At 39.8% G+C, this 72,089-nt stretch overlaps 3 protein-coding genes across 4 annotated transcripts; 1 reads left to right on the forward strand and 2 right to left on the reverse strand.

Annotated features, from left to right (window-relative positions):
* Positions 1-23,221: 23,221 nt before the first annotated feature.
* On the reverse strand, positions 23,222-36,465 carry cnot6a (CCR4-NOT transcription complex, subunit 6a). The gene is made up of 12 exons (XM_044363635.1): positions 36,360-36,465; positions 35,127-35,248; positions 33,894-34,080; positions 33,434-33,519; positions 33,234-33,338; positions 32,872-32,940; positions 32,286-32,443; positions 31,661-31,815; positions 29,928-30,082; positions 29,410-29,643; positions 28,416-28,618; positions 23,222-28,217 (listed from the first exon to the last, which is right to left on the reverse strand). The coding sequence occupies exons 2-12, from the start codon at positions 35,236-35,238 to the stop codon at positions 28,002-28,004; spliced, it is 1,680 nt and encodes a 559-aa protein (XP_044219570.1). The 5' UTR covers positions 35,239-35,248; positions 36,360-36,465; the 3' UTR covers positions 23,222-28,001.
* A 311-nt stretch (positions 36,466-36,776) lies between these two features.
* On the reverse strand, positions 36,777-49,170 carry simc1 (SUMO interacting motifs containing 1). 2 transcript variants are annotated; one of them, XM_044364095.1, is made up of 10 exons: positions 48,539-49,170; positions 43,070-44,470; positions 42,725-42,972; positions 42,305-42,374; positions 42,009-42,169; positions 40,757-40,849; positions 40,489-40,620; positions 38,608-38,764; positions 38,254-38,338; positions 36,777-37,363 (listed from the first exon to the last, which is right to left on the reverse strand). In XM_044364095.1, exons 1-10 carry the CDS (start codon positions 48,692-48,694, stop codon positions 37,152-37,154), a joined length of 2,715 nt encoding a protein of 904 aa, XP_044220030.1. In that variant the 5' UTR covers positions 48,695-49,170; the 3' UTR covers positions 36,777-37,151. The 2 variants fall into 2 exon arrangements, with proteins under 2 accessions (XP_044220030.1, XP_044220031.1); XM_044364096.1 differs by lacking the exon at positions 48,539-49,170 and adding an exon at positions 48,325-48,503.
* Positions 49,171-61,021: 11,851 nt separating this feature from the next.
* Positions 61,022-62,917, forward strand: adra2db (adrenergic, alpha-2D-, receptor b). Its single transcript, XM_044363664.1, has one exon. The coding sequence runs from the start codon at positions 61,478-61,480 to the stop codon at positions 62,747-62,749; it is 1,272 nt and encodes a 423-aa protein (XP_044219599.1). The 5' UTR covers positions 61,022-61,477; the 3' UTR covers positions 62,750-62,917.
* Positions 62,918-72,089: the final 9,172 nt, after the last annotated feature.

Raw genomic sequence — 72,089 nt, forward strand, 5'->3', positions numbered from 1 at the left:
CATTTTGACCGTTGCCATCTTGGATTTTTGGTACCAGAAGTGACCATATTTGGATGAGAGGGTGGAGCTGACCCTAAAGCTAGCTGCTAGCTTGGTTAGCACTGTGCATTTACAGTCTATGATTAACTGTGATAATGCTAATGCTAATGCTAATTTACACTAGCGAAAAACAGGCTTAAAACCATTAAAACAAAATGTAGATACTGGAAAAAACTGAACAACCAACTCCTTAGAGGGTCTTTTAATACAACCAAATGCTGAACATTTAGGTGACCTAAATGTTACAATAAACTTTTGTGAACTGAAAACACACTGCAATAGCGGATGGCTACACCTATACTCTGTGAATCTGAGGTCATGCCATGGTTACCTAACCAATGTCGTGGTAGAGACTTGCCTGTGACACCTGTCACTCAAAGTGGCCACGTCCTTAATCATGTATAATTTTAAAATTTAAACAGACCCCATACAGTTGTCATGAATGGGGAAATTAGCTACAGAGACGAAAACTGTTTTTTGTACCAGGCTGTAAACATGTTTATTTCTGTTGTAAAGGTTGGCATTTTAACATGGGGGTCTATCAGGGTTGACTTGCTTTTGGGGCCAGTCTCAAGTGGCCATACGCGGAACTGCATTTTTTGGCACTTACACATTGGTTTCATTTTTCAGCCCCAGAGGTTGCCGCTTGCTGGAACTGTATCGGTGAAAAAAATACCGTTAAATCTGGTAAGGAGTCATACAGCTATGCAGTGGTTAAATGTGTTTTGAAAAGTCTGAATTTTGCAGTAAACATCTCTGAGGAGGACCTTATGTGAACCAAGTCTAAGACTTTGCCCTTGACACACCAAAGTCAAAGATCAAGCACATAAGCACTGGGCTCATTCTGAGGCAGCCCTCATCAGCCACAGCAATACCAATGATGTATTTACAAGCGACAGACAGAGAGGTCCCAGTGAATTTTTAATGGAAGCTCTGTTTGAAATTTTGAACAAGCTCAAATTGATTCATGATTTTTTAATGGGGCCTCGAAGCTTCCAGAATCGCTGATTGTTTCTCCCACGATGAGCAAACATCCACAGCAGGGGGAAAGAAAAAGGGGGCCATGAGTCAGACAAATTTCTGCCATTTTCTCCCAACATACACTGTTAATGTAACACAGATTTCAAGAAGCCAATATCCTGTCCAGTCAGTCTTGATGTTGTTGCATGTAACCTGATGACACTGAGTAAAACATGACTTTCTGGGGAGCTTCTCCCTGGTCATTTAAAGCTGTCTACCTTCAACATGCCTAAACTTAGCTTCAGACTTGGAGAGCTGGGGAAAAAAAAAACATCCTTTTTCCTAAGAGTGAACATTCACATGAAGGTCAAACTAAAATGTAATTAAAACAGAGTTTGAGGTCCAACTACTGCTGTATATCTCTTGGGTCAAGTCCCAGTGATGTCACCTTAGTGAGCTCACATATAAAGGAATGTTGTTCAGCATTTTGGGAAATACTTATTTCCTTTCTTTCCAAGAATGAGCTCAGTAGATTGATATCACTCATGTTTGTGAGGTAGATATGGAATTAGAGCCAAGAAGCAAAAGGTCTAGCTTAAAAAAAAATAGAAGGAAGAAGAAAACAGCTGGCTTGGCTCTCTCCAAAGATCAAAACTACACCCACCAGCACCTCTAAAGTTGACAAATTAACACGTCCTATGTTTGTTTTGGCTATACACAATCGGAAATGTAAAAATGTGTGGGAGAGTTTTGTGCTGTAACTATGTCTTTGTGTGTGTTGAGTGTCCAAGCACCTCCTTTTCCTAAGTTCCCTCAAAGAATAAACGTTACTTTCTCATTGACCAAACTTATTGCAGCTAATTTGTCTCTCATACACAAATTGATTTAGCAGAATGTATAACAGTCACACTGTAACTACTTGCATGAACTAATGATATAGTAAGTTACATATATATACTGTATAACTTACTTAGTGCATAATATATGTGGGGGAGGCTGTCAGTAGAATGTGTGTGAAAATATGAATATCATTAAAACAGAATTGAGAGGCATGTAATGACATTTGACATTTTTAATAGTTAAAAAACGGATTGAGTCTCTACTCTCTAATTTTTAAATTATCATAATAGCCATATCACAACACAATATGAAAACAGAATATACTTCTAAAATAGTTACAAAACGTAGGCTCAACTATTAGCCTACTGTTGCATTAAACAGAAATATTTTCATATGAAAACCATCATTTTTGAAGACAAAGAATTCTGTATTATACATAAATGTCTAGTATTTTGTGACAACCCAAACTGCTGGAAAATTGACTGACTGATGACTGATTGAAAATTCAGAGGCTTATCATAGACCTCTTCCCACAGTATACTTGCATACATTCAGATGCCAGACTACCGCGTAACAATATGGCGGCCACACTGACATACCGATACAAAGACTAGCAGCACCCAATGGGGTGTCTACGTGTATCTATCTATGCTTCCTGAAGTCTTGTTGTCACAGCCAGGTTTGGCACTATTGTGCCTGTACAGAGAACTCTAAGCTGTGCTCATTTAACCTATCTGGCAACCTATAGCTTGAGATATTGCACAGAAGTGCTAACTGATGGATAAGCTGTTGCTTGTTAATAAATAGTTTAACCATAATCCAACCAAGTGGGGTACCAGCAGACCCAAGAGGTATACTTTTTGTCATATTTCACAGGTGCTTTAATCTATCATTCGAATTTTTCATGACTTTGTCATTTAATTTGTTCCTAATGACTTCATATTATTGTTTTCTGTTTCTGTTTTAATCAGTACTTTTTAAAATTACCAATGTATTGGGGTCCTGGGGGACCTCAGTCAAAAGCACCCAATTCCGCCTATGCAGTTTTAATAGATGGAACTATTTATTGAGTTCATGTTTGCCATGGGTCCTAATTTAAAGTATCACACACTATCAGAGGGGTAGGGGCATTCTGTCAGTTATTTTGAAGGCTTTGTGGAAAGATTGTACTTATAAAAGCTGCAATTTGTACTAAAGAAAAGTATATATTTTCGTTTTACACAATATGCAAATTAATTGTAACTCTCCTGAAATAGTAATAATATGTTTTTTTTTCAGATTATATTAATTACATAACTAATAATGTTTTGAGAAGAAAGAAGTTAACATTTATGGTTGTTTCTTACAGTAGTTTATTCTTGGGGTCCCCAGGGACCCCAGTTGGTAGTCCTTGTATGTTAAATATGTTGGTAGGATGAGGGTTATGCATATAACTCCCCTATACTGTCTGATACAATGTGTTAATTAGCCAGCTTTAGGAATGCTGGTATGTTTATTTTTGAATGCTGTCACATTTGAAATTACTGTTTGAACATAAGGAAAAAAAGGTCCTAAAATGCACTGTTTGAAGAGGAAAGTCGAAATCTTGGCTAAAGGTAAGGTTGTCTGCTGTGTAAACACAACTGCCATTCAGTAGGTTCACAATGGAGGCTGTGAAACGTTAATTCTACACTGTATTTTAAACTACATGGGTTACATTTGAAGTAAGTGGAACTAAATACTTGGTTCAAATTCATTCAAGCTGTTTTTTTGTGGAGGGGTGGGGTGGGTTGGGGGGTTGGAATGACAATCTGGAGAGAGATAACTCCTTTGCTTCGAGTTCTTATGCTACGCTGAGCTAAGCCATTAGCGCCTCCCGACTCAAGCTACTTAATGCACAAACATGAGAGTGGTATTGATCTTCTAACCCCACTTTCCGAAAGAAAGCAAACAAACGTATTTTCCAAAATGCTGAACTATTCCTTGATCAATAAGAAGTCTGTGTATGCTATAGATTCTAAATAGTACTGACAATGTAAAACATGAATTTACATGAAATAAGTTACAGTGACAGATGCTACGTGTGTCTGTGTCTGTGTGTGCTGAAGCAGGGAGGGTAAACTTCTTGCCAGTAAACCAGCACAACAGTCTGTGTGTTCAGGATGAGCATGCTTCTGAACAGAAGGAAACTTTCAAAACAAGTCCTTCTGGTTTGTGTCCCATAATACAGAATTCCTGCTGTTCTCCGAGTGCTCTGCTTATGTTGTTGAAAAATTCTGATTTAATCGATCTGGAATGAAAATCAACAACAGTTAAGCATCAAAGGGCCACAGTCATTATTACGAGTAAAACTTTCAGTCTGTTCTAGGAATTTATGTCAGAACAGGATGATAGAGACATGAAAATTTGAATATAATCTATACAGATCCTCCTCCAGTCACCTCATCACCATATTCAAATATTTGAGTTTCTTTGTAAATAGTCCATCTCAAACAGTGATTCAAGATTATCTCCAGCAGTCAAAACCCCAAGCAAAATGAGGTTCAGATGTTCAGCAGAGGCAGTCGGGTTGCCTTTCATGGCCCTACTTTGCCTTGTAAACTGATTTGCTTGTTTAAAAATTGTCCATAAGGTCACTGGAGGAGGACTTCAGGATTCAAAAGTTAACCTTGCTCCATCCAGCAGTAATAAATCATGAGCTGCGAAAGTCAGGTTACAGCGATTGCATCGTGGAAGAGGTTCAGGTGTCCATTCCTTCCCCTCCCCTCCCCTGCCCGCACTTAATTTATATTACAGGTGTAAAGCAGTCTCTGCTCAGCTAAAGGTCTCCTCCAAAACCCTCAGGGCCACGGCTCACCCCAGCATGCAATAATTTATGAACAAAATTGCCAGGCTTTACGAGACAGGAGTGCCAAGTTTGTGATACCTTTATCTATTCTGGACACAGACTCTGACTGTCTAAAATATAGATCAAAGATTGTGGCCTGGGTGTAGATTAAGAGAATGTAACATGGAAAAGATGGGATCATTTACAAAAAACATAATTCAACTATAATTCAGTTCAGGAAACAAATCTAATATGTTTTTGTATTAAAACAACTTTAAGAGACAGAACAATGGTGTCATGATAATATGACATTTAGGAGGCGTTGCCATCTTTAACATGTCAGCTTAAAGAAGACATCAAGTCTGCAAGGTGATCATTAGACCAGCAAGGAGCTATGGATCATCAATCTGAACTGTGTGAGGCTGAGATCTCTCTTCCCTGTCTCAATGTCACACTAACACTCCTCCATCCCTGGTGCATTTTCTTTCGCTTTTTGTCTCCTTTCACTCTCCCTCTAAGTCTCCCCTTCCCTCTCAGTCGTTCTATTTGTCCACATGACTCTCTCTTTCTTTGCGTCTGCAGTGCATCTGAAGGAAAGCCACATGAGAGAACCTGGCGTACCGTATGATGGGTGCAGAGGCCACACACATCATTCAGTCCTGGCAGATATTTGTTCTCTTTCCGTAGAGGAGGGCAACACTATTAGACTGCTTAGAGCCATCCATCATCCTCCGCTCAGAGTCTGCGCTCAGTAGCATCTCTCTTTCAAGTTTTTGGAGGTCAGAGGAACAGAGTGAGCCATCTCAGTGTTCCCTGGCATTTCTGCTTTACGCTGGCGGCGGGGAGCTGCTGGACCGAGAGACGACAGGAAGGAAAAGCCTGCCATTTCTGCAAGAACAGGCACGGGGTCAAACTAATAGACTGGTTTCTGACAACAAACACTCAGGTGTCGCTAGGCGCAGGTTAAAGAGATGGCGGGGCAGCAAGTACAGGTGCCCCCAGTGGTTGTGTAACAGGAGAAGGTAGTTCAAAGGCTTCTGCTGCTTACACAACAGACATTTACCAACTTTCTGCTGTCTGTCACTGTGTTACACAGGCTTGCGGTGCTGCAAGGAAATGTGGATTTTCTGTGTTCCTTTCAGTTAGCCTCTGCTGGCATAATTTGTGGGTGTGCTGTCCTCCATTCACCTAAAAGGTATGTTTTAGCTTAAAAAGTACGCAAACAAGACTAGGTCAAAAGCTAGTATATTGTTGGACTGTATATGGTTGTGCAAAATTGTGGCCATCTTGTCATAGTCAGTGGTAGTGTCTATAATGTGAATTCCTGGATATTAAATGTGCATCTGCAATTTTCTGTAGTCGTCCCAGTAAGATTTGTTGTTAAAGTGTACTGAAGTAGCATATCACATAACATGGTTAAGCTATGTTTGAGTCAAAAAAAGGTTAATTATCTGTTAACTCCCTACTGTTTAATCTGTTTCTATCTGTGGATATTTTTTAAGACTCACTCTATATTGAGTGTTTTGTCAGAGTGATAGTTATTTGTGTGCTCTCCCTCATGCCTCTTGGCACATTGAGAGCTGTTTTCTCTCACTCTGCAAGCTTGTGCTGTTTGTCCCAGCTCGGATGCAGCCGAAGCCGTGTGAACCGACGTTGGAAGTTTGTCATGTGCAGCAGCCCCAGGCGCACCACTGGGTGAGCTGCCGACATCCTCCCGAGGAGCGCCAGGAGGCCGCGGACCTATCGAATGCGGATTGGACCAAAACATCTAGTTCAGCATCTGCATTATTACGTCAAATTTGTACATCTTGAGATGACAGAAAATACCCTATTAACACATCCTTTTCAACATCTTAAGGCGTTTGGACCAACCCCCCAGGAACAGCGCTGGACATTGAAGCCAATATGACATAGTGGCCAAACTGTGTAATTACAACTTCCAGGTTCCACGTGAGGCTGTCCGGCCCAAAAAGACTTTTTCCCATAGACTTACACTGTGAAAGAGAAGTCTGTTAATCAGTGGATACATTTTTTGAGCATCACAATCCCTGCGAAATGACTCATTTCACTGTCAGAATTTGATCCATTCGGTCCGAGCACATTTTGAAAGTCTAGAAGAGCCGCATGATTGAATAATTTTATCCCCATTCAAGTTAGCCGGGGGGCTAAACCGGAAGTTTGCTGTCTCCACCGGTGGAAGTCTCCAGTGAACATGTTCTATGGGCGCATTGGGCTCATAAAATATGTCCAGTACGTTTTCATGCAGGTAATGTCTTTACAGCAGGAAGAGACTTTTTATGGCTTCATGCATCACTGAGCAACTTTCATAGGAATGAACGGGGCCCTGCTTCCAACGCTGTATCCAGTTCTCTTTATACATTCATGGTTTGTGCCATGAAGGCTTCCATGCTATTGGTGGGTGTTAACATACACACCCTTTTTTGATATAGGGGTGGTGTTGGGCTGTATGCACAGCATGCTTACGTTGTGGTCATGTGGGCTCTTGCTAGTGGGTATGTTTGGTCTACATACCTATCATGTGTCTTACACAACTGTGATTTAGTATTGAGACAGTACATTTGTGTGGGGTGGATCAATTTGCAGCCAGGAGGGTCTCATGGCACTGCAAGAAGTTTTAGTCCTAGCTGTTTGCTGATGAAAATTCTTTGTATGTATGGTCATTGTCTCCATTTTCAGTCCTTGTCTATTTGTGCTAGGGTTTAATATTAGGAGGGGAGTTCTGTGAGGATTATTGCTGGCAGCTGTAGCCTACTAGCCAAGGCTCAGGATTTCATTCCACGGCCCTGGGTGGAGTTCCAGGGCTTGCTGTATATTTGCATTTATTATGTGTTTGGATTGTTAACAAGTGGTGTGCTTATCCTTTATCACCTGACTTGTGATTCAACTGCTCGCAGTTGATAGAAACACCATTATCTGGCCGTTTATAGTGGCAATTATTTATTAAGCCTCTCCAGCTTAATGGATTTAGTACAAATACTCAAAATATATATTTTGCTCTATTCCTGTGGGGTGTGTTCGGTCTCTGACAGTTTAGAAAAAGGCAGAGAACCACTGCTTTTATTCAAATGTACTGTGCTCCAGCCCTTTTGGGTTAGTGTATCACATTATCAACATAGGCCAACTACATGGGCATTTCACAGAGAACTTAAACTTTGCGCATATAAATAGAAGTGACTCTAGTCCGGGATTTAATTAACAAATACCAACATTTGTTCTTCCAGCTGACAAGACAAGCTGAGCATGCCAAACTATTCAGTCTTATTAATTAAAAGGAGAAAATTGCGCACCTCTACTTGGGAACAGGGATGAATGCAAACACTAACCATACTGACCCTAAGCGCAGAGCATGGATAGTGGATTCTTAATACCTGCACCTTGCAGATATGCATTTAGGGTTTAATGATATAGGTTGTAAATTAATGACGAATGATCTCCCCTGCCTTCATCAAAAATTGATTTTGAATTGAAAAAATATTATGCTCGAACTTTATTTGCATAGCGACCTGAGCATGTGAGTGGAGTTGAGCGAAAAGAAACTCCACTCCCCAGCCACATGACTGTGTGTGTGCTCTAGTCCATTGCTCCCCTTTCTTACCTTTGCTCCGCTAGGTTACTGAGGAAAAAACTCCAAATTTGTTTTTTTCTGCTAATCAGCCAAAAAACTGTAGTGTTTTGAATCAAATTGTTTCAATAATCTGGACACCTCATGCTATTTCTTCACCACAACAGGAAAAGGTGATAGCCTGAACAAGTGCATTACCAATATTTAACAAATGAATTATTATCCACAAATTATGGAAAATCTCTATTTAGATTTAAATAACAAGGAATACAACAAAAATACTCAAATGTGTGTGTAATGCACACGTTGTCTAAAGAAAGTTATCACCCTTATGCATTTTGGACATGGGAAAGGAAAGAATCATGGCGACAGTGAAACTTTGTCCAATAATAGCCTGCTTTAGTTAATGAAACTAAAAAACAGGTGGTAGGATGGGGGATTTGAACACTTAAAGGTCCAGTGTGTAGAATTTAGTGGTATCTAGTGGAACAGACTTGGCAGAAATGGAATATAATATTCAGAAGTATGTTTTAATTTGTGTATAAACACCTGAAAACAAGAATTGTTGTGTTTTCATCAGCTTAGAATGAGCCCTTTATATCTACATAGAGAGCAGGTCCCCTTCCACTGAGGCTGCCATTTTGCACTGCTGTTTTCTACAGAAGCCCAGAACAGACAAATCAAACATTGGCTCTAGAGAGGACCTTTTGCGTTTTTGGTAAGTTTAGCGACCACTGTAGGTTCTCCTACATGCTTGGAAGAGGAGGGTGATGGGAAAGCTATTCAGTTGGTTGAAATCTGCAACCTTACCACTAGATGCCACTATATCCTACACACTGGACCTTTAATACCAAATATGGAATATAGGAATATGCCAGATATATCTAGCTATCTGGGGAGGGGTACTGCTTAGGCAATGCAACACTGTGAGTGGCACAGAGCAAATTTGAGCGAGCTTGAGCAGATTTAAGTGATATCTCTTCAAATTCAAGTATCTGTACTTATATACGCCAATGGTTCAAGTGCGCTTCTCGCTTAGGTTAAATTAATGACGATGTGCTCCCTGCTCCACTCCAACTTCGCTCCTCTCACACGCTCTGATAGCCACTTTACATCCTCTTCAGGTTCTCATTCCTATCCAGAAAATGAACAACAGACCATATGTGTGTTTTCATTTAGTCTCAATTATATAACAATTTCTTACTAAACACAAATGTGGTTTTTAAACAGGAAAACTGATTCCTAATCAACAATCTATTCATGAAAGGACAAAAGTTAAATTGGATTTATTTTTTTTAACATAATAGTCACAATGTAAAATATAATTCACACCACCATTACATTACAAAATACCCCTTGGCTGCACCAATAATGTTCCCATTAATCAGAAAGGATCAGTTTACATCGGAGTTAGTGGCTTGAAGAACACCAAATTTTTTCTTTTTCCCTCATTCAACAGGTTGCCATTTGTACTCTAATACTGCTATCTAGTGGGCACTTAGGCGAACACAACACATTAAATGAATATGTCAAGTATGATATTGTAAAATACAGATGTTAATAATGTCACTGTAAATCAATATTATTTCTTAACCTAAATTCATACAAGCTAGGTTGAGCGGGGAATTGTTTTCTCTCTAGCAATTATTGTATGTAAGGTTTCCCTTCAGAAACTGATGAAGTGGTAGCACCCAATTTTAAATGGTCCAAACACCTTAAGATGCTCAAAATGGACGTGTTAACAGGATATTTTCTGTCATCTTAAATCGTACAAATTTGACTTATTAATGCGGACGCCAAACTAGACATTTTGGTCCACTCTGCGTTCCATTCAATCACTCACGCACCCAGTCAGCCACAACAATGCCTACACACGCTCCTCCGAAGGTTGTGCAATCATGGTGTGGGAGTCCCGGTGCAGTTTGAGGTAGGGCATGCACTAGTCTGACTCGCCGGATGTACACTGTGGGTATAAACCTGCCATTCTCCTCTCCTTCCGCTATCTGCGTGTTACCATTTTCAAAATCCCTGTCGCTTTGTGAAACAACAACAACGTCCAAGCTTAAAACCTACACTCTGAAAATGGAAAATTATGTTTATCTTCTTTACAAGTATAAAAGTCGTATAACATAGTTTGTCCTTGGTTTACTGCTTTCAGGTGGGGGGGCAGTGTGCACTGAGAAAAACTCGGAAGAGACTCAGCAGCCACACATTTCCCCGTTCTCTGTTTAAGAGCGGCTGAGATTGACACTAAAATGAGAATAGCTGGTCCACCTTAAAGGACAGCCCACCTTAAGTGAGCCAGGTCAGGTTAGGCTAACCCATTGTTGCTAACTTTGGGGCTAACCCCCTTCACTTTTCCAGCAGTTGGGGAAGCAACAGACGAGACTTTTCTTGATCTTGGGAAGCTGCATCATTTATTAAATGACATGCTATAGTCTGTACTGTACATTTACTGCCAGACTGACAACTTGCTGCTAAACTTTTCCTCTGCTCCGCTCGCATTCACTGTCACTTTTCTGCCACTGGCTCAACCACACACTCGCTATGCACACATATTATGCACTGCCTTATTCCTTAATGGAGCTATGCTACTCTTATAACAGTACCTTTCATGTAGAAGTCCTGTGAAGAATGAGAGGGAGGATGACTATAAACAATTCCATAATAACGTAGGGTGTTATCATGCTCACACAGTGTATGAGTGAAATCATTAGTAGTCCATTGATATTAACAATCATGTGAAATTTTAGCAGTGGCACTCATAATTTTGCAGCGGCGCAATAAATACAGGGGAAACTCTGTACATCTTTTACTGTTTTATGTGGCGTTTTCTTTTGTGGGGATTTCACCATTTTAATGCCATCGCTCAAACAAGTTCCCCCCCCAACACTTTTTTCAAGGGTACTGTCCCTGCATCCTGGGCTTAGTGCTGCCCAAGACGATTGTGATAAAAAAATTAAAAAAAAATACAAACAAGCCAGAGTGTTTTTATCCCCGATAGCAGAACTGGTAGTGGGTGCAGCCAGACCTTTCTCCAGCGCTGGCACAGCGCTATGGAGATTGGTCTGGCTATGCAAGACTAGGCATCTACTGGCTTGGCTGCAGGGTGCTCTTAGCATGCGATAAATATGGAATGAGCTGCAGTCAGTGTAATTGCTGTAAACAAAGTGGGTAGCTCTGGGTCTGAAAAGTGAAGCCAATGCAGAAGTGTCTGAAACTTGCATTCTCTCTAATGGCCAGCAGAGGACGACTCCACTGGCTCCAAAAAGAAGTCTAATTGTATGGAAGTCTATGAGAAAATGTTCCTACCTCTCACTTGATTCATTACCTCAGTAAACACTTTCCTAATGAGTTTATGGTCTCAATCGTTAGTTTCAAGTCTTCTTCAATACAGCATGATGTTCATTTTGTCAATTATGGTCCCATTTAGAGGAAAATAGGCAATATAACAGGGTGTGCTTTAGGGCGTGGCTACCTTGTGATTGACAAGTAACTACCACATCGACAACATTGGTTAGGTAATGTAACCATGGCGTAACTCCAGATTCACAGAGTAGACATAACTGTTGGAATTTCAGTGTGTTTTCACTTCATGAAAGTTAATTGTAACATTTTGGTCACCTAAAAAGTCTTGTTCAGTGTTTGGTTTTACTAAAAAACCCTCTGAGTCTGATGTTCAGTTTTTCCGGTAAGTACATTTTGTTTTAATGGCTTTAAGCTTGTTTTTCACTAACAAAATTAGCATTAGGATTATCACAGTTAACCATAGACTGTCAATGCACCGTGCTAACCAAGCTAGCAACTAGCATTAGCGTTAGCTCCACCCTATTGTCCAAATATGGTCACTTCTGGCTCCAAAAATCCAAGATGGCAATGGTCAAAATGCCAAACTCAAAGCGTCAAAATGGGAGTCCACAAACCGGTGGATAATGTCACAGTGGCTACGTCCTTGTTTTTTACCGTCTTTGCTGTGAACACCCCCTGAGGACATCATAGAAAACTGTTTGTGCCAATTTATTGAGAAAGAGCAACCACCAATGGTGAAACTCCACCACTCGGCTGGCTGACCGGTGGTGTAACTTCATCACTCAGTGAGTCAGTTAGTGACGGACAGACATTCCTGTGTGTAGGGCTCTGCTGTTGCGGTCCAGCCAAAAAGACACTGCCAATCCAAGCTGCTCATTAAGAGCTGAAGCAACATCTGACACAGGGGACTGTAGTGGGGAAATTAAGAAGACTGGCATCAGTTCCCAGGGAAGTTAATACAGCCATTAAGTGTCCATCTGTGTGTCTGCTAGGTTTCAAAGAATTCCAAACGTGTCCGCGCGCGCGCACACACACACACACACACACACACACACACACACACACACACACAAACAGCTGCTTTAAACTTGCCATGAATACAACTAACATATGAAAGACAAACAGGTTGATTGATGGGCTGAAGGCTGAATCAAGACACTGTTGAATAATAAACAAAAGGAGAATGAAGTCAGAACCGCTCATCAATACAGGCAGTCGAAGCTCCTAACCTGGTCTCATGACAACAGAGCCGTCATGTGATCTCTGCCACAGGATACAAAGGCGCTTTTCCCAGAATTCTCAGGGGCTCACACGCCAGCTGCATCATTATCTCTTCTCACCTCAGCTCTTTCCCTCCTTCCGTCTCTCACAATAGCTCCCTTTCTCAGCAAATTATTTGTCAGTCCCTCCTTGACAAAGTTGGTTTAAGACGCTGATGATGCCCTTCCTTCACCCCGAGTGATGTAGAATACAACGCAACAACAATAGTCAGCTAATCTGTCTGTACCTGAGAACTGGAGTGGAGAGAGGCCAAACACAACCTGCATGCCTCCTCTGGCAGCTGAGATGAAGCCACGTCTGGATCCTGTGTACTCATCTCTTTAATGGTGGATCTGGTGGAGTTGGGCTTGGCTGTGTAAATTTACCAACCCAGCATCAGAGTGATTGGCAGTGCCCAGGGGGGGAATGTGAGAACTTGGCAGCATGTTTTCCAAGCATACCATACATGTCTCATCAGTCATAACACCGGCAATGGTATCCAGGTTAGATGGTCAGGACTTGTCAACCAGCACTGAAGCAGAAACTCATACCTTGCCAAACACTCAGTCTTGTGTTATTTGAACAAGCATGATGGACAGAATAATAAGTAAAACAGTGATCTAATTTGTTGATGATCTAGTCCTGTTTTTTGGAGCAGCAGGCAGGAGCAATATTATATCAAGTGCTTGTTGCAGGCTGTGCGAGTGTCTGTCAGCATGGCGAAAACAATAAGTAGCACAACTGTACAGGAAGGCAGACATTCACTTATTCACATACTTGCCTTGAGGAATGCTGCAGGACATAATGAGCCAAGTGGGATAAGAAGTTGTACATGATAAGGCAACAAAGACTGCATAATGAAACGCAGAAATGAAAGCAGCGACCAGCCACAGAGGCAGCTGTCAGTACCTCTGCGCTCAGATGTTGCTCTGGTCAATAGAGATCGATATTCTAAAACGCCTTCTAACTAAACACACGCACACACTGTGGCCGTAACACTCTATGAAACCCACCCAACTCATCAGTCTGTTAACTATTAGTTCCTTTTCAAAACTGTCATCAAATCACAATCACTAAGTTGCCTTTCTTTGTTTCCTATGCACTTGCAGCTGCACACTAGAGCCCATAAAGTTAGTACAGATTACAGTACAAAAAAGCACAAGAAAGAATTCACACACAAACACAAACAGCCTAATTTAAGGAGAAATTAAGACATAAAGATGATTTAGTCATTAGTGATTGTGAGTGAGTGAGTAACTATTTTAACTAAAATTAATTAAAATGTTCACAATGCAGGTTTGTCCACAGCACCCTCTACTTCATTAAATGTTTATTCTAGTTCGTTTTTTTTAAGTAGGTTTTATAAGCTTCATTTTATACTGTGATTTTGTTATTGTATCTCAACTTTGTTACTTTAATTTTTAGCCATGCTAGCAGCATGACTCCAGGGATGGCAATGTCAGTCTGTCAGCCAGTCCACCACTTTGGTCCAGATTGAAATATCTCAACAATCATGTGATGGATTGCCATGCGATTTTGTAAAGACATTCTTGGTCCCCAGAGGATGAATCCTACAGATTTTGGTAATCCTCTGACCTTTTCTGCTACGCCAAACATCTTTGGAGATCACCTGACTTTTCCTCTACCTCTCCCCAACCTTTCATCAGGTCAAAATTTCTGTTTGTTCAGAGGTTGTTTATGACCAAATACCTGCCAGACTGATGACATTCCCATCAGGCCCAGCTGTACTTTGTGTTTAGTAACATACTAAACTAAGATAGTAAAAAAATATACATGCTAAGATTAGCATTTAGCTCAAGTGCAGCCTCACATAACTGCTAGCATGGGTGGAGACTCTTAGTCTTGCTGTTGTCCTTGAGAAGGTTCACTTACTAGCTGTTTCCTGGAGGTTTTGACCATTTACTACAGCCTTCTTCAGTGAATGGAGCTGGCTCAGGTGCCATCATGTGACCGATAAAGTGCAGAACTTAGGTCACATGATAACAAGTGGTTGGAGGAGGTGGAGGTGGAGTTTGTGACACATTACTCTTCAAGGATGGTCTTTTTGATCTTTCTCCGGCCTTCCACTGACTCTTTGTCAATGACCTTGACAGAGTCCATGTGATGACATCTGTGCAAGTTCAATTTGCTGAAGAAGGCCTTGGTATTCGGTGAAAAGCTTTGGAAAAAGGCTAGTAAGTGAAAGTCGAATTTAGAATATTTTATCACAGACTCCTGTAACTCAAATCTCATATTTTGTTGTTGTTAAGAGTCATTTAATTTCCGGTGAGGTTTACAGTTACAGTTGCTGTTTGTATTGTGAAATTTTTGACAAATTTAGTTTTTACACTGTAAAATGTTCTCTTTAGCATCTTGGTCACAACTTTTTAAGGCAGACTCTGAGGTTTCAGACCTTTTTAGCTTGTGACCCATTAAATTAAAACAAGGTCTACTCGTGACTCATCTTAGTGGTTGTGAGCAATTTAACAAAAAAATGAAATTTCCCTCTCAGACTGCTTTGTTTGAAGGATTTTAGAGACCTGAAGACATGAAAGAATGAATCACAAGAAAAAAGAAAAAAAGAGAGAGAAAAATACCCAAAAAACAAATTTTGTGTAACTTTGTGTACTTTTAATCATCATATTCCTATTTTGGGCCTGCAGGTAGGAACCACTGCTTTAAGGGATCCTTATCAAAAATGTTTGTACATGTTATGTGCTTATGTTTTAAAAATGAATATTGCTGTTCTATTGTATTTTTAAAAGCTCAAATATGAATAACTGTGTTGGTCTGAAAAATCCAGTTTCGGTCGCACTCTTCTGGGCACACACACATAAACATTCACATAACCACGTCAACATCTACATTATTTTGGTCAGAACAGACAATTATTTAGCAAAACCTGTTACAGCTGGAACTGAAATATTACTTATCTACAACAGTAGATTATTTCTGATTTTCCACAGATTCCACAGTCCTTCATTTCCTTTCATTAAATTGTTTCAAACCAGAGTGTTCATATATAAACATGAAGCCTCTTGAGGTGGTGAGTTTCTGGACAGTCAGACAAGATGAGATGTGTATCTTCAGACTGTTTTTCTCCTGTCAAACCCCACTGACCCATCCAGCACACTCTCAACCCAGCACGCAGTGTTTTGAAAACGTGTCAGCCGTAGTTCCAAACTATGCCGATAACATCCGCACTCCACATGTGTGTGTATTTGAGTGGATCTGGGATGAATTATTTTTCAGGCTTTACTGAATGAGCTCTCCGTATTCCTCTGTGTGGGATTGGATCAGAAATCTGTGTTTACATGCAAGTGCAGGCAGACGGGGACACAACACAGACAGCAGTCGGATCTGTAAATTCAGCATACCTGCCTGCCACTGTCTGCATTCTCCTGATGCAGCTGCAAACCAGCTACACCACAAAAACAGAACATAAAATACCAAGAATATGAAGCATTTTACTAGCTAAATTCTGACACTGAGACATACACAAACACACAGAAAGGGCGCTTGAAAGTTCAGCACCATACATCATTAACAGCAGCCTGTTAGCAGGGCACTGATATGTGGGTGCACTCGTGATGAATGTAAGTTGCTTCTGTGTTTAAATTGGTTAGTATTTGGAGGGAGGTGTTCAGGGGCCCTCACTATCTGAGCGAAAAACACTGAACTTTTGAACCAGAAGCCTGGATTAACAACTGACCTGGGAGCAGCAGAGTCTGGGAAACTATAATTAAGGTTGATTAAAGAACATTCCTGGGGTCTGTTTCTGCATGTTGAGTGAGCTGCGGAGGTTTCAGGAGACCTGGGCCCCTATCAAATACGCAATTTCATAGCTGAGAATGAAATATGTGCCTTCATCAGGAAAAATGACACCCCAAGGCGCCTCCCCAAAGTGATCACACACGTATATTTGCAGGCAGTTAGGGAAACACACATGTGCATGCACGTAGGCACACAGAAACATACACACGCAAACAAAAAATTCCCTGATTGTGTCCCATAGCAGAATGAACAGAGAGGAAAACAGCACTGAGTGCTTTGGAAAGCCAACCAGTCATTACTGCAATCATCCCTATGGTGTCCACATTATAATTAGCTGAAACAGGCAGCACTGTACCTATAAATACCAGAGACTAAACAACAGTAAACAACAGGACAACCGCAGCCAGCAACCTCTCACATTAGACTTCAGCTCTTTGCCACAAGCTCAGACAGCAGCAGCATCAACAATAACTGTAGTGACAGCAGCGACAGCAGCAGCAGCTTAACTCAGCGATTGGATGCTCACAATGAAACTTTCCTCAAGTTATTTATCATTACAGACGCAGCTACAGAGGAACGGTCGCTTTGTCGAGGTCATCCTTACATCACCACCAAGAGCTTCTACTCCTCTTCTCTCTCTCTCCCTCTTCCTGTCTTCTCTTCTCATCCATCTCCTCCCCAGTGTCACATAAATCCATGTCAGTGTCATTCAGTTTGGTTTGACCAGAGTGTTAAAACGAGGCTGGAGTTAAAATCCATCGTTATACTTCTGAGGCCTCTGGTATGACTTTTGGGAGTCAGGCCCGGGTTCTGAGGAAGCAGGAGCATTGTGTCATGAGCAATATGGGACTTACCGGAGCTACAGCTATAAAGCACAGGTGTTTATGCAGCCTGTCTCCAGCCTATGAAGATACTAAAGCCATATTCACATGATAGTGGAATTACAAGACTCTGTTTCTCTGTTTTCCTCTGTTTCTCAGCTCAGAATTCTTGGGGGGAGATGGGGAGCCTGTGTACGGTAGTTCATTTGCAAGCAGCAATTTGCTAACTTTGCTTTATTGCAAGTTTTATAACCTATTGTGGTATATTGTGATTACCAAGTGAGTAATATCATTAAAGAAACTTAAACAGTGTTTTCTAACCAAGTAGCTTAATATGTAGACTGATATTTTTTGCCCAGCAGATGTTTCTTATTTTGGTCTCAATATGATACATTCAGCACACACAACCTATTAATTTATCCTCCATCTTTAATTACAACTCAAGCAGTAGACACTGGTTGCGCCCACAAAGGTCAGCGAAACTTGGGTCAAAGGTCAACTAATTTAAATGTTGGGCACATCGCACCACATACATCAATGCAGGACTGTCGCACGGGAAAAACAAAACACAATAATGTGTATATTAAGTTGTTTTCTGCAGAAATATGACCATGGCTTAGCAGACTGCAGTGCATCTCGACAGAGGGCTTTGCTCTGTCATTCACAGAACTGGACAAGTAAAAGACACCTTGACAGACAGAATGATGCTGCCTCTGACTAATACCGATTGTTTTGCCCTTTCTCAAATTTGCATTTTCTTTTCTTTCTTACAACACACCATCACGTCCACCTGAACCGACGCTTCAGCCATCAAAGTCTATCCTGCCACTGATTAAATTTAAGACACACACACAAACAGGAGTTGTCACACTCTGCTTCAGCCTTTGCTGGAGCCTGTGACCCACAGATTCGAGTGTACGGGCCCTGAGTGACAGACGAATGCTCCCCAGCTCTGAGAACAATTAGCACAGCTAGCGCTGGAGACAGAGAAAGAGAGACAGAAAGAGAGAGAGGGAGACTGTCATATGGAGGCAGCTCACTGGAGAGAAACGAGGGGTTGCGACCCTTCTCCAACACACTGTGTCCAGTTGCTAGATGCTCCACACTACAAGACTTATTGACAATGACCGCAAGAGGCAGAGACAGTGACAAAAACAGAGCTGGGTCCAATTCTCACTTCTAATTTCGTGGTATCCGTGGGGAAGACTCAGGCTTCCTCTCACGCTCGACAGCAGATAGGCTAATCCAATTGAGTGGGAAGGCCGAATCAGACCACACAACCATGTCACTCATACTGTAACTTCGGTCCATTAGACACAGACTGAGCCAGTCACCCGCCTCATTGTATATTTGCAAAAACACCCTTGAAGTAGTGCAACGTCATTACCAGTTACCAAACACAGACAGCAACAGATCATTGCAAGTTTGACCTCTCACACCTCAACCACAAATAAACTCAGGAAACACGGTACATTGCATTGTTTTGAGAAAAATCAGAGCGTGTGTGTTTTTTTTTCTCTCTCTCGCTCTCTCTTTGACCAAATACGTGCTGTGAATTCCTGGCATGACTTCACAGGCAAACGGCCTTGTTTTTCTGTGCTCTTTGTGGATAATATATGTTGGCAGTGGCAAGGGTGCTGGCGGTGAAGGGATTGTTCATGTGTGCATTTGCGAGCAGGTGTGCTCGTTAGCTGGCGTATCCTCCATCTAAACTAGGTTTATATGTCTGTTGTATCTCTTCTGTCATCAACATGTTGAGAGAGATTTTTTTTAGTCAATATTTCTCCAACCAAGGCCATACAAAGTATGTTATGTAATTCAAGGTTGCATTACTTTCCTTTGCTCATATGAGCCTAGTAATTTAAAAATTTCTAGCTAACTTTCAGATAATAAATTTAATCAGGAGGAGACACAGCAGAGCTTAAATTAGTGCGTTCAGCAGGACAGTATAATTTATGTGAGAGTTGACAGCTGAAAACATTCATTTCACAAATACTGTGCACCAAAGCAAGTCTACAGGAAACGTACATAAGTTTGTCTTCCTTGTGCAGACATTTTATGGTGTTTTTATGGCCTTTGACATAAACAGCACATGACATCTTAAAATATGCTTAAGGTTGCTCGTCCCAAATCAGAACAATAAAACTCAGCAATGGGAAACAGCATTTGGATGACTCAAAATAAAGGAACTCAAAAAGGAAAATGGAACAGAACATTAAAAAAAGACTTCATAATATTTTCCTTATTATTCACATATGGACCCAACAGTGTGTTACTTTAGATATCCAAAGCAAACGTTAGATATCCAAAGCAAATAAGCAATAAGTGTATTTAAACTCTGTAGAAACAAGAGCTAGATGCCATCAAAACAAACAACTAAAAGTGTGTTCAGTGGTGCACCAGTGACTTTCACTTCTCTGGTTAGGTGTGATTAAAGGGGACATATCATACTTTTTGGGATTTTCATTTTTTTATATGATGTTGGATGTCTATGTTAAACATGGTCAAAGTTCCGAAACTTGAGGTAAACATATGTAGAAATGCTCCCTGCAAGTTAAAAGCCAGGGCAATCAGAACAGACTGGGCTCTTTGGGAGGGGGGCCTTAAAGAGACAGGAGCTAAACAGTCTGTTTCAGACAGAGGCTGAACTGAGGAGCTGCATAAAGGGTCAGTATAAGATAAATAAGGAGTTTTTTAAACTGTAAATCATGCCAAGATATTCCCGTAGAGCCCCAGACTAAAAATATAGACCTGAAAATGCACATTATATGTCCCCTTTAAGCTCACTGCATCCTGGCAACAGGTGACTCCAGTTAATACACTCAACATCTGGTCAGGATGCCACTTGACCACCCTGCTCTTACAGGAAAAAAACCCTAAAACACACACACGTCCTCCATCCAAAGCTGCTGCTGTCCATTACACATAACTTCAGGCTCTCACCTTCCTCTCTAATGGGACAAAACCACACCCCATTGGTTTAACAAGAGTAATAAAACACACACACACACACACACACACATGCGCCAGCAGAAACGTGCTGTTATACAGACCACCAAATGCTCAGGTGTCATTCATGATCATTTTGGTTAAAAAGATTTGCTCCAAATTATATCACTGTCTTTTGTCACTGTTGAGCAAAGGCCAGGATCTGTTCTGAGATGATTTTCATTCAGTGAGTATTCTGATGGCCCGGCCTGCTGTGTTGGCTCCGTGTGTCTGGTCTGGCAGGTCCAGCCTCAGTCAGACACACACACACACCCAACTATATTTCATGGGCTCATTTCTGGATCTTTACAACTTGAATCTACAACCTAAAAAAGTATTCAGATATCGTGTTAGGAGGAGTTGGCTGAACATCACACACAAGGCAACTGGCCTAGTAGTCATGCTCACGCACACACACACACAGACAGACACAAGTGGGAATTTCAGAGGAAAAGGATTAAAAAAAAAAGGATGGTCAAGTGGGGGGAGGAGGAATAAAGCAGGATATAAAGAAGGAAGAAAACAAGCAGGAACAAGAGAGGAGAGATAGAGAGTCTCTACATCTGCAAAGGACTTTACAGGCTTTGCAATCATGCTGCCACGTCAACACAAGACATAGTCGGCCAACATTGGGGTGAAGCAGAGAGGAATCTCTCTTTTCTCTCTCTCTCTCTCTCTCTCTATGCGAACGCATACAAAAAAAACTACCTTGTTCTCTCCAACATCCTCTCACACATTTGGCCAGCTGTTCCTGCGAGAAATTCCATTTAAAACAAGAAGCAGTTCATGACCTCGAGAGGGAAAATCGCTTCTTGGACCGCCTTTGATATTCTCTTCCAATTTCTTAACTCTTCTCATTTTAAGCAGATTAACTCCACTGAATTAAGGCAGCTATGTTGAAAAAGCTCCTGGTTTCCATCTAAGCACAGTTAGGTGAGAGGTGTGTTTACTGTCACAATTCATTTCAGTGTAATTATTATGACGCCTTTGGGCTCATTGTGTACAACTTCTCTTGCATGAATGTGATTTGTTCACTCTATGTACAGAGGTTTGTTTGCGTGTGCTAAAAACTGAATGTGAATGAACTGATAATTATCATTTTGTGCTGCAGAACTTCACATCATTTTACTTTTATTTTGTGGTGCTGACTTAACTGTGGGAAGCTTAGTTGCATTTGTCCACAAGTCTCTCAGGTTTCTCCTACAACCACTTCACCATGTGCCACTCATTTATGAAGGGGAGCTGGTGGTTTACATCCCTGCAGGTCTTTTAACTGGTACTAATTTCATGGACACAGCTGCAGTGATTTAGTGTGGAAGTCCACTATTATCTGAGAAAGGTCTCTTCCTAGTACCGGCATACAAGTGAGAAGAAATTGTTTAGAATTTTGCACAATCAACAAACACATCCGATAGACTTCAGTGAATACCACATTGATTAAAGGGCAGTTGCGCATCAGCAACATGCGCTGGTTCATGGCCGGCCAAGCACAATGAAAAATGACAAGTGAACCAGGTGTTAGTTGAGAAAAACCTTCTTCTTCTAGTCAGATCACCAACCAACACCAAGTAATCTGTTGAACAGGAAAACTTTTTCCAGAACCCAAAGTAATGTCTTCAAATTGCTAGTTTGTTGACAATTGAGAATCCCCCAAAATATTCAACTACTCTATTACTATATATTCAACTAATCAATTAATCACCTAATCGTTCCTGGAAAAGTCTTAATACTGCTTAGTTAAGAATTAACTTTCTGATTTTTATTTGTTAGTTCTCACATACAGGTTGTTAACATCATTCTGTATACATAAACATAATCCTGTCATCAGCAACTTTTAATTGGTATATCAACAATAAAAATACATTTTATTTATACCTCTCAGAACAGATGTTACAAACTGTTATGTCCAACACACTCTAGTGGCATTTGATAAATCCTTAGAATACAATTACACTGTGCATCACTATTCAGCTTCCTGTTCTCACTAAATTCACTCCAGCTGATGTTATGAGCCCTCTGTGACTCGTTCAAACCTAACATCATGCATCCTTCAGTGGGCGACCTGGATGGATCAGTTTCCAGCGCTCGTTTGAAGGTGATTCTTTGGCTCCACCATGTGTCTACAACTGATAATACACAAACTGTCATCCCCAGGCTGTTTTAGGTATTAAATGTTAATGTTAAACTTTATTGATCCCCAAAGGGAAATTCTCTTTTCATTTGCCATCCTGGAGGAAAATCAAAGGTCAGGCTCAGCTCAGTGTCTCTTCAGGGGGTGAGTGTACTTGCTGACACAGAGATTCAACCAGGCCAACCTCCCTCTAACGCACTGGTCTGGAAAGCAGTGTCACGGAGCGCAGAGGGGTTTTAATTTTAACCAAATGCCCACTGATATTCACATCATTTGATGAGGCTGCTGTAGAATTTGGTTGAAACAAAGACATGCAAAGCCGCATCCTCCTGGGCCTCATGATCCAGCCTCCGCCAGCTGTTTGACACACTTGCATGTTCAACATCAACCACCACACAATGCTCCTAACTGCGGTTTGAATAGCTACATGCTGCTGTTTACAACGGGAGGGAGGAGACGTGTGAGCTTTGTCAACCAGTGATCCGTCTGCTTTCACAGCATGTTTGCTGCATTAAATGGCTGATAAGGTCACTGGAGTGAGGAAGAGAACCATCTATAGTCACTTTATATTGTGTCAGCTGTTAAATCAAGTCTGAGGAAGATTGGAAATAATTAAAAAATGAAAACAGAAGCAAAAGGAGGCAAGACAAGGAGAACAGATATAGAATTTATTTTCAATATCCATTGCAAAGAATAAGAGGTGACACAGCTTGAAACAGATAATATAGAATTTATTTTCAACCAGAAGTAGGAAAATACATAGGTAGGTGTAAAGGAAACAAGCAGAACCTGTAGTCAACGGAAAAAAAAAATAATTAAAAGAACAAAACTAGTCCAAAGAGAATCGAGAGGACGGCTAAGGGGTACAACAGAAAGCATTGTTTACCATTCAGTTTCTTTTTAAAACAGTATGTGTTGATTTGAAAACAGCTGCCTTGATTTCTCATCTGGGTTAATGGACATTCTACAACATTGTGCAAGTGTTTTGTCATTATTCTTTTTTTTTTTTTTTTTTTTTGCTGGTATTTCATGAATGGTAAACAATAGTTGGTCCAGTGCATAAACACAGTGACACAGATCAATACATGTACTCAGCTGACTACAGATAAGACAATCCTGATCATTGAACAACTACCACTAGATCGGCAGGGAAAAGGAGATGGAGCAAATATACAAGATGGATGATAAATGGAAGAGGACAAAAAAAGCATAAAAAAAGGAGGTCAGGTAACGCAAAGGTCAGGAAGGTCGGGATGAAGATGGAAAGTTTAAAAGCAAAAAACGACCACAGTTTTTGAAAGATGAAATAGCTACATTTTTCCAGATAAAATATTAAAAAACCCCTTCTGACTGTGTCCAGGTATTATTGCCAAGTTGGTTTTTTTTTTTTTTTTTGGAAAAAGGATGCATTTAAAAGGAGCCGATGGATTGAGAAACCAAACTCCCAACAACAGCGACGAGTATGAGCATGGATGCGAGGTGTTCATGTAATTCAAGGAAAAGGACCAAAGTACCTTGCTTTCCTTACAGCCCTACGTTTCATGAAGACTATGATTTGGATAAGAAAAAAAAAAAATGTTGGTGAAAAGAACTCGCTCTACAACAAAGAACTGAACTACAAGCAGCTTTGGTGTGCACCGTTACAAAAAGAGATGCAGCCTGGGGAAAAAAAAAAACAAAAAAAGAAAAAAATCACTTGACGCTTAACAAGCAAACTATGAAACACAATGCAACAGTGGAAAAGTACAAAGCCAACAATGTGATCACTCGCTGAAGCTTGCAGGGTGACATAACTCTGCTCTGTGATTAGCCAGATGCCATAGTCTGATTTAACAAGAGTGATGAAGGGAAGGGTTATGGGGGCATCAAAAAAATGAAAAGACTTAAGAGTCAAATCAGTGACTATTGATAGAAGCTAGCTAGTGTAATAGATTTAACCACTGTGATGCACAAAAACAGAGTGAGATGGACTAGAAGTACTCAAAAATCATCACAGGACCAGTCTAGCGACCAGCGGCACATCGTTAGCTTAGTCTTACAGACACGTTTTACACCAGTCAGAACAGTGTTTTCTAGCCACGAGTAAGACAGCTCTGCTGCCCTAACCTACAGACACTAGCACTCTCCAGCTAGTGCCACGCAACATCCAAAATAAAGCTGAAAAAAAAAACAAACAAAAAAAGGTTCAATATCCCTGTGCTGAAAGTTTTAACTGATACCAACGATGCAGGTATTTTTCCCGCCCCAATAAGCACGCAATCCTTCATTCTACGAGGCAACATTCAACTTCTCGAGTCGACCCATCAAGACAACATCTCATCATGATTTCTACAAAGGATTTGGTTTGTGATGGGAGAAGAGTATATGGGGGGAGAGAAAAAAAAAAGTAATGAGTAAAAGTAAAAACAATGTAGCAAACATAACACCATCATAGAATTCATGATTTATACATCAACAACACAATTCAATATCTTTTTAGAAAGGAAACATGAGATACATCTTTTATTCACACTTTACAAAAAAAGCTAGCCTTTAAATCTACTACAATACTAATGCCATTCAGGAAAAAAAAAATTTGGAAAATCATTGGAAAACAAAAAAAAAAAAGTTTTAAAAAAAACAAACATGGGGGTGGGGGGCAAACAAATGGGACAAGAAACCTTGATATGAGGACTAAATTCATACTTCCTATTTACTTGCTTCCCTCTTGCTTTAAAAATGTTATTTAAACATGTACATTAAAAATCTTTATTCACTAATGTGATGGGACAGGGAGTGAGGGGAGCTGCATCTGAATCTAGTAAGTGCTCATCATCGGTTGTATCTGTGTAAAAGCCTTGAAAGTAATCGTCCCGCTTGTTGGTCTGGGATGTGACAAATTTGATTCATAGCAACATGTTTGCCTGGCCTTCAGAGAGAAACAGCTGAGCTCACTGCCCCTCATCCCTTGTTCATCCAAAAGTAGAGCAAAAGTGGGATTACCACCTTTTTCCGATACAGAGGTAGGGGGGACGGGGGGGAGGGTCCACAGATGGCACTATAGCTGCAGTGACGAGCGTAAGGAACTATACAAAGTGGTTGAGCAAAGGGATTTAAAAAGACACAGCTCAAGTAATATAGAGGGCAGGTTAAGTCTGAGGTCGGGCGGTTGAGGGTGGGAGGAGTATTAGGGTGATGGACAAGCTTGGGTGGAGATTTTAAAATCATATCTAGGGTTATATGGCCGGGGAAAGGAGCTGTTGGTGTGTTTTGGGGGGCCTGGGCATGGAGCTGTGCTAAAGTACAAAGAGGGTGCAAAACAATCCAAGAGAGCAGATTTATAAAGACATCCTACTCATGTTCCTTAAAGAGAGGGGGAAAGGGTCAGTGGAGAAAACATACCTGATTACTAGAGAGCTCAATGAATAGGAAGGATATACACATCATCATAACATTGTCACAGCTCATAAAAAAGGAAATCAACATTAACAAAAACCAAAAAAAGGACATAAAATCTTCACAAATGTCTCAACAGTATTAAAAAATAAAAGGAGAAAAGGTTGTTCAGGCGTTCGTCAAATGTAAAATAGTGCAAGACAACGACAACTGCTACAGTGAGGCACGATGTTTTGTTGTACATGTGGGGTTCATATAGGTCGTATCAGTCACACGCCACAGGTGTGTGTGTGTGTGTGTATGTGTGTGAGATATATAGATGAACGGATGTGGTGTCACTGGTGGGCTGTGACTCATCTTTGCGTGTCCTTTTTAGTCTGAACTGATGGCAGCAGTGTGGATCAATGGCTTTGTTAATGGGCAAGAAGCAACAGGCAGAGTTTACTCAGTGTCTATTTACAATCGCAGCAATATGCCGGCAAATCAAATCAACAGCAGAGAGAGAGAATGGGGGCGGGGGGGGAGGGGAGGAGGGACAGAAATAAAACAATACTGATACATTAATTACAGTTTATCTCGAGGGAGTGCAAAGTAGTGACTGCGAACGCCTTGAACAACCTCTTCTTAGTCTTTTGTACAAGCTGGTAATATCAATTCATCTTAACATTAACTGGATAAAAATTTAGCCATAGTTTACAATACAATCTTTTTTTTTCAAATCTGATCATAATTTACTCTTAGTACAAAAAACGCCAGAAAACAGGTCTTTTGTGGTTCATATACAATCATGTAAAGACTGAGTCTAGATTTTCTATTCTGTACAAACACTTGTGAAAAAAACCACTGCTTTTTGTGTATGGAATTTATGGCTGGGGAAAGTCACTACTGGCCTCGGAGACAGTGCTACAGATCTGCCTGCAAATTATGTGTGTGTATGTTTTGCATGTATGGAGCTGGATGGCAACTCCAGACAGTGAGAGGAATGCTGGTTTTACTCCTGTGTATCATCCATTACTCGCTCTCTCTGCCTAAAAGCAATCGAGACAAAGAAAAGATTTGTGAAAGCCCCCCCCCCAATCATTTTGCCCATCAGCCTAAATCCCTTGCCCCTTTGCCCCAAAAAAGGTGGTACGTGGGCCATATGAGCTCCTAAGCACAAGACTAGCCTAACAACTATACAAGCTGGGGTGAAAACAGTCTGCAAAATAGGATGGTAGCTGCTCTCAGTTTCTCACAACATCCTTCCTTCACAGATTAACACTGCCAATGTAAAAATCAGGCGATGTCGTTCTCGGACGTCTGGTTCTCGAGGCATGTGTGGGTTTTGGTAGCTAATGCACCAGGGCCGGGGTCAAGAGGTGTAGACTATCTTGTAGCACCACGGGAGGCCGTGACCACACGAGAAGGCCTCAGCACCACAGAATGACAGCAGGAAATCTCACCTCATACGAGCTGCCCTACATCCACCTCCAGGGACGCATAACTACCAGCTAAAGCTGCTCTAACCCAACCACATCTGACTCAACACGTGTTCATCCTACAATGACTGAGGAAGTACGCTGGCTGCCCAGAGTACAGGGGAAAACGAGCACAAGCCAATGATGGGAGGTATGAGACTGACATGTCTGCTGTCTTTGCTGGTTTCAGATTTTTACAGGACAGACAGACAGACCATCAGCTATGAAGCTTTTCGTGTGAATGTCGTCCCCGCAGCCGCTTTCTCTTAAACCAAAACCGTGTCCCATGTGACAAATCTGAATGAGCTACCATCCCCTCTAGTTTGAAAGATAGAAGCAGAAGTGGGTGGGTGGGTGGATTTTGAGGAGGAAAGGGAGTCCAAAACACAAAATATGATACACGAACTGGACTGAATCGAGCAGTTAAAAAAAGAACAAAAAAGAAAAACGGAGAAAGAAAAAAAGAAAAATATAGAATATCTATAACATTATACGAAATCCCTGTCGGCCAGACCTCACTGTACGAATATTTTACAGGTTGTGTTTTTGTCTTCCTCCTCCGGTGTGGTGGAGGGAAGAGCTGGTAGTGGGAGGGAGGAGGGTTGAAAAGGGAGAGGCTGCGGTTTACAGCTCCCCCTGGTGGTGTGGCAGGGACTCACTACCTGCGTGCAGGCAGATGGAGCCCATTGACCTGGGGGGGCAAGTTGGGCAGGAGCAGCTCCAGCTGGCTGAAGAGAGAGAAGTGGTCGGAGGGGATGTGGGGATGTGGGCAGCCGCTGACATTGTTCTCTACGAGCCAGTGGGGGTCCAGTGGGCCCAAGATACCCAACACGTTCAGGTGAGGCTTGGAGTAGAAAATATAGTCGATGACACCCTGGAGGGAGAAGAAAGGAGGGCGTTACCTCTACAGAAATGTTTCTAAGAGTAGATTAATACATCCTTGATACTATGATGCTTGTTTAAACATATTCATCCCACTTTGTACAGTTTCACTTTTGTCTAAACAAACTTGATGCTAAACGTTGCTGCCTATTTCAACAAAGACACATCTGTATGCTGCAAACCCAGTCACCTTGAAGTCAAAGGTGTAGTTGGTGTAAGGCATCAGGCCGTTCTCATAAGCGCTCTTCAGCTTGAAGCCGTGGGTAATCCTGCCGTTGGACGTGCTGTTCTTGCCATTGCAGTTGAATTTGGTCAGGCTGTCGCTATAGCGAAGCTCCTTGAAGTCCTTGTGGGTGCAGTCCACTCCGCCAGTACTCAGGTACTCCACTACGCCTGAACAGAGAGACAGAGAGAGAGGGGAGAAGCTGCCTAATCAGAATCAAGAAAATGTCAGGAGGCACTTGTAGGTCCCAACTGGCCAAGCCAAGTGTGTTCCAACTCTAACAGTGGGCAATGTTAAAGGTACATTTAGGCAATTTTGGTAGAGTTTTGAACTAAAAAAGAAATAGGGGGCAATACCTTGGCACCTGATAAACATTTTTCAGTAGATAGATATATAGATAGATAGTCATTATAGATTGAAGTTTGTCACATTTACCGAATCAAAATGCTAAAACAAATCAGTCTAATAACAATCCAGTCCTGGTTTATGGCTGTCATCTTGTGGGCTAAAATGGATGGGATTTTAGAAGTCGCTTTATCCAATGCCAGTGACCTCCAAAAACGTAAAGGTCAGTCATTCATGCAAATTAGATCCCAGATAAACATACCTTGCAAATAGGGCTGCACATGTATACATAACTTTTTTCAAGCTAAAAATGTAATCTGGGTCTATCATCTGGGTTATGTTTATTGTATTCCCATAATTAATTTGATGGAGGTGCCATACAAGACATCAACCTGCTCATCAGGAGACGCTTGTAATTCACAGTTTCCCTTCAGGACACCACAGCATATTACAAGATGACAGGAAACAAACCGACAATCGTACAATTACCCATTAACGTAATAATGCTATGGTTGTTGCATCTTCAATGAATGTATAGTTGTATATAGTATAGTTGTGTATATAAAAACTCTCTGTGGTCAGATACAGCGCAGCTCTATCAGCATTGCTTACTTACCAGAGTCAGGCAAGGAGTTGAGGTCAGCGCACAGCACCAGTGGAATGGCATTGGTCTCACCGGAGACAGAGGACAACTTGAGGCTGCGTGTGGCCTTGTCTACTATGTTCTTCACCTCTGACAGGAACATCATGGTCTGGACCAGCTTAACATCAGAGTACTCTGGGTCCCAGTGCATGTGGGCATTGGCTACCAGGAGCAGCTGCTTCTCCATGCCGTGCAGCGACTTTCCAGCTGAAAGGGGGAAAGAAAGAATGTGAGCAGCAAGAAAAGAGGAATTAAGACATTAAATACACTACCCAAATGGAAAATGTATCTGAACAGATAAGATAGCCACCGAGGACATGTGTAACACCACCCACAATCCTCTGTACTGTACATTCAGCTTCTTAGTAAGTTTCAGATAAAAGTCAATTCAGGATTAGCAGAACCAGCAGAACAGAAACATGTACAGTAAATCTGTAATGTCAGACAACAAGTAAAAAATGCCAAAGATCAGAAAAGGGGTGTCTACTCACAGGAGGCCTCCATCATCTCTTTGCGGACCTCAAGCAGTACAGCTACCCCGATGTTGTCCTTGGTCATCACCCTGTTCAGCATAGCCTCTGAGCCCTCGGAGTTAGCCATAGCCAGCTGGTTGAACTCCACAGTATGCTTCTGCACTGCACTGAACCTGAAGGAAAACAGAAAGAGATGAAGGAAGAGACATGTTTCAGAGGCAGTAGTTGGAACACATGTATGAAGAGAAGCACAGAAATGTCTCACTCCAGATTAGCCTTCAGGACCTCTGGCATGGCAAACCTCAGTGTTTGAGTTTAACTCAGAGGTACAACCCTTAGGCTCAAAATGCTTGTAGCCGTGTCGCACAATGGCTCATGCATGGTACATTTCAATTGTATAATCTATCTTATGTTTTATTACTTTGAGGCCTATAGAACTGACCTATACTGGCTGCTTGTCACAGCTAAGAATAGAAGTACTACAAATTATTATTTTATCAAAGCACCAACTTTGCTCCCCAGACTTGGCCTCATTTTGTTAAAATCATCTAAATAAAAACTGTGTGCCTCACAATACCAGAGACGACGGGACACTGTGCAAGATTATGATTTAAATGCTTCTACAGGGTAGAAATAAGACATTTTACCACTTGTCCCTACAATTTTGCATCTCAGTCATCACTGTAACATTAATGATATTACTGTACATTAAAATGGCAGCAAAGATTTAGAATTTCAATCATATAATTTCTTGCACTAACTACCAATTGATGTACAGATGCAGCTTCAGCTTTCTATGTTTTTTTAACTGATGCCAAAAACAGGCTCCTTCCCCTAATTTAATAAAAGCTTATAATAGTCATAGAAATGCTATCATTTTTAGTGAAAAGCTAATGCTAACACACACCAACAGTGTCAGCAACAGATCAACGCTACAGTATGTTCGCCACTTTAAGAAAAACACTAATTACACTACAATTGGGAAAGCAAAAATATCAATATAAAAAGAAGCTCTAATATTTCTTCTTGTCTTTTTATGTAACATAATGTAACGCATGTTATTAGAGTATGTAGCTCTAAAATTTGTTGGATGGGATGAGTTGTTTTATCTCATACAACATACAGTCATACTTAAAAGAATACTTCACCAGAAAATTGTATTTCTTATATTGTGTAACATCTATCAATATTTTTGCATAAAATAGTATGTTGAAAAGTGGATAAAGGATTATTAGTGATGGTGATCTTATAAAAATACTTACCATGAAAGAAGCTGAACATTTGTAATTTTCCCCAAATGCATGTGCTATGGTACCAATCCCCACTTCAGATTGCTATGAACATCAACCTAAATAAAGTTCTCCGCCTACATTACACCATTGGCTTTAGCAATGCCAAGATGAGCACAAGAAATGTTGTCACCATTTGTACGCTACAGTTAATTATTGTTTGTTGATCCTTGAAGAGCTTTTCATTTGCAGAAAAATCAAACTGGTTAGTTAAGAAAAGCTGTGAAAGCTCTACTCAGCTGAACTACTCCTTTTGATGAACAGAGTGGAGGGACTGAAACCACTCATTTCAAAGATTTTTTTTTGTGGTTTCAGCTGTCTTAAAACAGTTACAAGCTGCTGATTTTGGCATTTACACAAAAAAAAGAAATGAAAATTAAGAAAAATATTTCTTCAGTCCTATTAATGCCAGTCAACAAAACATGTGTGAAGGACAAGAAATGCAAAATTGCAGTTACATACTTTTCTGTCTTGAAGAAAATTGCACATCCGTCCACATGTTTGCGGTCCGACTCCGACATGGTCCTAGCTCGTGACTTTGGACTGAAGAACCCGTCATAGCCCTGCTCCTTCAGCTCAGGCAAAAAGAAATTGTAGTACTGCTCTGTCTCAACTTCCTGTAATTAACAAAAAGCATGTGTCAGAAAGAACAGGACAGGCTGACAGACATGTAAGCATAACAAACCTCCCTTTAAAAAAAAAAAAAAAGAACAAAACATAATGCTATATTGTATATTTTAATACAAGACTAAAGCAGCAAGAGGTGGTGTGGGATACTAACATTTAAAGAACAAAAACTATTTGAGTAAGAAAAATGTCAACAACTGAAAACGAATGCAGGAGGAGTATTTGCATGTATAAATACAATGCAGCATTTGTGTGCAAGAAATCATTTATAGATTTGTTTTCTTCCTCAAGCTACACATTAACCCTGCTTCATGTGATATGGGCACGTGTGAAACAAAGTATTATCAGAGACACTTCCTATTTTAGTTGGAATACTTTGGTTATTAAATATACATTTTTAGGAACTTTCATGTTAATTCATGTCAAAACCTAAACATGTGCTTTGATGTCCATCTCTCACCTGCAAACTGATGATGTCTGCATTGCAGCCCATGATCTCCTGCATGATGGACTTCTTCCTGTACTCCCAGTTTAGAGCCCAAGAGGGGCAGTAGCCATACAGCTGTCGTGTAGCGTACTTATCACACAGCACGTTGTAGCACATCACAGAGAACAGTGCTGACAAAAGGAAAAACAGAAGGCATATCTCAGACACACTAAGGAAACTGCTCTTTTCACTAAAATGTTACACAGGCTAGTTGCTCAGGTTGAACCACAGAAACTGTGCATGGTCTGTTACACTACAAGTGTCAAAAGTGTTGTCTTTGGGTTGAGCTCAGTAGTACTTCCCACACAAAATGAAAGGTTTGAACCTAATAAAAGAACCACATTTGTACACATGCTGCTCACCTGTGAATAAAAAAAATAAGTCTATATGTGGGAATCTCTACAACAACAGAGTTGGACATTTATGTAAGGAACATTTTTAGTGTTGGGATGAGACTTAAAGTCTTCATTTTCACAAATAAACAGCAGTGTACAACAGAGAAGGTTATAGAGGCCGTGCGAATCTATTCAAAGTCATGTTTCATGTATGTGGTTCTTACCCGAAGCCCGTGTTCTGTCTGGTTCCTGAAGAGAGATCCATGACCGGGCTGGAGGCTGCTCTGTTGGTACTGAACAGAGATAGAAAACGGTTCAATATCGGTGACAACGGGAACACAGATAACAGCTACTAAACTTAAGCTATACTTCTAACAAGGCAATTTGATATTCCTGCCTAAGAGAGCTTACAAAGCATATGGCACACAACTTCATCTAATGAATTCCACCAAATTAGAAAGACAGTTGTTAAAACTGTTGGGCGGATCATTGTGTTTTGATTCACAATGGCCCCATCTATATATTCTGATGAGCCTTATCTTTTCCTGTTCCAGTCTCAAAACGGCCAGAGAGAGGGGAGACTCACTGCGCTTGATAGCCCCTGCCAGATTGTCTAACAAGTAGCTGAGCAGTCTCCGCGTGCCATCAGGTTCCTGGTAGAGGCTCATAATTTCTTGTGCAAGTGGGTTTCCTGGTGAAGGAAAGGCAAAGTGGGCTGAATCATCTAAGAGAACAATGGGATTTCAAGGCTAGAATGGCTACAAAAAACATTGATAAGCCACTCACCTTTCAACCCCAGTGTTTGTAACTGAAACAGTTTCCCCAATTCAAATGGCAGAACCCGCAACTGGTTGTTATTTAAAAGCAGTTCCCTGTGGAGGACATAGAGGAATTTGATCGTCAGAAACCAGCCCTCCTGAGAAACAACCTTTCAAAAACATTATCAATCACCCTGCTGACATCATAAAAATGTCTATGTAAGACCTGTCACCTTTAGATTCATTGGTTAATGTGGACTTCTTTCTTTTTTCCAATAGACAGACTTCAAAACCAACAGAAACTTAGCAAGTATCCAGTGGATTTATGATTAACTGAAGGGCTGACCATGCCAATTTTATAGGCACAAATACATGTATTCAGCGTGAGTGCCAAAATCAAATTCAGGATCAACCATCTAACAGCTACTGCTTTCCACTGAACAATATGCCTGAATTAAGAGATAAACATACAGCCTGAAATCACTCACCTGAGAGACACCATGTTGCCGAGCTCTGCCGGCAGGCTCCTGATCTTATTGGATGAGAGATCCAGGTACACCAAGTTGTGTAGTTTGGCAATGTCTGGCGGGATGCGTGACAATGAGTTGTCACTGAGGTGCAGGGCAGTGAGGTGGGTGAGAGACCACAGGGCCGTGCTGAGACTCCTTACTCGGCCTGCAGGGACACACACACACACAAACACACACACGAGAATTACATTCCAGTGCCAAACTAGTATGCCTCTTGCAACGAAAGAAAAACCAGAGAACTTGTTTCCCATTGGTGTGAATGAGCCAATATGACTTCACTGATTTGATCTGAAGCCCAGCTCACCAACAAGGTTTCCTGCTGGTCCAAACATGTCTCGCTTTAAAATGAAATGGTGAACAGTAGTTTATCATAGTGAGTCACTATGTTTAGTAAAGGGTTACTAAGTTACATCCCCAGTGTAAAACAACATTATAGTGACCTCTTTTAAAACCAAGGAAACCCTGTTTGGAACTAAAACTGGAACAATAGTCAATTAATCAATTAGTCAATCAAATTAACTGGCCACAATTTAGATAAAGAAGTTAATCATTAGTCATTTTTGAAAGAAAAATGCCCCAAATTCACTGCTTTCAGCTTCTGTACTGGTTTAAATGTGAAAAGTTGCTTGTTGTCTTAGTGATCTATGATATTAAATTGAGTATCTTTGGGTTTTGGACTGTTGGCCCACAAAACAAACAATTTAAAGATGTCACTATGGCTCTGAAACGAATGGAGATTTTACACAATTGTCTGACATTTTATAAAACATATGATTAATCAAGGAAATAATTGGCAGATTAATTGATAATGAAAATAATCATTTGTTTCAATCACACATGAGATTGACATGTGCAGAGCTACCATGGTGGGCCTAGATCTTATCTGAACAGTGGAGATCCAGAAATTACATGTGCTTGATGCTGTGATTTAAATAGTTGATATACAAATAATGATTACTTTTAATATAATATGAGACAACAGTGTGATGCAATTAAACTCTATGCCATCCTTGAAAGATGTGTGTGATTTCTAAATATGTTGTGGTTAACATTTTTATACAACCAGTACTTTCGAGCAAGACCTTCAACAGAAGAAACAGCATATCCATGGGGTAAAAAATAGCAAAGAGACCTTTTTCACAGTAAAACCAATAAATTTCCTACACAACCAGGAACTCTGACAATACTCACCGCTGATTTCCAGCTCAGCCCAGTATGACTTCTTCCCGTTGGCTGCTTCCTCGCTGGACATAATTGTGTACATCCGCCTGGGATCTGGCGGGTCATATTTTTCCTTGGGCATTCCTATAACACTACAGAGATAAAAATTGATTTTAAGTGTAAAATGTCATTCCTAATACAAAGTGAAAGTTCCCCATATATGCCATCAATTGTAAATTTAGCCCTGAAACTAAAGCTGAAATACTCTAAATAAGGTTAGCAGTGATGCATCTGACTAATCGAGTAACCCCATCTTCTTTGACATTTAAGCTTCCACATGAGCACATGTTGACAAAAATATATCAGGTGTGACCTTTAATTAAAGTTTTTTTTGTTTTGTTTTTTAAAATCAAGCTATGGTTGAAGAAATAGTTTGCTATCGATCTTCTACAATGCAGTGTAACGTTAATTGAAATTTTAACAGGTTCCTTTGAAGGCTGTGATTTCACTGGAGTTACATAAGTTAATAATCAACATTAAAATTAACGTACTACATTATTTTTTAATGCAAAACTTGGCACACCAGGCTGTTGACAACTAGGTAAAGCTTATATTATCAAAAGACCTGAAAATTAAACTGCATTTTAAAATCAAGTACATTGCTACTTATGGTTATACGGTGTGCTTCTCGTTGTCGCTAACTGATTAGCCTAGCTTAACCTAAATAGGTAGCCATTAAACTATACATAACAAACGCTAAATAGCTAACGCTAGCTCAATTGCTAACTAGCAACATGGAAAACGGACACTCGAAGTTACTGAAATTGAACAATTAGCGTAAGCGGACTTTAACACTCCGCCCCGTTGAGTTAATAACAGAGACACAAATTTATATTAAAAGATACTGTACAATTGTTGTTTACATAACAGCAAAGCACTGACTTGCGCATTAACACTAGGCCACGAAACAGCGCATTAGTTAGCTACCGCTAGCTAGCCTCTAACAGCAAGAATCACTATCACTGAGATAAACAGTGAGCAAAAGAGCTCACAAAGCTGGATTTACAAGTAATTGTGAGCTATTTAGCTTAGCTTATGTTAGCCAGCTAGCTAGAAGCTAACAAACCCCAATTATTCGAAGCTGACCGACTTCCTATTCAAATAAGTCCGACTTCAGAAAATCATCACGGTGGTTTCAGCATCTGATTGAGATTGTGGTGAAATCAGTGAAAATAGTTCAGTATAATCAGAATTCATTTTTACCTGCAAGAGCATACCAAATCGCGAGGACGACTGCGTGTTCTCTTTTGTTTTCTAGCTACTTCTCACCCGTTTCCGCTGCTGTATCATGGCGACTGTAAGGTTTTTTTTTTCTCTGCCGATAACAGCGCTTCATCCTATTGGTCAGCGTGAAGACGGTCCAACCAGCTGTTGAACCAGAGTAAATAAAATCCTGGACTGATGAATGATGGACCATGAGATGGATGGATAGGATACCACAGATCAATTTAATGTGGCTTATTTAGAAAGGTTGCATATTTAGCACACTGATCAATTTATCAATAGCTGTATAGTCAGAACAATGGTCTATTGGTTGCATCTGCAAGAAGAGTATGCTTAATGACAATAAATGTCTTGTTGGCATAAAGACATGATAATTATAAAAAGAGAAGACAGACATAAACACAAGGCTTTTATTTAAAATACAAAAATGTTACCAAATTGGGAAAAACAGAAAAAGTGGTTAAATCTTTTGACAGGTAACACAGGCACAAAACAAAACTCAACTCTACAAGAGAAAACAAACAAACAAACAAAAAAACATTCATGTACGTTCACATACACACACAGACTCCTGCAAACATATCTTCCTTTAGAGGCACACATACAAGTGGAAACACACTAACACAAACACACAACATTGTAACTCTTTTTTCCTCTTGCATAGTAAAATTTTTTTTAAAAACAAACAAAAAAATATATAAATATTAAATAAATACACATTTCTTTATGATTTCTCGGGGAAAATGAGCATAATTAAGTTTTTTTCTCCATTCAACACTGAGAGACATCTAGCAGGTGGTCCTGTAGATAAGTGAGAGACTCCTCCATGTGGAAAGGTAAGGCTTGGCCGATGTCAGCCTGGGATCTCGACAAGAAGGCCTCCACAGCTTCACGAATGGCTGGCTTTGTTACTATATCATCCGGCTTGTAAACCAAGGTGCCAACGCTGCCTCTCTGTTCAGTGACTGAGCTGCACAGGTAGCCTGTGGATAACAGATGCCAAGACGTTAGGAGTAAACCAAAGTCGGCTCTGGAGATAGAAGCAATTTTACTTACAGTTGAAATCCTTTAATATTTAAGGACATGGTGCATCGGATATCAGAAAGTTAATATAACCTATGCCTTCGAGGCATTCTGCAGCAGAGATATCTTTTGAAATGTTTAAATGCCACCCTATCAAGAATGTACTTTCCATTTTATGACATTATAAAAATCTTAAGACAAAATCAACACTTAAAACAAAGCACCAAGAACAGGAACATAAAAATATGTAAAAAAAAAAAAAAAGTTCAATACTGTCATATTTTTGTAACTCAAATACATCCACAATAGTTAACAAGTCAGAGACACACAAGTTGGAAAATGAATGACAGATGATTAATGGTTTGTAGAGAGGAAAGTAAAAGACATCCAGCTCTTATTTGATCTTTTTAGCCAAAGTAAAAACTTCAGCTTCACCCTCTTTTCTTTCTCTGTTGTACAAACAAGATTAAGATAAAACACTTCAGGAAAATCCCATTTGGTATCACACCACATATCACACATTTACTGGAGTCTGAGGTTCCCAACAGGCTCCAAAGACTGTCTGGGCTTCCTGGCAGCAGGACACTGGCAAGCTGGTCCAGTCAGTAAAGATGCTGGTTTTGATTCTGATAAAACCATCCAACTCCCTGTAGTTTTTTTTAAATTAGCTGAATAGCATGAGGCCGATCATTGTGTAAATAACAGACATTTATTTAATGTTTCTCAGACTTCCATTGTCACTACCAAAAATTATATTCTCTTAAAGGTTACAGAATTTAAAGGGAGACATTTTTCTCATCATATCTACACACACTGTTGAGCAGTGTGTTGGTATTTACCAACATCTCACCTTTCATTGCTTTGTTGTAACTGAGTAGCAACATCCAGAGAAGATGGACCAACTCTTCCCACTTCTGCCACTTTTCAGTACCGTCCTAAAGAACACAGTCATGGATCAGTTGCACTGAACAGTCACTTGCTGTGGCTTACTGTTAATTGTTAGATTTAACAAAAATAAGCATCCTAAATTCTTCTTCCATATTACCCAAATCTTTTTCTGATATATTTATTCATACATAATACATCCTATATCTTACCGCTACATCTGTGAACGGAAAATGCAGTCTTATAAGATAAAGATAAAAACAAGATATGAGAAATATTTTAAAGTATATTTATACTTTATGCCATTTATAATATTCACCGTCGGGTCTGGTGTCAGAGTGCAGTTCTTCAGAAAGTGAAGCAGCAGACTGAGCGACATGGGCACAGAGATTTTCAGCGGGCATGCATAGTCCAACAGATGTTCCAACAGCTTACATCTCAGCAGCTTGCTCTGCAGGCTCTCCAGCAACAGCATCCTGGGTGTCAGAAACAGATTAGTCAAAGATAAAAACTGGGGAAAAGTGGAAGATTGTGCAATTGGAATAATCATGCAATTTCTTTGTGTGGTGAATTATGAGTTACCTAATTGATGCATTTAAAACAATGTGTTAAATCATTAAATGTGTTTCCATTTAAACAATACAATTAAAAACTGTTACGGCCGATTTGGAGCAAAGATTTGTGACGAGGTGAGATGAAAAATGCAACTACTTGAAATGCGCAGGTCTGCAACGATCTGAAACCTGCCAGTTTACACCAATGAGACTAGACAAGGCGGTGTATCATTTCCATAGCAACGGCTCTCTGTACTTCTTCCTGGCTTTTCAGGCTTTTCAGGCTTTTCTGTAGCTGGATACTTTGTAGTGTAATATGAATAAACATAGTGATAGTGAGTTACTTGCTGCGGTTGCAGTTCTAGTATTGATGAAACAGTGAAAACCTAAACAGGAAGGTTGAGAATTTGGATTGCACTTTCATTGCAAATTTGCAAAATGCAAATTTTAAGGCCTGTGTCATACAGACACGACTGTTCGTCAAACAAATTGATGAGGTCATCCTCTCTTTCCTCTGTTCAAAATTCTGCCATTTTGACCAGCTGAAAGTTTGTAACTGACTTGACCAGCTGACTTCACTATGAGCTGATTGGCTGTGAAACAGGTGATGTGCCTTATGTTCTAAAACCAGCCACTGTCATCTGAGTCGCAGGCAACACCACCAGCTGGCTTAAGTCTAGCTGAGACGGGCCGGTTTACACTGCTGCAACTTTTCCCTGCAATGTTCTCAAACGGTATCGTCTTGTCTTGAATCTTTGGTTTAAACTGGCCATTACACATATCAAAAATATAGTTTAATGAATGAAAATGAATCCTGTGTTTAAATGATGAATACAATCCTAAAATTTTATATAGGTTCATAAAGTTACTTTTGAAAGGGCTTTTAAAGTTTAATTCATGTTAATGCCTCTTGCTATAATATACACTCTCATAATTTGTCTCCTGCTTTACTGTTCAGTTTCTGTTTCATCCCCACTTGTGTTTAAAAAAACTGTCTTTAATTTAAAGACAGTAGCACATTTAAAGACTTCAAATCAGAGGCAGTCCAGCCCACAGTTCTCACTCACAAGTCATCACTTTCAGTACTGAGCCACAGCAAGAAAATGCTTTCTGTTTAGCTGACTAATGAGAGCTTCTGTTACTAATCTGTAAACTGAACCCAATTTAAATTTTACTGCGGCTCATTGGCTGCATGCCTTTAAATTAAACAGAGACTGTACATGTTTAAATAGGAGACAAATAAATGGTTAAGTGGATATGATAAAATGACTATTAGTAGATGGAATTTTAAAAAGTAAATTTAAAAGCCATTATTACAATCATTTTGTGAATCCACTCATTATTGATCCATAATTTAAAGCACGGAAACTGAATGATTAATTTACACATATGATACTTTGAAAAACCTATTTATACAAATATGCTTATATCGTATAATTTAAATGTAAATTTAATTGCCTCATAACTTGTCTACTAAAAGTACCAATTAAATAATTGATTATAATTAACACTTGAGCTTCAATGGGAAAAGATAAGCCTATCAAGTAATCAAGTCAGTATATCAACGAAAATCATTTCTCCCTCTCACAGTGATGAGTGCGAAACCTACTCCACTTGCTTTCTTAACTTTCACCTTTCCTCCTCACCTTTGTGCTCGTAAAGGCGCATTGCTGATGAGCATATGGAAGAGCTCATTGGACAACTTGACAGAGCTGAGAGCTGGAGAGCGATCCACGTCCAGAGCCAGAGACAGCATCCTCTGGAGGACGGACACTATTCTGCAGGGGAGAAAGGGCCAAAAAACAGGCTTTATCAACTTGAATGTGGTAAGGACAGTCGTGATGACATAAAATGCATATAAGTAAGGTCTGAGTAAGGTTACATTTATTTCTAAAAAGTTTCTTTGTAATTCACCTGATATGTTCATCTTTCTCTCTGGCTGCTTCTCTACTCTCTCCATGTTCTGTTGATTTCATAATGGCAGAAAACAGCCACTTAATGACGTCTCTGGAAAGCAAACAAGAAAACACATGATCAGTATTACTTTAATAAGTGAAAAAATATAAATAAAATAAACTAATCATTAGTCATGTACTATGCAATCATCCTTGTGATTTGTTATATTTTATTGCATATGTCATGCTTTGGCCTGTATCATAAAGCAAGTTTAACTTATCTGGGCTCTGTTCTGAAGTTATCAAACCTCAGGAACTCTAGTACTGGCAGCCTGAAATAATTAGTCACAAACCTGGTGATTGCCTGGCTCTGTTAACTCTTGATTTCTCAATGCAGCTATGAGTTTCATTTACACAAAAGAGGTAGGGTTTTTGAGAGCAGTGTATTTAATATAAGGTGAGATAATTAAGGCTCAGAAAAAAGGAGGGGAGCCGTGAAATGCAAAAAAGTGAGAGAATTTAATATGCTCAGTAAGTGCACAAAGACAGGCACTAAATGGCATGAAGAGCACAGAAACTGCTTGGATCAGCTGCTACTCTAGATTACAACACGTTTCCAGCTTGGCACTCCTCTTTAGGCAGCAATAGGAGGAGCGCCAAGCTTAAATTCTCTGACTTTTTCGCATTTCATGGCTCCCCTCCTTTTTTCTAAATATTTTCATTGACCCGTTTTGGAAGCGGTTTCCCACTGCCCCCATTAAATGGAAACTATGTCCTTACGGTGACAAAGAGCATAGTAAAAGTTACACAATATAAGCCTATGGCTACATTATAACACTAAGAGAGTGCAGCCACACCAGCAACTCTGTGAGGCTTTACTGCACAGCGATGCTAAATGCTAACAACACCAGCGTACTAATTTTAACAATTTTAATATGTTGATGTTTAGTGGTGATACTGTTTACCATGATCACCATCCCTTAGCATATAAATATGCTAACATTCTCTAATTAGCACTAAAAAAAGCACAGCTGAGGCTAATGGGAATGTTATTAGTTCTGACACTTCCAGTGAATGAAGTGGTTTATGGACGGGCAGTTTATATGTTTTGATCTGATCCTCTGACCTAAACCTGCTCTGAAGGTTAGCTGTGCAAGACATCTTACTATGGTGATTTGCCATGGAACTGAAAAGTCTGGGTTACATAAACAGTTAGCTGGCTAACCCTCAGCTTTTGCTTAATGATAGAGGCCCCTGATTACCAAAATCACCTGACTCGTGGGAACTGCTGATCACATGACAATGTTGCCTTGGCGATTGAGTCATGAAGAGCAGAGATAGAACGTTTGGCATGGAAGTCATCCTCCAAAGTTTGCACGATGTACTCCAAGAACATGCGCACAACTTCCCATCGAAGTCTGTTTGTACGGTCCTAATGAAGCGAGAGGGGCCCAGATAGACACATGTCAGTTTAATGAAATCACAAAAAGCTGTCCACTTTATAAACATTTCTGCCTATTAGGGCTAGATGATACTGACAAGCACAAATGTCTAGTAGTAGTAGTACCTGATTGGCCATGACTGAGGTCAACAACTCCCAGTCCCATGGAACTGTGTTTTTATCAGCCATGTGGTGTCTGCAATCAGAAAAAAGCTGTAATCTCAGAATTCAAAGATGCAAAAGGGAGATGAAAGATGGAAGAGAGGATGTAAAGGACAGATGAAGGGTTTAAATAAGACAGACTACGTAGTGTAGCACAATGGATAATTTCAGGGCAGATATTTAGCTTGTCAAAACAGGAGAAGCACATATGGATTTAATGACATTAATGATGGCTGAATTACATTTAGGTGAACTAGTTTCATGTCTTTGTTACTGTGACTCCTCATTAATGTTATTACTTACACCTGTGCTTTTCCTGCTTTGACAAGTCAAAATGTCTGCAGTGAAAAAGGGTCTATTAGCTTATTCTTATGGTTCTCTCACCTCTGTGTCCTCATTAGCAGATTGAAGGCATGCAGACAGACATGATGGGGACACTGCGGGTCCAGCAGAATGCCATGCAGCAGGTGGGAGGTGATATCCCTGGGAGGATAATAACCAGGCTCTAGTAGGTCAGACAAGAGCTGCAAAGTACTCTCTGGATAGTTCTCATCAATTGTAATGTAAACTAGGCTCAGGCTCTGCCGGCATAGCACCTCTGGAGTTTCAAATCTTTCCTCTTCCTCGTCAATCTAAAAAGAAAACATTTAAAAGAAAAAAAAACTATCATGTGTAATGAGTTACTGAACACAGCAGAGAAATTCAAGTATCAAGAGAAATGTTTCTAACCAGGGTTTGAGCTGCTCCTGCCATTATTTTCTTGAGTGTAATTGGGCACACAAAATGCCTGTCCTCTCGACTGGCCCCTCTGAAGTCCATGTCATATCTACTCTCCTCATTCACTTCTCCATCACTCCCTTCTTGCCAAAGGAGAGACACTGGACTGTCAATTCCCAGATCCCCTCTGTATGTCCCGGTCCCAGAGCCTCCCTCCACGTCCTCAGTTTTAGTCACTGACAGCGGAGGGTCACCAGGGATGCTACAGCACAAAAAGTCAAGGCTGTTTGAGGCCTCATCAGTGTTACCCTCCTGAAATTGCCATTCAGAAGTATTTTCAGCTCGTGTATCTTCAGAGGTGGGCATTGGGTCAGCTTGGCTCTTGAGGTTATGAGATATGGGACTTGTGTGGGACAGAGATACAAGATCAAAAGGCCGAGAGGGGTCCAGCTCAGTGGGAGGAAAGTGAGAGGACGAGTGATCAGAGAAGTAGCCTTGTCTTGATTCTGCTCTGCTCAGTTCCAGCTGGTCAGTCCTTGATTCAAAGGCTGGCGGGGAAACATTGGAGCACTGGAGCTCTCTCTGTAAGGAACCTTGTGCTTCATCTTGAGATGAGGCAGAGGGTGTTGGAGATGGGATGAGCGTAGATGAGCAAAAGTCATCCTCTTGAGTGCTTTGCTCCTTTGAGGTTGTGACAGAGCTTCCTTGATCCATGCAGGGAGAGTCAGCTGAGCTTTGTAGAGGTGGAGATATTTTATCGTTAAGCTGTGTGCTTGTTAATTCATTACTGTTCTCTTGTTGTCCCAGTTCTATAAGAGGTTCAACCACCTTAGGAGGAGACTCATCCACTGAAGGCTCCATGTTAGGACCATTTGATGTGGTAGTCCCCAAATTACTAATGCATGCTGGTGCTGCACTGTTTTTGTCCAGTTGTCTGAGGTTCAATGACATTTGCGTACAATCTTTGGTTAAACTGACAGAACACATTGATGTTTTCAATTCTGTGACATGAGTTTCAAGAAAAGGCAATCGTACTAATTTTACAGTTGGTGTGCACAGCAACATTTCCTGTTGATGTGTTTCATTGGCCTCCGTTTGGTGTTCTGTTTGAGAATCCAAACGCCTGTGCTTTGGTACTAGGTTACCACAATCGTGTGCTGGTTGAGAAACAGTTGAGTCTCCTGAAAAGCATTTCTGTAAATTAAAATCTTGTTTGTTTGAAGGTGAATTTAAATTTGGACTTTTTTCTTCTATTTGACAATCATCTGTTGGCAAATTCTCAGTCTCCCGTTGTGTCCCATTTGTTAAATCGCTCTCAGTCAAGTCTACCACTGCCAAAGCAGCAGGATTTTGTCTTTTGCGCAGTTTCAGTTCTGGAAGAGTCCATCTTGGGTCTGTGAGTTCAATATAATGCTAAAGAAGGGAAATATAAATCAAAACAATATGTCAATAAATGCTGTGGTTGCTTACATCAGAGAAGACTAATATGGCTTCTGATTCTCCTTTGTCCAAAAAATGTCAGTGTCAGTGTAAACACGTTTCTCCTCACCTATTCAGAGGAATATAACTATTTTGTCTTCCCCCATGATACTTTTATAGGTAGCTATAAAACAAAAAACTATTTACCCTTTTTTCTTTGCCAATGTTGTAAACAGATATTAAGTTCTTTTTTTGGTCAATGCCTGTATTGTTAGTAGTTAGTATTGTTAGGTCTGATATGTTTTATGATATGTCTCACAAGTTGACAATAGGGTAGGGCAATAGGACAACATATACTGCACTAAGAGATGTTATAAATTTGTCAGCTGTCAACAGATTTTGTCATACCTTTTACACAGAGGCAGCTTTCCCATATCTACTGTATATCTCTATTAGGCCATTGCAGACAGATCTTGCAAATCAATGAGCAGGATAGTTTTACAGCCATATTGATACAATCTGATTGTTTTATCTATAAACAGTTCCTCAACTGATTGGCTGTAAAAATATTACTAACTATATCACAAAATAACCCATTATTGCATTACAAAAGAACAAATACAGTAATAGAAAAATGCATCCATATTACCAATTCGGCACCAATGTTAGCTAATGTTAAGAATGAATCATTTGCCAGAATAATATAAAATTAATTTATGAGATGTGTAATTTTATTCTAATTTTAAGTTGCCTTTTTTACATCTGACTGGGGACAACAGATAAAAATGAACCTCTTTAAGTTACGTTGGCTCATTCAACCTATACTTCTTACTGAATGAGCATTGTCCTTGTCAAATAAGTAATTAAATGAAACGCTAAAGCCAGCTAAAAGTCTTTCATTTCTTGTATTTGAGATTTTCTCCCATTCTTCCTTGCGTCTAGTTCTGCAATATTCTCTTTTAAGACACCTTGGACCAGACTTCATGGATTCCATCTGTGGGTACTGTCAAGGAGATCCGCTCAGCAAAACGCTGCATTCAGCAAACCAGAAACATTTCATCAGCAGCTAATCAATGCAGCATTTCCCGTGTCAACCACATGATCTGGTCCGACATAGGTTCAGAGGATGTGTTCACTCTCAGTGACCATATTACTGAAACTCAGGACAGCATTGACAATCATCACTTTTGCATCCTGTCATTAGTTGTCAGCAGTTGAGGCAGTACCACATTGCCAACCCTCACACTGATATTGCAAAGTGGTAGCTTGAGAAAGAAGCTCTGTAAAAATAAACTGTTTCAAGGAAATTAATCCTTAGAATAAAAGGTGTTAAAGTGTTTCCTGAAAAGTGAGATGGAGAAGAACTGAGTTTGTCCAAGACAGGGAACTACTTTTGACTTACCTAGTTGCTCTAGAGCCCAATTATTTATTTTTTGTTTATATATGACTGCATTGTATATCTGAACATTGGTCTCAAACACTTGACACAATACATTGTATGTAGTATTGTAGTACTCTGAGACGGGACTTAAGACCTCCAGTGTTTCCATGGATATATTAAGCCTATAGGCCTCTCATTCCGTGTGTAGCCTACATTATACCTCACTACTCAATGAAGTTATACAACAAAAGTGAAAAATGCAAATGTTTACTGCCAGATTGACAACTTATTACTAAACTTTTCCTCTGCTCCACTCGAAGAACGAAGAGAGTGAGGATGACAAAAAAAATCCACAATAATGTAGGGTGTTGCACAGTGTGCAAGAGAAAATCATTAATGATCGTCTGAAATTTTAGCAGCGGCGCTCATAATTTTGCAGCAGCGGTGAAAATAGGGGAAACACTGGATTTGGACAGCACACGCACACTTCCAAGGAACACGCCTGTAAAGTCAGCGAGTCTGCAAGAGTGGTGAAGTCCAGACATCTGGATTCAGCCTATATCTAAACTCACGAGCAGGCCAGGCCTGCAAGTTGAGAGCCAAAAAGTCAATCAGTTAGTCAGTGGGCAGGGTTTTTGATTGACACTTTGGGTGGAAGTAACAAAAGTTGCTCGCTGTAAACCATAAATGTCAGTTGGGTATCGTGTATGATGAATGGTAGACAATAGACAGTAACACAGCCCAGTTAATTATTAGAACAACCGTTTCAAATAAAATTTCAATCAAAGTTATCCAATTAATCGACAATTTATCACTCTATTTTTCAATTCACATTCATTTAATCACTTCCATTATTAATTTGTGAACATTTTCATCTCTTCCATTTTTTTCAGTTATTTTTTGCTACTCCCACCCTTGAGACCACTTGCCTTAAATGATAAATTTTGTGTTGTGAATGATGAATAATGAATGTAAGACGGGGAAAATGATGAAACATGTCTCTGTTTTCATCATATCGGCTTTAAATGAATCAAATCAACTGATAATTTATCACTCAATTTATTCACTTCCATTTTTACTCAAACGGGTGGCTCCCGTTCTGAAAAGTGAAGCCAATGCACAAAGTCTGAGAAAATTACCCTACTTCTCACTTGACTTATTAACCCTGTAAACACTTTCTTAATTTCTTAAGTTTATGGTCTCAATCGCCATTTTCGAGTCTCTTCAATTTGTAAATTATGGTCCAATTTAGAGTGAAATAGATGATAAAGCAGAGTATCCTTTGAGGCGTGGCTATGTTGTGATTGATAAGTCACTACCACAGCGACAACGTTGATTACGTAACGTAACCATGGTGTAACCCCAGATTCACAGAGTATAGGCGTAGCTGCCACTATTTCACAGTGTTTTCAGTCCATGGAAGTTAAATGTAACATTTTGGTCACCTAAAAAAGTCTTGTTCATCGTTTGGTTGTACTAAAAGACACTGTTAAGAGTTGACTGTACAGTTTTTCTGGTGTTAAAATGGTTTTAAAGGCCCCATGAAATGGAAGTTAGAACATCTTTAGCTTCTGTACTGTGACATATTTCCCAGTGAAACAGAGTATTTCGCTAGTGAAAATTAGCATTAATATTATCACAGTGAACTATAGACTCTAATTGAACCGCACTAACCAAGCTAGCAGCTAGCGCCCGTGTCAGCTCCACCCTCTCATCCAAATATGGTCACTTCTGGCTCCAAAAATCTAAGATGGCGACGGTCAAATCACAAAACTTGGGGCTTCAACACGGCAATCCACAAACCAATGGGTTTGGATGAGGTCCATGGATGTATAATAAGAGCTGGATAGGGCACCGCCGCTCAGCCTTGCAGCCAGTTTTTCCCAGTGGCCACTCGCAGTATTGCAGTGAAAAATCCCCCTGCAGCCCAAAAAGCATTTTCCCCACATTGTAAAAGAGACTGTAAAACTGTTGACAGGACCCCTTTAACTGTAAAGATTGTCAATTATGACTCTTTCTATTATGAACTTTTGATCCATAGAGGTTATGTGTTTGTAAAACTTTCCTCGGGTCGAGAAAAGTGATTTAAAAGTGACGTCATCACAATGTAAAGTCTATGGGCCGAGCGGGAGCTCGTGGGAGGGGCCAGCGGGGAAAACACTACTGCACATATTCAGTGGGCCGCACAATGTGGAAGCAAACCCGGAGGCTAGAAACTTTTTTTAGCGTATGCGCCAGGTGAGCAATTCCTATAGGACTGAATGGGCGCCATTTTTAGTCCGGTATCCAGCTCTTATTATACATCCATGGTGACGTCATGGTGACTGCGTCCATATTTTTTTTACAGTCTATGTTTTATACCCCTCTATTTTTCAATTGACATGTATTTTCATCACCTCCATTTTTATCACGTAATTTTTGTTACTTCCACCCTTAATACATTTCAGTCAAAATAATAACAACTCACCTTGACGAGCTAGCAACACTCAAACAGAAACTGGTTCGCGTAAATAACCCAACTGGAGTTTTCTTGACAGAGGACGGCGCTAGTGAGTAACTTAACTAAGGTTAGCCTTTACAATGTAGTTAAGCTCGGTTTTGTTTGTATTGGATTTAAGTTACAGCTGCAGTGACATCTTGAGGACGTTTCTATGGTAACTAGCTTTTTTCATTTCACTTACCGTTGGGAGTTTTATGCCTGCGTAGCCAACGTCAACCCGCACCGCCGCGAGGGGTGGAGGTTCAGTCCTCATCATGACATTACTGTAGGAGCCGACAATCTCCACATCTGAGTCGTCTTTGTCACTGTCGGAGCTGAGAGTGATCACATCATCCATGTCTGGTCCTCATGCATTCATTCATTCATTCACTCTCAGAAACTTCAGCAGCTTATGTAAGGTAATGGCACGACATCCCCGTGATAACCGGCCACAGTCTTAAAGACAGCAGGAAGCAGATCTGACGTTACTGTGAACTTCCTCATCATGTTTCGTAGTAAAAGACGAAAACAACAAAGAGAGGCGTGTAACCTTTAGATGTTTGGCATTTCCTTGTTGAGATCGTTAGCTTAACTTCATGATACACTTGACGCTGCCGGTGGTTTTGAATTCTGTTGTGTCTTCATAATTTATAAGTAACAACTAGCTTAAACTACGCTACAGACGTAAAATGCGGATAAAGTCACGGATGTATTATAATAACATGCCATGGCGTCCATATGGCTAGATCAACCAAGGAAGTTACGCTTTAGATCAACTGTGCACCTGGCACGTGATCTAATACTGAACGCTTCCTGTTTTGTTTCCTCTTCAATCTTCTTCTGTGTCAAAACCAGCTACAGTTGAACATATCTCCACCTACTGGACTGTGATGTCTCAACCTGCCATCATTTCCTACTGTTAAAACCCGATATATATCCTGTAAATAAAGTGAGAATGCTACCCAAACTTTTACAACAAAATCAAAACGTCAAACAAAACATCACACGAGCCTGTCCAGTGTCAATTAAAACTCTGATTAAGCTTATTTAAATGCGCCTCATATCACACATTTACAGATTTGTTAACCCTGAAATCTTTTAAATTCACTGCAACACTTGAATAGAGCAGAGCCATCATTAATGTTATTAGGAATACTTGTGTGTTTCCTACTGTGACAAGCTGTGAAAAAGGCCTATTGAAAGCCCTTTACTGACAACAGTGCAACATATCAGGGGGATAAAAGAGAGTTAAAAAAATGGCTGAGGCAGTAAAAAATATTCAGACAAATTGATATATTGGGTCAAAATTCTTGGAGAATATAGATATTTTTTTAATTATTAAAAAAAAGGAAACAAATGAGATAATTTTTCAGTAAGTCTGGTTTTAAACCAGTCACTGGGGTTATTGGATAAGTGGCTGGCATGCAGAACAAGAGCTTTAATACTTAACGTCAAGTCAACCAATTTAAGCTATGAAAATGCCAGATGCCTTTTGATAAGCTATAGGCCTAACTGACTACCATAAATGCACAAACCTCCCTAACAATCGACACTGAGGTTTTGTGACCATGTGTAATCTCAGACACCACCACTGGAGAGCACTCATGTTGTGCAAAAGATTCTGAAATTTGTCAAATATGTCCATATATACTCTTAATAGGAATTTCCCTAAAAGTGAACTGTGAACAAAACTACATGCAGCTCAGAGCGAGACCTAACCTAAGACCAATAGTGTTTTTATCCAACCTTATTAGCTTCTCAAACATACAGAAAAAGCGCTGTCTGGTAAATTTCTGATGGCAATGTGATACATTCAAACCTACACCTCATACTGATGCCTGCCTGTTTTATTAGTTTTCTGATCCCTGGAGCTGCATTCCTGATATTCTGTGAGCCCACTAGACATGAAAAATAGAAAAAAAAAATTATCAGTGTCATACAAATCCTTGTGTTATAATGATATCAACATGCTGTGTCAGGGTCGAGTAGACAGCAGGAAACAGATGTAATGCACTTCTGCATTTGTAAGCTATTCACAGATGACATGTTGAACCCCATGTTAGATGGTGTTTTACAACTTACTTTCCTGTTACAATGATACACAAATGCTGTGGGTGTTTTTGTGGCGCATGCCATCACTATAGGCTGCTTCCTATTGATGGGAAGCTGTGACACATAGACATACTGGTGTGTTCAGCTGATAAGAATAAACATGAAGCTGCGGAAAATGTTGTGCACACTGAACTGTTTGTCAGCCTTGTTTATGTCATGTTGCAAATAATAGTTTCTCTGCAAAAACAATTTTAAAAAACATTTGAATTCTGTCTGTTTTTTTTCAAAAGTGTTGTGTGTTGTGGATGAGAAATATTCCAGGAGAAGACAAAGTATTTTTTTGTAACTTGTGCTTGTTTTTCAAAGAAAGGCAAAATTTTGAGACTGCGTTCACATGTAATTGGATGAAAGGAGCTATTAACCTCAGATGCCTGCAACCATTACTCCCTGTGAGGAATAACAGGAAGGATGAGTCATCATAGTCAGACATACACAACCTCCTGACACCTTTTCAGCATTGTGAAGACTTTTTTAGGATGATGATGTAGAGACAGAAATAATGCTTCTGTATATAGGTGGTAATGGCTGTGTGTCTAAGTGCGCATATCAGGGTCTTTTGTGTTTTAGAAATCATCCTTGCCTTCTGTACTCATGATATCATAATGCTATGATTTCCGAAGCACACATGTTGCAGTTTGAAAACAGACAATGCTATCTTTTTTTTTTTCGTTGATAAAAGTAGCAGCATGTCATAATGACAAACACACAGCAGTGGTTTGATGCCAAATCATTATTGTCAGCCAGTCCATATTATTGTGCTCAGTTCATTAGTTCTGAGAACACAAATATTGCCACAACGTCAAACCTAATTCAGCAGGAAAAGGTGATCCAAGTTCAATTAGACCGAGAGGGAGAGCTGTGGAGACGTTTGAAATCCCAGATGAACCTCCAAACACTGTGATGCCCATACATGGACACAGATTAAGGATGAAATACTTTATCAGCACCAGAGCATACATTTTCCCTGTTTTTAAAAGGTGAACAAAAGCATGTCTGCACTCATTAGTAGTTACTTGGATTGGGGAGCAGTGATGTCTGATATGAGGCCAGCTGGCTTCAGAGAGAAATGTTTTAGGAGATCTGTGAGCAGTATTGGACCAACAATAGAAAACTTTGCTTTTCAAGGTAGGCTGTGAAATCAAAATGCAAAATCTGGAATTCAATTGACTATCTAACTATTGTAATGTGCATTATAAATGTACCTTTTCTGAACAACCTTGATGGGAAATAAGCATCTAAAAGTATTTGTATTGTACTTTCTCATACAGCATTTTTAAAAAGAAATTTTCAGGTGATCTATGGAGTTTTCTGCATATCAACATTTGATTTGCTGTACTTTTTCTTGCGAAGTCAGTAGTGAAGGACAGACCTATGAGATGTCTGAGTATGGTTAATGCAGCTGTTTGTTGAGTGCACTGAACTTATATTTCCATCAACAACATCAACAGGCAGGCAGAGTTTCAGTCTTCATCAGCTGTCCGACTGAAATTAATTTCAACTCATGTTTCTCAATTTAAATCCTCTCTATCTGAAAATAACAGTATTCATTATTGAACACTAATAACACAAAATGAAATGTATGATATTTTCCTTTGCTTTGGGCTCTATCAGAAGATATTCTCATGGTACAGAGTGGTCCATAAGGACACTCACCTGAGACAGGCAGCAAAGCATGCTGGGAGCAAATATTATCCATCATCACTATTGCAATAAAAACATCATCAACTCCACAAAGTTTATTTTCAGGAGTTTTGAAAAAATGTCTTATCTAAAAGTTCCGGGAAGCAAGAAATGAACTTCAGTTCATGCCTCAAGGCATAAAACTTACTTCGCACATAGAAGTAGTACTTTATTTCACAGAAGTATGTAAAAAAAAAAAAAAAAAGAAAAAGAAAAAGTGATAAACAATTGAAAATGAAGGTTTTCCTGGGCCACAGGGTACAAAATTATCATTGCTTGCCAGAAAAGATAGATAACAACAATAGAATCATCAGTCAGTATGAAGACAAATAGTTTTAGTCTCAGATCGGGGATAAAGCAAGCAGAGAGAAGGACCTGGTCTGACATGCGTTAGAGACAACTGTGTTTATCCCTTCCTATCCCAGCCAGACAGTCTCTGTGACACTGATAAAGGAGTTAGCCAACACTCTCTGCTGCAGTAGGTCAGAGGTCACATCTGCTGTATTATCACATTTAGCAAAGAATGAATAATAAGTAAATAAAGAATAAAAAAAAACAAGTACCATCAGGGGGAATATCCACAGGCTCCAGAAGACACTGTCCTAACTTTTAGCATGTACTCAATGTCATAATACCTTGAGACAGACTGCTTGACAAATCTAATATTTGCATAACTCTTTGGAGCTATAAATAAATACTAAAAATTGTAGGAACTGCACCCTCTTGGCACAGAGTGACTATAGTTTATGAGGAAGGAATAATGTTTCAAAGTATCTGTCTGAGTGAGTGCTAAGTCATGATACATGAGGGGTGCGCCAGTATTCAAAAATAACAGACAAGACAGAAGGAAAGAACAGCACGATGCAAAGACAAGTTGTTCTTCCTCTGCTGAGTACATTATTTTCTATATTAGGACTGAGTTTATTGTCATGTCTATGTCATCACTACTGATAAAATGAAAACAAGTATGCTGTGTTCAACGGTAGTAGAAGTACTAAGATTTTTACTTACCAATACAAATAGTACCAATACCAATACCAACAGTACCAATACAACAAAGTACAAATACAACAATGTAAAAACACATTATCAGCTATTATATTGTAATATTATCAGCTAAGTACACTTAAAGTATGAAAGTAAAAGTGCTCGATCTGCAGAAAAATGGCCCCTGTGATGGATATATTATGATATATTACATTGTTAGATTGTTGATACTGGTGTATCAGTTCTTAAGCAGTCTTTTACCAGTGGTTCCCATTTTAGGGGTCAGATTTATCTTGTGACCCTCCAAAGGGTCACAAGATAAATCTAAGAGGCTGCGAGATGATTAATGGGAGAGGAAATAAGAAAAAACAAAGTGCTACTGCACATATTTATATTCTTTTTTTTTTTTTTAAACTTTTCTCTAATCTTTGTTTTTTTGTGAAATATTGGATACATTTGACATTTTGCACCTTGAATATTTATTTAGTATTTTATAATATATCTATATCTATCTCTCTCTCTCTCTCTCTCTCTCTCTCTCTCTCTATATATATATATATATATATATATATATATATATATATATATATAAAATCTTTATCTGAAAAGTAGTAACTACAGCTGTGTATACAGTATTACTCAAGTAAAGTACAAGTACCTTACAATTGTACACTGAAAAGAATAGAGTACAACTTGCACACCACATAACAACATTTATAGTATGAATAGTCGAAATAATAAAATGCAATGCACAAAATTTAAGAAAAGCATGATTAAAATTGAACCTCTAAAAATTGCCTGTAGGATAAATGTATACATTGTTTGCAGCCAGAGGAGTTCTGTAGAACTTACCAGAGTCTAGCTCCTCGAATTAGAGAACATAGGATGTGAAGGTTTCTCTGCCCCTAACTTTAAAATTTTCTGGGTCACACCAAAACTATTAAGTCATTTAAGCATGCATGCACACATTTCTTGGAAACCCAAACCACATTCTGCTCATTAATACTGATTTAAGATGTTGATTTGAAGTGGATCTTTGTTTCACGTGTCCTGTTATATAATTTTAATGGACACCTGTGAACCAATCAAGAGCAAGTTTTTAGGCAAAATGGCAAAGTGATGATTAGTAATATTCTTGGAATAAACATCATAATGACTCTGACACCAAAAAATCTTTGCCATAACGTGTTTTTGTCATCTACCAACACCATAACTCAAAAAAATATAATTTCTCTCGACAAGCACAAACCCATTAAAGTTTCAAAATCATAATTTACATGGATTATGATGATCAGACTTCCTCTCAGTGGATTTGTTTTGCCAGGATCACAGTAGTTTTTGGGTTCATTGCCACCAAGCAGCATGTAAAGCGAGAGGGCTGAGCATCCCCAAAGCCCCACCAGATGGTCAGGGCTTAGAGTCCTGTCTCGTGGAAATGGGGCGTGACAACAGGAGCGAGAAAGACCGGCAGGTGGAAGAAGATAGAGGGGCGAACTGAAACAACACCTTACACAACCGACAGGTGTCAGCTGTTACCACAAGAACATGAAAGAGATAGCAGGTCTGACAAAGTTAGACAGGGATGAGCGTGTGTTCGACATCCACCTCCTCACTTTTCTATTGTGCTGTCTACATCTATGTCATGCTCTCAAGCTGTTTAGACCATGCCTGCCACACACCCTGCTTCACATTGCCATCAAATTCAGCAGCGTTTCAGACACCACAGCACCCTTAACATTCATTTGAGTGACAGAGCGTGCCAGGTCCAGAGAAGGAGGACGCTGATGGTGGATCAGAGCCCAGTGACTCACTTGTGCAGTCTGTGAACCCAGGGGCTGATTGGTGTCACAACAGGATCCTTCACCGGACAGATACGGTAGCTATAAACTATTAAATGCACCATCAGACAACTGAAAAGATATTTACAGTGTTTAAGTATCTGCTATTTTGCAAAAACCCAAAGAAAGTATTGTCATGTTAGATTTTTAAGATTCTGCTACAATACAGCCTCTCTCTAAGGTAAAGCTCCCTCGTCTTCCCTTGTAGATGCTCTAATAAAGCGCAGTCATGCTACACTAAGTAAAAGAACCACAAAGCATAGATTGTTTTTATAGCACAGGATTTAATTTCATGGATGTTTGAAGCTTGTGAGTTACAATTTCAGATCAAGTGAAAGCTTTGGTTATACCACAGATCTGATAGTAATCCGATGGAACAGATGAAAAGTGGTCAAAGACTCTATTAAGATAAAGTTATAATAAAACCCTGGATCTTATTGTTTGAAATAAAGAGCCAGTTATGCCTATTATGTACTGGTATGTGTTCTGTATACAATAACAGTTTATCTTGTGGCTTTAATCTGTTTGTCTAAGGTCTGTATAGAAACCGACTTCCAACTCATTATAAAAAACATGGTGAATCAATCATGATGAAAAGTGAAGATTAAAATACCAGAAATGGTCCTGTTTTCTTTTCTCTCAGTTTTTTTATTCCCTTGAATAATGTGCAGTATTGGATGGACTAGAATTGTGTGCCAACACAAATATACATGGTTAATAAACGGAGATATTTTCTGTGATAATAAAAAGGCACAATTGCAGGCTGATGCAAAAAAGAACAGGGCAACAGGCCAAAGTCAAATTTAAAATGAATGCTCTAATAAGCACTTGCCTGGTGGCAGGATGCAGAGGGATACCTTGAATACTAATAGTTCACTTTCAAGTCTAGTAGAGTTAGAGAAGTGGTAAATTGTGGAGATTAAGAGTTAACAAGAATTGTTTCAAGGTAGATTCAGGGTAAATTACTTCTTTTTCTCAACTGACAAGAAGACCGTAGCCTAATTGGATGTACTAATGTGGAGAGATTAGACAACCTCTGTAGAGTCACAGAGACTCTGGCATTTTATAGCAAGTCTTAGTCTGCTGTCACGCAAGCGGTGAGGTATTTGGTCATAAACCAAAATATCCGAAACATTTTACAGTTTGACCTGATGATGGCACTAGTAAAAATGTTAAGGGAGCACTAAAGTCAGTAGGATTCATCCTTTCAGCCCCTTGCATATCTGCACTAAATTTCAAGCCAATCTATCCAGTTATTGAGATATTTCAGTCTGGACCAAAGTGGTGGACAGACTGACATTGCCTATACCTTAAAGCTACGTTGCTGGTGAGGCTAACAAAAATGTATCTTTTAGTGGTCCTTCTGCTGTCAACTTTTCAATTTTTGAATCAATGATTCAAAATGCAGCCCCTGAAATGCATTAGAAATCCACTGGTGTGACAGCATGACTTGTCACTGATTTTTTGTTCTAGTGCTGACCAGCCATGATGATCAGTCAGTCATGTATCCTAATACCGTTGGTGATCTTCTGCTTGACATCTAGTAGAGCAAAATTGACACTTTAAAAGACTTAATTTTGACTGAATTCCTGACAAAAGTACAAAGCACAGATTTTTTTTTTCATTTATCCACCTTCAGGCCAAATTACACATTTTATGCTGACATTATGTGGATAAGAATAGCAACAGAATAAAATAGCAACATTTTTTAATACATTTTTCATACATCCAATAGTGCTTGCTCATTTAATGAGCATTACAGCCTCACGTAGCTATATAGCCTTTTGATTTTATTTTCACTGTAAACATACCCATATATAAAAAATGAATGAATGACATCACATTAGTAGAGCATTCAGGACACACGTTCACCCTTATTTGCATCATCTGCTAACTCATGTTTAATAGTTTATTACAATGACCATAATATCTTGTGAGTCATCACAGAGCTCTGAGTCATTGCTTCACTCGGTCTGGACTCGGTGTCCAAAATGAAGCCAGTAAGTGGATTTTGAAGTTTGGTGGGCAAAAGATATTAGAAGCAAATACTTTTCCATGCCTTACAGTGTTGTGAGTTGATCCCACAAGTGAACACAAAATGGCTTGATTTGCCTAAGGCCCTAATACTCAATTGTTGACTCTTATTCCTCACCCATTGTTCTTAATTTTAAGCCAGAGCCAACAGCTCACAAGGGAGTTAACCAAATCACACCAAACAGCCTGAAAATGGGACACTATTAACAAGCTGCAAATGTGTCCTTTCCCTTAAAATGAGATGGAGTATGTAATTCACTGAAGTGTTTTTTTATAGGAAGCCTTTTCTCTAGGGTCTTGGAAGTGAATTATAAAAGTGCTGTCCTTTGCTGAATGTGTCATTACAGCTCGTTTGTTTCTAGTTTGAACATGTTTAAAGCAATATTTTAAATGATGAACAGTTATGGTGTCATGCTTGCTTACAAATTTTTAATGATTTAACATTTTATCACATTTCCTATTCATGTAATTGCCTTTATGTGTATTGCCCTTTGAGCCTCTCCTGATAAGAAAACATCCCGAACTTCTGCTTAGATCACATAATTCTTTCAGGGAATGTGCTGACATGTGTGACCTTCAAGGCTTCATTAACCTGGTCACAGTTTCAAATTCCTGTGTGGTTTTGTCCAAAGCTGTGGAAAAATATGAGGGAAATCTTGTTTGTTTGGGACACAACAAAGGTCAGACATCATGTATTTATCCTGACCTGCCAAGCCTACCGACAGCAATAGCAACACTAGAAGAAGGTGGGAGATGAGGAAAGATGTGTGAAAAAAAAGAATGTGAATCACAGTGTGGCTGTGACACTCTCTCTCTCTCTCTCACACACACACACACACTCAGAGTCCTCCCCCACTCCCTTGTACGCTATCCCCTACATGTATACACAACAACAGGAGCCAGGGATCCTGTAACACATATACGCAAATAATTATGCATATACAGTATTCAGGTAATCAAAGGGGGGTCATGGCTGAGTTTCTGCAGGCTGAATTCCCTGAGGAAAATGTTTATGATAAAAACAAATCACCTGCAACCTGAGATGAGGTTTTCACACACCACCTCAGGCCATTTATTCCTGGAACGTTACATAATGCAGCAGTGGGTTCTGCTCACAGCCAGCCTAAACAGCCTCCTTAGAAGAAAACAGGAAGGTAAGAGGATTGAGCGAGGGAAACGCAGCCATCAGCCTCTTCTGTGTATGGCATCGTCAGTTATCAGCATCACTGTATGTCATACCATATTTTCCATCACCTCTATTTATCAGGAAGTGACCATCTTTCTCATTAATCTCCTGTGAGTCTTTCTGAATATTCCTGGACACCCATCCACAAGTGTCTCAGCCATCACCTTATCTATGACAGGAATTGAGAGAAAGGCACATGTCTGAGCTTATAATAAGCGCCGTGATTTGGCAGTGAAATGGTGCTCAGTATTAGTAATCAATGCTAAGCTAATGAATAATTGCTGGGGGCAGTAATTATCACTAAAACCACATAAATCAAAACATTATCTGCTGGCAATGGGACAAGTTGTCAAATCACAGTGCATATCTAATGATTGATGAGCCATTCAGCTGACTTGGTAAATATTTGTGCTGCTCCTGTGGCTTCAGAGAGCTGCTAACATTTTAAAATGAGGCTGTAATTGAATCTGGTGCCCACAGAGAGGTCATGTGTGTCACAATAGTGGCAAACATATAACGCCCTAATATCAGATTTACCTTTTCAAACACTGTTTTTAATGTCATTCGGAAACTGTAATTGTTGGAATATTGAGAGATTTGATCTGTCATTTGTTCATTTGTGGGACGACCTTTAGCCACACAGCAGCGGGGACCTCAAGACGGGCATGTGGTATATATCCACCCCTCATTAGGTGTGATGACTGCATCATAACAGGAAGCTGGATTCAAAGTGACAGGATGCTGGGTATTGTTGTATTACTCAGAAAAGAAAATACGGAAAGCCGGAAGGAGATAGTTTTCCTAAATATAGTTATTCTATGTATAGTTATTCTGTGTATCTGACAGCTTGCTATGTCTAAATATAAATAATAAAAGAATGTATGTGTATATATATTATGATTATTTGTATGTGTGTGTGTGTCTGTGCAAGCATGTGTTTCTTTTTGGGATACACAGTATATGTGCAGCCCATACCATATATATACAGTATATTTTTGTGATACATATGAAATTCAGAGGAAGGTGTGTGTGTGTGTGTTTGTGTGTGTGTGTGTGTGTGTGTGTGTGTGTGTGTGTGTGTGTGTGTGTGTGTGTGTGCCAGGGAGCTAGAAAGTATATTGAAAAGTTTGTGCAGTGACTTTCGGCTTCAAGAGATATTCAGAGAAATGTGTTATGTAACCGTAAATTCTGTTCTCATGAAATTCTGGATTAGAGAAAATAAAAACATGGTTGAGACAGTTTTGTTCTTTCATTCTAAGCAATTGTCTGCACTTGTTCTGTGTGGAAAATAAAGCCGGTGCACTAACAAGACAGATCATTTTGTTGCTGTTTTGACTGTATTTTGTCAAGACCTGCAAGCAGAACAATTCTGAAATGTTGCATAATTTGTGGAGATAGGTCTGGCTGTGTGAGACTAGACACAACACAACTCCGTGTCTCTGTTTGTAAAGAGCTTGTTTGTGTTGTGGGCTGCTGGTTACTGAGGCCAGTGTTTTTTCTGTTTTTATGCAGCAGGTAGACCCTTACGGGAATGTCTAGAGACCACTGATATATGGTGACAGTCACCTTTAGATGTTCTTCACTGTTTTTTATGTTCATCCTGGGGAGTGAGATCAGAGCGAGAGAGAAGAAGAGAGAGAGAGCGAGAAGGGAGATAGCCTTATGAATCCTCCTCCACTTCCTCCTCCGAACCTACTCTGTGTTTCGGCTCATCGCAGCCTCTAAGAGATGTTCTTACCAGGCCTCCAGACAACTCACTTTCAAGGACACAGATGCACACACATACACAAACATTAATGTTGGCATCCATCAACAGCTTCAGCTGGACTGCAAATCCCATACTGATAACCTTCCAGCAGATGATATTTATTTTCAAAACAGATTTTTTTCTAAATCCAAAATTAATAAAGTGCTTCTGGTGAGCAAAGCTACAGTCTGTTCACTGGCTCAACAGCATTTTTATTTTTTTTTTTCTTATTTCACAATGACCCCTGAGTGGCTGTGTGTGTGTGTGTGTATGTGTGTGTGTGTGTGTCTGTGTGTGTCTTTTTGTATCACTCCTGACTGGTAAATATCCCCTGGCTACACAACTGCCTGCCTAACACCACTGCATACATGTTATATAACTGAATCTCCAGAGGAAACAGATGCATGCTTCTCAGCAACAGGTACCATGGTCACCTCCATCTGTGCCTGCAAAGAACAATTCCAGAATATAATGGAAAAGTATGAATAATGGAAAAGGGTGAGGGTGCATACAAACAGGTCTTAGATGTACGGTCTAAGGTGGATAATGAGAAATGTACCTCTAAATGCAATATTCAAGTGTAAATCAGTCAGTCACTGTTGCATGAAAGCCTTTTTACTTTGACAACCGTAGCCTCTTAATTGGTGGCCCTGCCGGGCTGATTAAGTTCAGAGAAGCCTCCTGCAGTGCTGTTTTACCTCCATATCCATCACTGACTCTTGATGGGCATTTCATCCTACGCATGCCTGTCATAGTGCTGCCACTGGCATGAAAATGTTTTTTTTTTTTTTTAAATAATTATTAAAAAATAATAATGGAAGGCTACAGTGGTACATTTTGTTCTGTAATACAAGAGTTCATGTTTCTATATATGCTATACCTAATGCTGAGAAAAGTTAAATATGAAAAGAAGAAAACATCCAAGTGTGAATGTATGAAATCAAACACAACAAGCCCAAGGGCTCGCCTGAAGAGAAAAACTTCGAGTTTCCAAGAAATCTCAAAACCAACTGTCTAAACAATGCTCTCTCTCTCTCTCTCTCTCTCTCTCTCTCTCCCTCTCTCTCTCACTCTTTCTCTCTCTCTCCTTTTTAAGTTTAGAGATGGGTTGGTCCTCGGAGTGATGTCACCTCACTCCTGTATGGGCATTCAATCCACCAACAGTGTGTATCTCCGGTGCGTCTCCAAAGCGATGCTCTACACCAAAACGCAAAAGCAGCATTACGCACGGCGATTTGACAGCAGATAAGCTACTTCACCAGTGGAGCTTTGGATTGTGAATTCTTTTTCTCATATTTGTGATGTATTCGGAACTTGGTGCGCGCAACGGGACTATTTGGAGGACTTGGGGTGAAGGTTTTACTATTTGCGGAGGAAACATTTGTGCGGTACCGCATCTTATGAGGGTTACATTCTTTTTGAATTGACCAGGAGCGTTACGCGCAACATATCTCCATGCCTTAGTGGAGGGCAGGTCAGGGCACCTCGTCTCAGCTGTTTGGGAGAAGAAGAGGACGCACAAATAAACATGGTACGCTGGGACAAACTGGAGCCAGAATGGATTTAACCCAGTTAAATCTGTTGATCGAAAATGTTTCCAACGATGAGAACACCACGGACGCACCGCTTGCCCTGCCACACACGGAGGCAGCCGCTGCGCTCATCATCCTGGTGGTTACTGTGATCATTTCAGTAACCATTGTCGGTAATGTGTTGGTTATTGTGGCAGTGCTGACCAGCCGGGCTCTCCGTGCGCCCCAGAACCTTTTCTTAGTCTCACTTGCCTCAGCAGACATCCTGGTGGCCACACTAGTCATCCCCTTCTCCCTCGCCAATGAGGTCATGGGCTACTGGTACTTTGGCAGTACTTGGTGCGCCTTCTACCTGGCGCTGGACGTGTTGTTCTGTACCTCATCCATCGTGCACCTGTGCGCCATCAGCCTGGACCGCTACTGGTCAGTGACAAAGGCGGTCAGCTACAACCTGAAGCGGACACCTAAGCGCATCAAGTCCATGATCGCCGTGGTGTGGGTAATATCTGCTGTCATCTCCTTCCCTCCTCTTCTCATGACCAAACATGACGAACGGGAGTGCTTACTGAACGACGAGACCTGGTACATCCTCTCCTCCTGCCTGGTGTCCTTCTTCGCTCCGGGTCTCATCATGATTCTAGTTTATTGTAAGATCTATAAGGTCGCCAAGCAGCGCTCCTCCACTGTATTTGTGGCCAAAAACGGCCTGGAGAGGCAGCCGTCCCAGTCAGAGACCTGTTTCGTCAGGAAGGACCGGTTCGAGATGGAGAGCCCCAGCAGCCAGAGCTCCGGCAGCCACCAGCAGAGACAGGGGGAGTTGGATGACATTGACCTGGAGGAGAGCTGCTGTCCGTCGGATACTAAACCCCGCAATCATCGCTTTACCAAGCGGAGGAAGGTGGAGGGGTCAGACTGCTGCCCTCCTCAGAACTGCCGTCTCTCCTGGGCTTCGGCTCGGGCGTTACAGTTCTACCCGGAACAGAAGAACCCAGCTGCGCGACAGCAGCTGGCCGCGGCCAACAAGACCAAAGTGGCCCAGATGCGGGAGAAACGCTTCACCTTTGTTCTGGCGGTAGTGATGGGCGTGTTTGTGCTTTGTTGGTTCCCCTTCTTCTTCACTTACAGCCTGCATGCTATCTGCAGAGACAGCTGCTACATCCCTGGCGCACTTTTCAACCTCTTCTTTTGGATTGGCTACTGCAACAGTTCAGTCAACCCCATAATCTACACTATTTTCAACAGGGATTTCAGAAAAGCCTTCAAGAAAATAATTTGTACAACTTCTAAACGCACCTAAAACACACAGACACAGAGAGGGTTCCTGGGACAAATCTATTTTGCCAGCTTGTCACTCAATAGTGAAGAAGGAATTACAGAACTCAATCTTCTTGGCTGACTATTTTAATGTAACTATCATATTGAAACTGAATGTTGTGTCTTAATGTCTATGAATAAAATGTAAAGTTGAGCAAAACAAAGGAGAAATATTCTTAGTTCATCAATGTTACGCACCTAGATATATTTACTTCAGATATGCAGTTATAATATATAGGTCACTGTATAATAAGTCCTGCAAACGTGCACCTTTGAACAAGAAATCCCTGTATTGGATCAATCTTTTATGCCGCAGCAAGCAGGAGGGGAGAGCTACTTCAGAGTGATATTGAAGTCATGTAGCCGGATTCCAAAGCAGGCGGTGAGATTCACAGTGGGTGTTTTGTGATAAGATAAATAGATGATTAATCTCCACCATCTATAAAATGTGAGCATGAGGATAAGCAGGCAAGCAAGTAATGCCTGTAAGCGCGTGTCCTGAAAAAAAAAGAAGAAATGAAATACTATTATCACCAAGTGTAGAATCTTGCATGGTTAAATGTTTGGCATTATTGCAGTTAATTTGGATACGTTCATCTTTCTTTGCTTGTTTCATGAAGCTTAAGCCAAATGTGTGCAGTTAAAGCTGGCCAAACAGGGCTCTCAGCCATTTCTTATCAGTGAACCCCCAAACTTACGTAAGAGCCTAATCTCACACCCCCACTACACCATTGCACCACTTCACACTAGAACAATGGCCAAGCTGAGGCCTGCGTGTGCAAAGTCTATTGGATAAATTTACGTATTTCATGTCAACATCCCTCACAATACCACAGTATTTTGTGAGTTAATATTTAAATTGTGTGACACAATTCTCCTACACAACCTGATTTGAGTGTCGTAGGACATAAGATCAGATCTGGTTCATGTTGTCCGGAAATAATTGCTCTCATAGTGGTGTCAAATTCTTGATTTTTTTATTCTCTAAAAAATGAAAAGATCCTAGCAAGGTGGGGAAAAGGATTCTAGTGGATTCAACTTTGATATTCCTGAACATGTAACAAACTAAAATACAAACAGCCCTCCTCACTCTATCTTGAAAATAACATCTCTGGACACAGTTATTGCAGTTATAGATCTGGACCACCATCCGGCTTCAAATCTCTGTGGTTCAATAAGAAAGCTTAATATCTACAAGCCAAGCCTCAGGCTGTAATCCTCTGCTTTATAAAGCTGTCTTATCATCGGAAAAGTCCTACGAATTATGACTTCAACTATCCTCTAACTTCCCACTACTTAAAATTATTCACAGCGGGAACAAGTCTTCAACTTACAGTGTATGGGAAAAAATATACAGTTTCCACACAGATAAAAAGGGAATGTTATGGTTGAATTCAGGGTTTTTGAACTGCAGCACTGTTTCCCTTAAAGCCTCAGGCCGTGGTTGGCTCATGATGCATCTGGGATATAAAGAGTGTGTGAAATGTTGGAATACGTGATGAGGCTTGCAGGACAAGGCTTCTCTGGGAAAAGCCTGGTTAAGTGAGAGGAGAACTGACCAGCTCCATATCAGACTATTGTCTGCATGGGGGTGCTGGGGATAAAAACACTATTTATATCGTCCTAGGAAAGTCTTCAAAGCTCTCCTACTGCTCACTGGCGACCTGCCAAAGATAATCACTCTGTTTGAGGGGTGTCATCCTTAAAAAGGAATTTAAAAACATGTTTAATGAAGTGTTGTTTTTTTTTTGTGAAGTGTACCAATATTCGAGAGGGTGGTGTTAAAATATCATCAAAGGAAACCACCATTTTATTCATGAACAGAATTAGTCTGAGATAAGTGGGGTCAGTGTGAGGTGGGAAACTTTATCTCAAAGGGATTCACAAACTCTTGAAACAAATGAAATGTCTGGGTCAAGTCGTACCCACAAGAGGCGGTAAAATTAGATCTCCATCTTCAAGAATTAGCAGGATGGGAGTGATGTTAATTGTGATGTGTGTAACTTAATGTGATGTTATTGTGCACATTGCATGTAACTTAATTTCTCCCGAGAGCATGGCCATCACTCTTAATGCATGTTGCATTACCCATGGAGGAAATGTTTACATGAACACTGACATGTAATTTTCTTCCTGATAGTATACTGATTACTATCCGACAAGACATACAAGTCCCATGTTAAATCTCACTTCCCAATTCAATTATCTTTCTAATCAACAGCAAACATGGAGCACAATGTTTTTAATTAGCTGTAGTGTTTCCTGTTACTTTCAGTCATGTGTAATCTCTTTAGTCATGTCGGCTCACACATTTATCTCCATTACATATTTTATTTCACTGTCCAAAGTGGAAGATCTAGAAAACTTCAAACAAAAACAAAAGCGTCATGAAGAAGGAGAAACACAGATCCCTCACGGTCCTTCACTATTCTAAGCTCTGCTAATTGCATTCTCACTCCAGACAAAATTAGTGTTGTTTGTACTCTGTTGATTTGCAGGCCTCTCCAGTCTGCACTTCCATCTACCAAGCCTTTTATTTATCCCAGACTGTAAACAAAGTTGGCGACGAGTCCAGGAAGAGAAACTGAGCTGCAGCGACCCTCAACCTCTCAAATCCTCTTCCAAAAGCTTAATGAGAGCAACAGACCAACTGGACTGGGCCCAAACATTTCCCGGTGTGGGATGCTGAAGGGAAAGCTTTATTCGGGCCTTTTAAAGGAGAGGAAGAGGGTCAGAGCCGGAGTGGCTGGGGCTGTCTAGGGTCAGCAGTGTGGGCAAGGCTATTTACAGTCACAATAGGCGGAGGAGATGTTGTTATAAATGTTTCGAGATGTGTGCAGTGTAGGAAAAAAAGGAGCCTCTTAGGATGAGGGAGAGCGAGAGAGCAATGAAGGGAGCAGTTGCTTGTTGTCCTTTGCCACATTACCTTGTTTGTCAGAGACTATACAGCATCTGCAGGTAATTGCTTTTTTCAATTGTCTCTAACAAGATAAGGGTTGGAGGCGAGCAAGGCCAAAACTCGTGTCAATCCCAGGAAGCTGCATATCTGGAGAAGAAGAGCCGGTGTAAATCAGCTGATGTCACTGTAAAGCACATGCGGGACTGAACTCACTATCTCCAGGCTATTGTAATAAATTGTCCTGTTTAACACAAACAACCGGTGTATGACTTGAGGTGTCATAGGCAATCAGATGACTGTACTGGTAACCTAAAGTTGACAGTCTTATCACCAGCCTTCATGTTTGTGTGTGAAGATAGAGGGGTTTATCTTTGCATGCAAACATATGCAGAAATGTATCTTCCATGCTTCTTGAAAGACATAAGAAATTTCAAGCTCTATTTCTAAAACAATATTTCCTATCAAACAAGGTGTGGATGCTGTGTTACAGATGTTGTCATAGAGTTATAATGCAAACAATTTTGTAGCTTTAAACAACAAATCTGGTGATATTCTATATTTGTTTTGTGATGTCAACAAATCCAAAGAAAGACCAAAACCAACAATGAATTGATTCTACTGAAAAGTACTGTCTGTGTAGCCAGAGCCTGATTATTCTCTGTGCCATATCACCTCCAAAAACTATTAAAAATACATTAATGAGCCACACTGTGTGACTTACCATGAACATGCTGTATACAGTGCATGGTAGTTTATTTTGAGTCAATCCCACATAAACCGTCCTCATGCTACAAACACTACACCACTACACCAAATCCGCTGCTGAAAACAGTCCCCAACAATTACACTATTTACTCCTGTTTGAGTGACATTTGTTAAAAACTACAGTGCCCAGCTATCTTAGGAACTTCATTAGCCTTTTAAAAAAATGAAAGTGTGTTTTTTTTAAAGATTTATGTCCAGTAGCCACAGACAGGCTGGAGAAATCTAAAAAACACTGAGAATTCAATATTCCTCTGGTCTTACTCGTTTTGTGAGATTTGTTGAACATAACCAATATATAGACTATGACCAGACTTAATATTTGAAACTCTAAGAAATAAAGAAATTCATATTAAATTAGTCTGACAAGGTGATATTTGGGTTGGAAATTTATATAATGCTAATTGGCTATAAAACACTTTAAAACAAAAAGGATGCTCTCTCCTCATCAGTTCTTGTGACTAAAGGGACAACTCTGAGGTGTGATTAATGACTTGCAGTGTGGTCATAAAAAACTTCCACCCCCTAAAGGTGCAACTGGGACACCTATGGATTTTTTTGTGTTCTGTTGCCTGCCTTGTTGTTTATTGTACTGCATTAGCTACAAAAAAGTTAAGAAAGTAAAGGGTAGTTATCTATTATTTCTTTCTATTCCTTAATTAAATTATCATCAAGTATGCAAAAAAAGGTATGCAATTATGGTTCCTTCCAACATCTTTCCACTTCATATTCTGATTGTTGCAGTTTAATGTAATAATCTAATAACAAATTATTTAATTATGCACCATTCTTTAACTACACACATAACTGAACAATCAAGGATATTTTGCAGCTGTCAGTATGGAAGTTACCTTGATGAAAAAATATGGTACAGATGGATTTATGTGAGTTTGACAATCAGACATATTTAATTCCTAAACATTGCACTGCTGTTGTTTGTCTTTAAAAATCAGTGGGAGATATTGCATTTACCCCCCCCCCCCCCCCCCCCCCCCCCCCCGCTTCATAAAGTGAACACGCTTCCTCAGCAGTCTGCGTGAGATTAAATCTTCTTTTGTTTCTAGCAGGCATTCACACGCAATATTTAAATCCAAACAAAACATCCGTGCAGCTGATTGTTTTCTAGGAAAAATGTGTGGACCATATATCTTTCATAGACTCTGTTGGAAGGTGCTATTCTTTGTGTTTTCTACTGTTTTTATATGTTCCTGGGTTGAGGAACATTACTGGGGTGATACTACGCCCTGCTGGAACATAGTGCATCACTCCTATTTGTTTTCCCTTCCTGACATCGTCTGTACAAACACACCCTCTGGACTCTGCCATGTTTTTGTCCATTTCACACTTAGTGTTATATTAGCTACTCAATCAAAAAGACACCTATGACCTGACATATTATGGGAACTCTGATATCTAGACACAGGAAATGGACCAGTCTAATTTATAAAAGTATAGGTCACTGCTGCACAAAACAGGCACATAAAATACAACATCATGAAATAACATATTTCTATCCGGCTGCATTGACATGTTTTACTTATTTCTCTGAAAAGTAGAAAAGAAAAATAAATGTGCATACAAGCATAGAGAAGAAACAGAAACTAAAAGCTTTCTTTAAAAAAAATCCATCAAAGATTCAACTACTGGTTTGTTGTTTACAACTTGTAATACTTTCTCAGCCAAAAGAGCTCTGGTTCTGGCACCAACAGCAGCAATAATTGCAGTAGGACTTGGGAATATTTTTTGACTTGTGGTACGGGCACAGTAGATGGCACTGTTTTCTGCCCTTCCAGTGACTCATGAGTCACAAAAACTGACCCCCAAGTCACAAAAACTGACCCACATGTGTGTTTTCTGCTCTGTAGGGAATCTGGCATGCAGGGGGTGGAGTCAAGATAATTAAAAAAAGGGCTGAAACATCTACAGTACTTAGTCCAGAAGGCAGTGTACAACAAAAATAAATGATCTGATACCATATCCCATTGAACCTTGTTCCACTACCCTTTTTTTTTTTTTTTTTTTTTTGAAAAAATACAACCTCACTGTCTAAATTGACAGCTATGGTAACCTTATCCTTTTTTCCATGCAACATAAATGTTGGTACAGGCTTATAGTTATTATTTTCATATTTATTTTGCTGTACACTGCCTTTTGGATAAAAAACTGTACTTTTTCTTTACTTGCTCAACTCCAGCCATGACTCCACCCCCTGCATGCCAGATTCCCTACAGACCAAAAAACACACGTTAGTCAGTTTTTGTGACTCATGAGTCACTGGAAGGGCAGAAAACAACACCATCTACTGTAGCACTGACCTGCCACAGGTCAAAAAATATTCCCAAGTCCCTCTTAATAATTGTAAGAGTGCAGCCTTGCCAGCTGCTCAGAGTAAAGGGACAATAGACATTAGACATAATGATGATGAGGGTACCTATAAGGAGTTTCAGCAACATAAACACACTGTGTGTATTTTTCTCCTCTGCAGTGTTGCTCACAACCAACAGCAATTTGTCAATACATACTCTGCTCTGCCCCGGTTTCAGTGAGGAGGGTGGGTGGGTGTATATGCAGAGGGATATAATTAAAGGGTCCCGGTGCTTGTCTTTGCCTTGGGCCTCCAAGTTACTGAGAGCACCCCTGAGTGGGACGCAAGCAGAGACTGTAACTCTTCACAGCAGGAGGTATTTTAATCATGCAGACTTGAAGTTGTGCTCATCATGCATCCTGGATTCAGTCGAATGAATAGCCTTGAATAAAACCTGTAGGGTGCTGGATATGAAAGGTAACAAAGCTTTCAACCTACATGCATCCATAGAAATCTTCTTTGAAAGAGTCTGATGGTTTTACAACACTGAATACTGAAACTGAGATTATCATTACAGTATATAGTATATGAAGTGTGATGTTCAACAAGGAATAAAATGTAGACCATTTCAAGTAATAATAAATTAGCTAAAGTATACAGAATACTTAAAAAATGCACTGCTGAAGAACACCTACTCTGTTCTTCAGCAGTGCATTTAAAAAAAATCATGTTGTGGATGCAGAGATTTGCCTTGACAAGACTGATATAATCTGTCACAACTGCCTTCATTTAAAAGTCTTCTTTTGTTGTTGAGTATTTAAGAACATAAATCCTCTCCCAAATAGTGTGTGTATGTCACTGCCTTGTTGCCGTCAGCTGGGAATATTAATACACTGGTAGAGCTCTCTAGCTTTCCTAATCCTACGAGTGATAGAACGTTTTTTTTCTCCTTTTTTAAGCTAAGAAGGGGAAATAACATGCTTTTCCTTCTGTCCCAAAAAGAAGGATCAAACTCACATTACTCTGAGAATTTGTGGGGAGTTTTTTTTCCTTTATTTTATTTGAAAGGGACCATGTACAGTTTTAAACATAAATGTTACCATTTGATGCAATATACCAGAGTTAGCTTATAGCCAGTTTTCATCTGCAGTCCCTTGTTACAATTAACATATTACAGCACAGTACTAGACAAAAATCATAATACAAAGGATAAAGAATAATACAGAATAAACATAATACATAGGGTACAAAATAATACTGAATAGATATTACAAGGTTATACACAATAGCACATCACACATAGACACGATGTCAACTAGAATGACTAATGAATGCTTGTCCAATTAAAATCAAGAATATTTGTGTTCATAGGAAGAACATAGGATAAAATGTAAATTCAGTGGTTACAGAGCTGAGTAGATTTTAGTAAATGTTTTAAATTGGTTTTAAAATTACTGAAGGACATGTAGCTCTTCATGTCATCAGGTAGGGCATTCCACTGAGTTGTGGCTTTTACAGAAAATGCTGACTGTCCAAATGCAGTGCGACGATATGGTATAATACATTCTATAGAGTCTATATAGAGTCCACAGAACGAAAATGCACAAAGTCACATTATGGAGGAGGGGCCAAACCATTTAAAAATTTATAAACAAGGCACAAATTAGAATATAGTCTAAAATTCTCAAAGCTCAATAAGTTGTATTTCTTAAGTATCCTATAGTAATGGTAATGCATCAGCTTTTTGTCCAGAGTTTTTAGAGTTTGTTTATATGATGACTCAAGAAGTCATATGGCTGTCTCACCAGCCTGTCCCCAATATGTAATACAATCAGACATATGGAAAAGGATCATAGAATGCCAAAATTTCTGATATGTCAAAAGTTTGCCAGACTGTACTTCAAGGTTTTTACCATTTTTTAAACATATTGTTTATGTTTCTTAAAATTAAAATTTGGATTCAGTACCATGCAGAGATATTTAAAATCAGTGACATCAGTGCTTTCGCCATTGATGAAAATATATGCATTCTGAGGTTGTACCATGTTTTTTAGTGAAAAACATACCTTTTTTCTTATCAACATTCAGACTGAGACATGATTGATCAAGCCACTGTGTGATCCTTTCCATTGCAGTTGTTAGATTAGCAGCTGCTAACTCAGCTGTTTTTGCATGTGTGTATACAACAGTGTCATCAGCATACATTTGCAGTTCTGTCATAACACTGTTGAGGGAGATCATTAATATACAGGCTAAATAATAGGGGATCTAACACTGACCTTTGTAGAACACCCATTGTACACCTCATGTTGCTGGACAGTGCATCACAAACTTTAACTCATTGTATCCTATTAGATAAATATGAAGACATCCATGCCAGTGCCCTAGATGAAAAATTAAATTTAGAGAGTTTGGAGATTGAAACGGCATGATTGACTGTGTAAAATGCTATAAGTAGATCTAAAAACACAGCACCAACCACTGCTTTTCCATCAAGCCTTGATTTAATTTGCTCTATTAAGTGCAAGGTAGCAGTTTCGGTGGGATGATTTGCTCTAAAGCTGAACTGCATGTGATGTAGACCAAAATTGCTTGTGCTAAGAAAAGTTGTTAATCGTTCAGCAGCAATTTTCTCTGCAACCTTTGAGTGCTGGCAGTATGCTTATTGGTCTATAATTGCTGGCTTCAAGGTGGTTTAAATATAGGTTTACAATGGCACATTTCCAGTTATCAGGGTGTTATCAGCTGTGTTTAAAAGCCAAGTTAATTAAGTGAGCAATGGGAGGAGTTAGAGTATCTTTGTCTGATTTAACAAGCATGGTGTCAAATTGGAAAGCATCTCTTCTTTTGGAACTTTTTAAGGAGCTGATGATCTTGTTTAATTGTATCTCAGTGGTCTCTGCCAGCTCAAAAACCTGGCCTGTAGTATTTATAAGAACAATATCCAATTCCCTTTTTGTTATTTTTTTTACTTAACTCATATGCAGACTCAAGGAAAGATATTAAAGACATAAGCAATAAAAAGATTATCTTCGATTAACTCTATATATGCTTTGAGCTGAAAATCTCCCAAAAACTTTGGGTCCCCCCGGTAAGATTATCAATATTGTTCCAGATCAGTTTAATGTTTCCTTTTGCCTCATTAATTATGTTTGAGATAAAAACAATATTTGGATAATCTCACCTCTTGGATAACGTTGTTCCTCAGACATTTATAAATCTGCATATCAGTGTCTCATCCAGCTTTCATTGCTTTCCTCAGTACTGCATCTCTTGACTTCATCAGTTTCCACAGGCTTTCATTAAACCAGGGTAGGTTTTTCTGGACCCTTACAGTAAATCTTTCCCTAACAGAAT

Source organism: Thunnus albacares, chromosome 10 (assembly GCF_914725855.1).
Source record: "Thunnus albacares chromosome 10, fThuAlb1.1, whole genome shotgun sequence".
Lineage (NCBI taxonomy): Eukaryota > Metazoa > Chordata > Actinopteri > Scombriformes > Scombridae > Thunnus > Thunnus albacares.

What these genes read in the sequence shown, in the direction of transcription:
- cnot6a (XM_044363635.1), bottom strand. Translation starts at nt 35,238, where the DNA reads ATGCCCAAGGAAAAATATGACCCGCCAGATCCCAGGCGGATGTACACA. An exon ending in GGCAGGGGCTATCAAGCGCA is followed by an intron (nt 32,941 to 33,233) that starts GTGAGTCTCCCC and finishes ATCTCTGTTCAG; the next exon opens with TACCAACAGAGCAGCCTCCA. An exon ending in AGAGATGATGGAGGCCTCCT is followed by an intron (nt 29,644 to 29,927) that starts GTGAGTAGACAC and finishes TCCCCCTTTCAG; the next exon opens with CTGGAAAGTCGCTGCACGGC.
- simc1 (XM_044364095.1), bottom strand. Translation starts at nt 48,694, where the DNA reads ATGGATGATGTGATCACTCTCAGCTCCGACAGTGACAAAGACGACTCA. An exon ending in CCTCAGTCATGGCCAATCAG is followed by an intron (nt 42,170 to 42,304) that starts GTACTACTACTA and finishes TCGCTTCATTAG; the next exon opens with GACCGTACAAACAGACTTCG. An exon ending in CAGCAGTTCCCACGAGTCAG is followed by an intron (nt 40,850 to 42,008) that starts GTGATTTTGGTA and finishes TTTGCTTTCCAG; the next exon opens with AGACGTCATTAAGTGGCTGT.
- adra2db (XM_044363664.1), top strand. Translation starts at nt 61,478, where the DNA reads ATGGATTTAACCCAGTTAAATCTGTTGATCGAAAATGTTTCCAACGAT.